The following is a 72089-nucleotide window of genomic DNA, read 5'->3' as shown; positions in this document are numbered from 1 at the left end:
TTGAATTTTTTTGAGCTTCTGCACAGTGAGATAAAAATAATAAACTGGTGAAAAGCAGATGAAAGATGAGGGTGATGGAAGTCATGACTTTGAACCTGTCTCAAATAGATGCTCTTCCTCTACTTCAGTTTTGAGAGTGTTTAGTACAGAAAATATGTAGGAGGTGAAAATAAACTTGGCAAAGCAAGAATACAAAGACTCAGGTGAGGAAGCATGATTTTTGCAAATGTGCAATTATGGCATTCTGTCAGCATACGGCCAATTATTCAAAGATTGCTCATGGCGATTAAAATAATCTTACGTATTTTCCCCTCTAAGGCATACATTAGTGATGAACACCTGCATCTGGAGGCGTTTAGAGCAAAGTTTACTCATATGGACAAGAGCAATACATTTTAATTAATATATGTATGACGTGAATTAAATATGAAAAATGAAAGCTGTAATCTAATACTTTAATGCATTCTTGACAACTTTATACAGTAGTTCCTAAATTAATAACTGCATAGGAGTGTTAGGTAAAAATCTGTCACAAATAGATTCAAACTGAGTGGCTCAAAGTATGACTTGACTGAGATGTTGGTGACCGTATATTATGGCAATATATGGTGATAGTAACTTAATTATTTAAATAAAATTAAATGTATTCGTGCAAAATAAAAAAATACTGCAAATCTTACAGACTTGAATTATAAGAACACTAAAAACAGGCAAAAAGTTCATCATTACGTACAATAAAGCAGGCAGTATTTGGTTACCTTTTGTGTGTGATATTTTGACATATACATTTCCTGAAAAAATTCTACCAACAGAAGTGTACTTTATACGAAACTCTGAATAACAGGTTTAATATTCAAAAAACTAATAACAATAATGGAAAACGTAAGTTTAACAAAGTTTAGTACATTTTTAACAATCGGGATTCCATTATCCATTCTCTTATGGCAAGTATAAATAGAAAACAAAACAAAATCCCAAATTCTCAAAAATGACTGACCTTGGGGTTTGACAAGTCTGTTTTTGTATACAGACAGGATGCTGAGTACCTAATTTATATTATTTTAAGGACTTTCTTTTATTTATTTATGAGATATTTTCTCTGGCATCCCCAAAATTCTTAGTCATAGATTATATGATTTGTGTGTGTGTGTGTTTCTCTTGCTTTTTATATTTTTCTATGTAAGCTGGTAGATAACTAGCTCTAATTTCTATTGGTGTTGTTAAAATAATTAAAATTTACTATTTCAGTATCAACAAGATATAAAGTGTGTGTTTCTTTTTCAGAAATGATAGGCATATACTAATATTTATTTACACTGTTGCTATTCATTTTAAAATTGTACTTGTATATTATTGAATTTTAAATAAAATTAGTCTAAAACTAGATAATTTTTCTTTAAATTACTTTAAATATTTTACTACTCTTCTTAAAGAAAATGCTGATTGGTTTTAATTCCACACATGCTTTTGATTCCAGTTTGTTTTGACCATCAATCAATTTTTCCTATTGTTTCCGAACCTTTGATTTTTTCATAGTGATTCAGTGTATTTCCCAAGGTTTTAATGTGGAAGGACTTATTTTCAGGACACGTTCAGGTTGTCCTGTTGACCAAGTCCTTTCATATTGAAGATTCTTTATTCAAGGTTTTCTTTTTGTTGCTATGATTTATATACGATAAATCAATGATGTAAAATTTGCCAGTCACCTTTCCTCCGACTCAGAGGAGTTCTGTGTTTCTGCAATTCTCTCATTCCTTTACTATCTACGTAGAACCTTTCATCTTTCATCCTTCCGTTTAGAGTTAATATTGTCTTTAGTTCTATTGAGATTCCCAAGACAGATCTTTCTAAGAGTGTTTTTTTTTTTTTTTTTTTCTATGACGTCTTCTCTGGGCCCAGATTTTCCTAAAAATTTCCATTAGTTTTCCCTCTCAGATGGGCTCTCTGATCTCACGGATCCCTTTTACGTACCTTCAAAAGGTATGAAGAACAGTAGAAGCGACTCGTTGTGGCTAATCAATCTGATAACTTCCTTTTTATCATTTCTGTCTGATTGTCTATTTCATATTTCATTTATGCAGGATGAATTGTCCATTGTAGTAAAGTTTCCCATTAGTATCTTCTAAACTCTCTTATAAATGCTTCAGTTACAGATTGCCCAGTTTAAAGGTTCTTATTCTTAACAATGGTGTTATATATTTTGAACAGGACTTTACATGAAAAATTAAACCCAATATTCTAACTTATTTCATCACTTTCCAAAACAAATAATATCTTTCTCACTATTATAATGGTCAGCGATATGAAAAGTCACTGTCTAAAAAAAGCCGTGTTTCTCAGTACGTAATTTGAAGTAAATGTCAGTGAAATATTAACACTGCCTTTCCTCACTTTTATTTGAAGAAACTCTATATCATCATTTGTTTTCTGGATTTCTGTTTTCTGGCTATTATTTTACCATTTTCTGTTGAGTTTATTATGTATATTAGCAAAATAATGACTATAATATACATATAATATAAACCATGCTGTAAGGAAACAAATGTTGTAAAAGGGCTGTTTTTCCAAATGGTACTGTGTCTTTAGCAGCAAATGCCACCTGGTAGTTAAAACGCCTACAGGAATGTTTGCAAATCACCCTTGCTGTGGTTTTAGCTTTTGCGTTTTTTGAATTAAGCACAAAATTGCAGGGGAATAAAGAGATTGTGAAAATAAAATGGAATTTTTGAGAAAAGTTAAAAATCAAGTTGAATTTGCCTTCTTTCTCAATATGTATTTTTTAGTAATTATAAAAGAGGAAAAACACATCCCTCATAAAATTATGTAGAATGTAAAAGAAGAGTTAGACCCATCTCTTCTAGATTGACCATTATTCTCTGTTAGTATTAGTTTGGTTGCACATCCTATGCCACTTCTTCTAATTCTAAATAAAATATCATTTTATAAGTATATCAGGAATATTTATATATTCCATAAAGCTTGTACTAGAGAAGACACATTTTTAAGACAAGGTAAGTTACTTAGGTTTAGCTTATGTGACTTAAATGTTCGAGAGCCTTTAACAGAAATAAGTGAATTTACTTTCAATTGGGACTTAAAAATCATATGAATAGCAAGCTTTGTTTTGTTATTTTCACTTCCTGTACCACACACACATACTTAAAATTTTGAAAATGTATCATAAAATTTCTGGAAGACTTTGTTTCTAGTGGTGCCCATATATAAACTTAATATTGAATATAAAATATATTCAAAGTTCTTTGAAATTCTTTGCATGAATAATGTATTCATTATAGTTTTTGAAATATAGTTTAGTGGTTAGTAACAAAGATTTTGGACTTAGACTGACAGGGTTCAAATCTCTGCTCTGCTACTTGCCAGCCATGTGATCTTAGGCATATTATTTGTGTTGTTCTTTCTCAGGATTGTTTTGGCTCTTTGAGGTCTTTCTGTCTCCACACAAATTATAAGTTTTTTTTCCAGTTGTGTAGAAAATGCCATTTGTAATTTGACAGGGGTTGCGTTGAATCTGTAGATTGCCTTGGGTAGGATAGTCATTTTTGGATAGTATGGTCATTTTAACAATGTAGATTCTTCCAGCCCAGGAACATGGTAAATCTTTCCATCTGTTTATGTCATCTTCAACTTCTTTAATCAGTCTCATAATTCATAGATTATTTTGCGGAAAAGAATTGAGAATGAAAAATAGATCACAGAATGATTGTTTACAGATACTATTACAACTAATAACGTGAACTTAACTAAGTTATGGAATATATAAACCAGTATAAATAATTTTATCTATATAAAGTAGGCAATAAACATTTAAAAAATTAGCACAATTTATATGAGATACAGTAACATAAAAAACATGAGATACTTGGGTATAAATCTAAGAAAAAAAAATACTACATACATTTTTTTAAAATATTACTGATATTAGCTGGAATTGCATTTAGAGTTTCCTCTTTTGTAAATATCATAGTTCCCTAAATTATCTCTAAATTCAATTCAAGCATAGTAAAATCCCCAATAATTAAGTAGGTGTGTGTAGGTGTATTTATATGTTGTGTATGTGCATATTCTGATTCTGACATATACATGGAAAGGAAAGTGACCAGGAAGAGTCAAGCGAAATGTAAAGAAGAAAAAGAAATTTGGAGAAATATTTTACCCAATAAAAATTAAAATAACTACCATAAAGCTAAAGTAATATTAGTGGAGCAGTAGTTAATTCAACAAAATAGCAAGTTCAAGAGACATATTCACATATCATGGTCACTTGTTTTATACCAAGTAGACAGAAAATTATTATATTTAAAAAAGGATAGTGCTGGTTAATCGACCGTTGATATGGAACATAAAAGGAAACCTTTTATCATACCATATATGTAAAATAATTCTAGGTGGATAATAAAATGTAACATAGTAAAATCCCTGGGGGTTTGGCATGGAGATGTTGTAAAATTGAGTTGTGATGATGGTTGTACAACTAAAATTTTATAAAATTCATTGTTATAAAAAATAAAACTCTAGAAAATAATAAACACTCTAGAAAATTAAATTAACATTGGGTTATATCATCAAGACCTTATATTAAGCAAATACTTTGTAAATAGAACCCAATAAACACAGACCATAAGGGAATCTTTTTACTGTAAAGAGTGTTTTTGTCATGGCTACACCTGCAGCATGTGAAAGTTCTTGGGCTAGGAATCAAACCTGCACCTCTGTAGCAACCCGAGCTGCCACAGTCAGACTCCCAGCCCACTGTATTACAGAGGGAACTCCCTGTAAAGAGTATTTTTAATAAACTTAAGAGATTGAAAAAGCAAGCCAAAAAATAAATACTGAGAGTGCAGTTATTTTCAAAATTCCAACAATTTATTAAGAAAAAATTCAGACAATTCAATAAAGAATGAGCAAAAGAAAGGTGTTACATTCTTTTGATTATTTTCTCCTTAAATATGCAAATGGCCTATAAAGTAGGTAAATTTACTCAATTTCAATTACTAATTATATCATTAGTTATCAAGGGAATGCAGATTAAAACCAGACAAGTGTGCATTGCACACTTTCTGTTGGGAAAAATCTGGGGGTTGGAGTAGAGGGGAATAAAATTGACAGTAGCATGTGTTGGTAGAAATAGGGAGAAATTGAAACTTTCATACATGGCTTATGTAAATGAATGCATACAATCACCTTGGAAAACTTGGTGTCACTAGTTACAAGAGCTGAACTTCTTTCTCCATACTCTATGATATGATTTTTTTACTCCTGTGGCTCTATCCAGTGGAAATGCATAGTGATGTTTACAAAGAAATGTGTACAAGAATGTTTAGCAGCATTATATTTAGTAGCACAAAACTAGACTACACCTAATTATCAGTAGTCATCAAAAGAAAATTTATGGTATATTTATACAATCAAAATTCACAAATTCATTTATGGGAGAATCTTCCAAATTTAAGAGCTGGCAAAAGAAGCCAACACACAAATGTATTTTCTTTGGCTCAATTTATTTCACATTCAAAAATAGAGGAAATGATCTCAAGTGTAATTCTGGTTTCCTTTGTTGCTTGTATGAGGGGTTTTTATGGTTCTGGTCATGCTCTTTTTGATTATCCTACTGGTCACTTGGGTTGATTCCGCTTTGAGGAAATTCATCAATTAGTGCACCTTTCCTTATGTATGCATCAATAAAGATATTTGCTTTGGAAATCCTACTTGGTTTTTGGCCAAAAATTATTCTCTCAGGCCATCACCTTCAGTACAGCTGAAATAGCATCCCTTGTTTTCCCCTTTTTGTTGATTTTATTGTTCATGAGATTTTTTTTTCCCTATAAATTTTCAAGTTCAATTATGTATCTAAACGATGTTTCCGATATTTTATTAGGAATTTTTAGGATTTTTGTAACACCTAGATTTTCAGGTGATTGAGTTGGCTATGTTTCAAGAACCAGTAGTGCCAAGAATGGGTCTAGTTCTGTTTTTTAAAATGTTAATTTCACTTAAATTTGCATACTTGGTGCTTTTTTCAGCCCAGTAAAATTTCCTTCAATTTTAAGTTTGATTTGAGTTTGTATCCCAATTACTCCTTGAAACACCTGGAATTTCCAGGTGGCTCTGGGTTTCTTCATCTCTTCTCTCATAATTTGCAGTTCTTTGGCTCGTTTCCTGGACACTCTGGGAGAGTCTCTCCAGGATGCTCTTAACGGTCCTTACAGTTTCCATAGGGTCATTTCATCCTTTACTGCCTCCCATATTTACTTTACTTTTGTGCCTTTGGTTTCATTTGAATCCTTCAATCTCTCCAGATTTGTTTTTCTTGCAGGCCATTATTTTCATGTGACATTTTCCTACCCTCTTTCCAATTTTTCTGACAAGTGGAAAAACATATTTAAAATTTTAAATTCCTAGAATACAGGACTACTAGGGCTGGTTTTTTTCTCCATCTATGTTTACAACTGCATTTTATTCGAAGGCCCTAAAGATAGCAGAAGCTAATAGAGTCCCACCAGTCAAGACATCTTTCTACTTCTAATGAATGGCATCTCTATATGGTATGGAAATACAGCGATCCACACAAAATGTGGACTCTAGTCTTAGGCACAAGTGGCAGTGATTAGAGTTTTCTAGACGTGTTCTTGAGCAGCAGGGATGATTGTTTTCATAATCCAAAGTGGGGGTGTTGTCGTTGTTTTCTTGCTGTTTTAAAACAAGCTAGCTCTTTTTTCTTAACTTTATTTTTTTATTTTTTTATTTTTTTATTTTCCCACTGTACAGCAAGGGGGTCAGGTTATCCTTAGATGTATACATTGCAGTTACAGTTTTTTCAGTCTTAACTTTATTTAAATACCAGATTCAGAAATTTAGAAGTCGTGGCAGAGATTGGTATGTGCTAATCTTTCCCAACTTTCCTCTTAAACTTTGAGGAAATAATATCCACTAGGTAAAATACTGATTTCCAACTGCCCTACTAAGTAGGATGGCAATATGAAGGATTTTTTTCTCTTTTTTTTTTTTTTGTCTTTTTTTGCCATTTCTAGGGCTGCTCCCTCAGCAAATGGAGGTTCCCAGGCTAGGGGTCGAATCAGAGCCATAGCCACCGGCCTACGCCACAGCCACAGCAACACGGGATCCGAGTCTGTGACCTACACCACAGTTCACAGCAACACCTGATCTTTAACCCACTGAGCAAGGCCAGGGATCCAACCCGCAACCTCATGGTTCCTAGTCGGACTTGTTCACCACTGAGCCACCACAGGAACTCCAAGGATTTCTAAAGTAAGCCAAAACTTCAGGGAATAAATGGGTCAGTTTACTTCCAAAACCTTTCCTATATCTCCAGAGAAAAATTAAAATAGGAGTAAGACTATGTAGAATTAGAACAACACAGATAATACCCTCAGTCTATTAGTTTATATATATATATATATATATATATATATATAAAATAGTGACTAAAAGCAAGTTTAATATACTTAATTTTCTAATACATGTGGAAATTTTATTTAAATGGCCGAATACTAAACTGCAAACATCAGAAACATAGGCAGATACACATTCTGGTAACAATGTATCAAATAATATGTGATTTTTTTTTTTCTCTCTCACTTTTTTAGGGCTGCACCTGTGACATGTGGATATTCCCAGGCTAGGGGTCAATTTGGAACTATGGATGGCTGCCAGCCTATGCCACAGCTATAGCAATGCTGGATATGAGCTGCATCTCTGACCTACCCCACAGCTCATGGCAATGCCAGATCCTTAACCCACTGAGTGAGGCCAGGGATAGAACCCACATACTCATGAATCTTAGTCGGGTTCGTTAACTGCTGAGCCATAAAGGGAACTCCCTGAGTGTTATGTTTTTGGCTGCTTATACAACTGTCAGATTTTTCTTTCATTTTTATTATTATAAAGATCCATTCCTCTATCGTTTATGCAATTGATACTTACTTCTAAATCAAAAAAATGAAGCTCTTGGGAAAGGAGGGAAAAGCTTTTCCCTGAACTATATATTACCTTTCTCAATTTAATCGCTTTTCATTGAGGCATAAAAGGCACCATCTTGAACTTTTTAAAGAGGATAGTATTTAGATTTACCAATTTAGTTCTTTTATTTTAATAACAAAAACACATGGGATCCTTAATACAGTCTGGCCTTGGTTACATAATTGATTATGAAGATGACTAATTTCCATTTCAACAGTAATTTTACAATTGAATTCATGATCTCTAAAGCAATAGCCTCATATGAATACAAAAAAACATTATGGGAACCTGGCTCCTGTACAATATTTGGTGCAGACTCATATTTGAACACAAAACTGTTTTTCAAGTCTTTTTTCAGCATCACAGTTAAAAATTTGATTTAAAGGAGCTCTTTTCAAATGAAGATAAAAATGACTCCAAATAAAAAGGGAACAAAAATAGTAACTGAGTTTGTGTAAAAAGCTAGATTTGCCTTGCAAAATCCTGAATCTTTGAGCATAGCCAAAAATGGGTTTTCTTCGACAATGAAAAGTGCTTTTTTTGTTTTCCTCTTTTCGTTTTTTATTAATATTCATAAAGCATTTACTTTTGCAGAGTTTGGAAGATATAAACACAATTTAACTTCCTTAATGGATAGAAATGTATTAGGAAATTGAGACTCATCCCTTAAAGATTAAAAGTATTAAAAATTCTTAATGATGTACAACTGTATCCACAAAGTTGGTAAAATCTTATGCTTAAATGATTAACATTGAGAAAGGACCAGTAACTGTTTATTCTGTGATGTAAATATTAACTAAAAATAACCTTGTATCATCTTGTACGCCATCTAAACTATAGAAGGCTTAATGTCTTATAAAAATAAAAAATTTTAAACTGGGAATAAAAAAATTATATGCATTTTCTTTTTAAAAAAGGGCATGGAATTGATGTTTTGTTTTGTTTTTTCTTTTTAGGGCCACACTTGCAGCATATGGAACTTTCACCAGCTCGGGGTTGAATTCGAGCTGCAGCTGCCAGCTTATGCCATAGCTTTGGCAATGCTGGATCCATAACCCACTGAGCAGGGCCAGGGATCAAACCCAGATCCTCATGGACACTGTATCTGGTTCTTAACCCACTGAGCCACAAAGAGAATTCCCTGAAGTTTATGGTTAATAAATTTTGCATATATTTTATCTCAGTAAGAAATTGTAATGTAAACAGATTGGCATAAAAAGTTATTAAAATCTTTATTTTTATCAGTCTATTTCAATACAGGTATGATTCTCATAATAGCAATTTTATATCACCACAAATATTTTATACTTGTTTTTTAGTGTGGCTCCATTATATCGTACACTTTTCCAAAGCCAGGCATGTAAGTGTTTGAAAATAACACTTACTAGATTTTGATTGAATAGATTCATGTGTGACTGATATTAACTATCATAAATTACGATGAGGCCTTTTGAACATATTATATTTTGATATTTATTAAATAACATATATAAATTGTAAATTACATATTAGTTGCTAGGTACTGTAATGTGATTATTGCTAAACTTCAAAAATAATTGAAATTGTTATTATTTGGAATTTTGTTGATGCAGAGGCATTTCCCCAGATGAGGACTTTTTTATAATATTCTATCCAATCTGATTTATAGTCTACTTTTTTCTTAACCACTTTATTGTGGATTCCTTCTCCTGCTACCACACTTTCTGGGTAGATTCAAACAATTTTTGACAGTAAAAAGCAGAAATTTATGATTTTTCTGATCTAAACCTCCTTACATAGCTGCTAAGGAAATGTCCTTTGCCATTTAACAATAAAATGTCCCCCTTTCCAGGTAGCAGTGGAACAGGTAAAGGTAGTGTGATATGCAGATACTTGAGTTATAGCTTATCAAACAAGGGCATTGATTATGTCAATTTCAGAGATACTTTTAAAAGTGAGAAAATGTGCCTTTAGAATGGATTAAATAGAGTATTACCTATATTACTTTGACTAAATTAAGTGAAAAAGCCCTCATATTCTGTACTAAGAGAACTTGCATGCACACATTTTTATTTTTTTATATTCTTCCCTTTAATTGCGGTACACACTCATTGGCTTGTTCTCTATGAAAAGATTCTGGTCAGGGCACTGTGTTACTCTTCCAGATCAGAAATGATGGTAGTTTGTGATTTGGCAATGTTGAGGATACAGAGAATTGAAATAGTTTGAAATTCATTTATGAGGTGATATGAATACAAGCTGATTATGAATAAGATGTAGTTTTATATCATAGATAAAAGTGATATGTCCTTGTATGTCATCCTAATTAAGAGAAAAGCAGTAGTGCATTTGTTTTTATATATTTTATACAGAAGCACACAAGTGATTTTTATTCATTATTTCTCTTCATATCTGATACCATAATTGGGTCATTAAACATTGACTTCTGAAAGATTATTTATACTTATAATTTGGTTTTTCTGCCTTTTAATATAAATGTTTCTAGTCATGAAATGTATGCTATAAATTTAATCTGGTATTTACCTTCCTTGTTTGGTGGCGTCTCACAATAACCCTCCATTTCTAAACCAGATCCTACTTGCCAGGTCCTCTGTTTTCTTTCTGTTATTATCATCAGTAGGAGTCCTTGGTAAGCATACATTTGATATCTTACATTTAGATCTTAGAAATATATTTTTGACTAATATAAAAGAAAGAAAAGACTTATTCTCTACATACTTTTAGAGAATCAAAAATAAAATGCAGAAGGAATTTGGAACCATGTTGTATAAAGGCATGTGAAGACTTTTTTAAAATATATAAATATTAGCAATTAGACAAAAGTTCCAAATAATGTGTAATTACATGAAACTTAAATGATATGCTTACTAGGTTGAGAGGAAAAAAAGTAAAAATACTATTATAATGCACAATATATAATATTATAATGCTTAATATAATAATATATAGTATAATTTATAATTATCATTATTATTATATTAATGATAATTATTATTATAATGATAATTATAAATAATATAAAATAATATATATATAATAATATAATTCCTTTCTCTGACTATTTATGTTACTTTTTGGTTTTATTGAAGTTAGGTGATTTACAATGTTGTGATAATTTCTGCTGCACAACCTAGTGGTTCAGCTACACATATACACATTTCTGTTTTTTTCCAGATTGTTTTCCATACAGATTATTACAGGATATTGATAGAGTTCCCTGTGTTATACAGCAGGTCCCCTCTGACCACCCATCCCATATACAGCAGTATGCATATGCCGATCTAAAACAATATTCCATTTCTATCCCTCTGCCTGTCCCCTTTGATAACCATAAGTTTGTTTTTGAAGTCTGTATGTTTCTGTTTTGTAAGTACATTTTTATCATTTTTTTAATATTCCACATATAAATGATATATGACTGTCTTATTCTGTCTGATTTCATTTATTAAGATAAATGAAGATGCATCCATATTACTGCATCCATATCACTAGTTGCATCCATATTACTGCAAATAGCATTATTTCATTGTATTTTATGGCTGGGTATATTCCATTCTTTATACATTCCTCCGTCAATGGAAATTTAGGTTGATCCCACGTCTTGGCTACTGTACCTGGTGCTGTTATGAACATTGGGATGCGTAGATCTTTCCAAACTATGATTTTCTCCCAATCCATGCCCAGGCGTGGGATTACTGGGTCATTTGGTAGTTCCACTTTTTATTTTTTAGGGAACCTCCATACTGCTTTTTCCATAGTGGATGTACCAGTGTACATACTCTCACCAACAGCATCGGCAAGTTCCCTTTTCTCCACACCCTCTCTAGCATTTATTATTCGTAGATCTTTGGATAATTGTCTTTCTGACCCGCTATGTGTTGATACTGCCTGATAGTTTTTCGTTTCTTTTTTTTTTTTAATTTGTTTCCTTAAGATATAGTTGATTTACAGTGTTGTGCCAATTCCTTATGGCAGTTTTGATTTGCATTTCTACAAGAGGTAGCAAAATGAACATCTTTTATGTGCCTGTTGCCCATCTGTATGTCTTCTTTGGGGAAGTATCTATTTGGAGCTTCCAACCATTTTTTGGATTGGGTTCTTCTGTTATGTTTGGATTGTTTGTGTGTTTGTTTGTTTTGGTTTTGAGCTGCATGAGTTGTTTGCATATTTTGGTGATTAATCCCTTGTTGATCACTACATTTGTAGATAACTTTCCTCCCATTCTGTAGGCTGTCTTTTCAAATTTTTTTTTTTTTCCTGTGCAAACACTTTTAAGTTTATTTAGGTCCCATTTGTTTCCTTTTATTCCTCTATGAGGTAGATCTGAAAAGACAATGCTGTGGTTAATGTCAAAGTGTCTCCTGCCTGTGTTTTCCTCTAAGAGTTTTATGGCATCTGGTCTTATATTTAGGTCCTTAATCCAGTTTGAGTTTATTTTTGTGTATGGTGTTAGGTCCTGTTGTAATTTCATTCTTCATATGTAGCCACCCAGTTTTTCCAGTACCGCTTATTTAAGAGACTGTCTTTACTCCACTGTATATTCTTGCCTTCTTTGTCTAGAGTAATTGACCATAGTTGCATGGGTTTATTTCTGGGCTTTCCATCCTGTTCCATTCATCTATATTTCTGTTTTGGTGCCAGCATCATACTGTTTTGATGGCTAGCTTTATAGTATCGTCTACATATAGGGAATCTGATCCCTCCAGCTCCATTTTTCTTTCTCAGGGTTGCTTTGGCTATTTGTGGTCATTTGTGTTTTCTTGAAAAAACTAAAAAATGTTGTTTTAGTTCTGTGAAAAATGTCATTGGAAATTCCTACTCTGGCTCAATGAGACTAGTGGCCTTTTTGGAGTGCTGGGATGTTGGTTTGATTCCCTGGCCCAGCACAGTGTGTTAAGGATATGGCATTGTTTCAGCTTTGGCATAGGTTACAATTGTGGCTCAGATCTTATCCCTGGCCTGGGAGCTCCATATGCAGCAGGCAGCCAAAAAAGGGGGAAAAAAAGATGTCTTGGTAATTTGATAGAGATTGCATTGAACCTATAGATTGTCTTGGGTAGTATAGTCATTTTGACAATATTTATTCTTTCAGTCTGAAAACATGGTATCTCTTTCCATCTGTTTGTGTTCTCTTCAGTTTCTTTCAATAGCTTCTTACAGTTTTCAAAGTACAGGTATTTTGCCTCCATAGGTAAGTTTATTCCTAGGTATTTTATCCTTTCTGATGTGATATTAAATGGGATTGTTTACTTAATTTCTCTTTCAGGTATTTCATTGTTAGTATACAGATGCAAAAGATTTCTGTATTAATTTTTTATCTTGCAACACTACCAGATTCACCGATGAGCTCTAGTAGTTTCCTAATAGCATCTTTAGGATTTTCTGTGTATAGTATCAGGTCATCTGCAAACAGTGACAGTTTTACTTCTTTTACAATTTGGATGCCTTTTATTTCCTTTTATTCTCTGATTGTTGTGGCTAAGACTTCCAAAACTATGTTGAATAAAAATGGTGTGAGTGCATATCCTTGTCCGGTTCCTGATCTTAGTGGAAATATTTTCAGCTTTTCACCATGGAGAATCAAGTTAGTTGTGGGGTTCATCATTAGTGACCTTTATCATACTGAGGGAGGGTCCCTCTATGATCACTTTTAGAATGGTTTTTATCATAAACTGGTATTGAATTTTGTCAAAATATTTTCCCACATCTTTTTAGATGGTCATATGTTTTTTATTCTTCAGTTAGTTAATGTGGTGTATCAGACTGATTGATTTGTGGCTATTGAGAAATACTCGTGTCCCTGGGATACCACTTAATTGTGGAGTATGATCCTTTGTTGCATTCAGTTTGCTGGCATTTCATTCAGCATTTTTGCCTCTATATGTATCACTGATATTGGCCTTTAATTTTCTATTTTTGTCGTGTATTTGTCCTAATTTGGCATCAGGGTGACAGTCACCTAATAGAATGAGTTTGAGAGTGTACCTTTCTCTGACATTTTTGGAGTGGTTTCAGAAACATAGGTGTTAACTCTTCTCTGAATGTTTGATAGAATTCTCCCATGAAGCCATCTGGTCTTGATCTTTTTTCACTGGAAAATTTCTAATCACACTTTCAATTTCAGTACTTTTGATTAGTCTGTTAATATTTTCTATTGCTTCCTGGTTCAGTCTTGGAAGATGGTAACTTTCTAAGAATTTGTCAATTTCTTTTAAACTGTCCATTTCATTGGCATATAGTTGTTTGTAGTTGTTTATAGTAGTTGCTAGTTATCCTTTATATTAGCATGATGTTTCTTGTAACTTCCTTTTTTTAATTTCTAATTTTGTTCATTTGAGCCCCCTTGCTTTTTTTCTTAATAAGTCTTTGTAGAGGTTTATTAACTTTGTCTTTTCAAAGAACCGTTGTTTAGTTTCATTGATCTTTTCTATTATTTTCTTCATCTTGATTTCATTTATTTCTGCTATGATCTTTATGATTTCTTTCCTTCTACTAACTTTGGGTTTTGTTTGTCTTTCTCTAGTTGCTTTAGGTGTAGGGTTAGGTTGTTTATTTGAATTTTTCTAGTGCCTGAGGTCAGCTTGTATTGCTATAAATATCCCTCTTAGAACTGCTTTTGCTGTGTCCCATAGGTTTTGGATCATTGTATGTTATTGCCATCAATCTCTAGGTATTTTTCCTCTTTGATTTCTTCAGTTATCCATTGGTTGTTTAGTAGCATATCATTTAGCCTATATGTATGTGTTTTTTGCAGTTTTTTTCTTGTAGTTGATTTTGACTCTTATAGCATTGTGATCCAAAAAGATTCTCAATATGATTTCAATTCTTTTAAATTTACCGACGCTTGATTTGTAGCCCAGTATGTGATTTATCCTAAAAAATGTTCCATGTTGGCTTGAAAAGAATGTGTCTTCTGCTGCCTTTAAGTTGAATGTTCTACAGGTATCAATTTAGCCCATCTGGTCTAATGCATCATTTGAGGCCTTTGTTTCTTTATTAATTTTTCCTCTGGATGACCTGGCCATTGATGTAAATAGGGTTTTAAAGTCCCCCACTGTTAATGTATTACTGTTTACTTTATTTCTCTTTTTATGCCTGTTAACATTTGCCTTATATACTGAGGTGCACCTATGTTGGATTCATATATTTTTACAATTGTTATATCTTCTTCTTGGATTGATCGTTTAATCATTGTGTAGTGTCTTTCTTTTGTAATTGTCTTTATTTTATTTTAAAGTCTATTTTGTCTGATATGAGTATTGCTTTTTTTAATTTCCATCTGCCTGGAAAACGTTTTAGTCTGTACAAGTCCGTAGATCTGAAGTAGGTCTCTTGCAGGCAGTGTGTGTACATAAATATCTTGTGTTGTATCTATTCAGCTAGTCCAAGTCTTTTGGTTGGAGCATTTAATCCATTAACTTTTTTTTTTGGCTGCACAAATGGCATATGAAGTTCCTGGGTCAGGGATAGAATCTGAGCTGTAGGTACAACCTACCCCACAGCTGCAGCTGTAATGGGCCAGGAATCAGACCAGCACTGCCACAGAGACAAGCCAGATAATTAACCTACTGTGCCACAGTGGGAACTCCAGTCTATTAACATTTAAGGCAATTAGTGATATGTATGTTCTTATTGGGATTTTGTTAATTATTTTGGATTTCTTGAGGGGTCACTTTTTCTTTCCTACCTCCTTGGTAGTATTCCCTTGTTGTTTGATGACTATAGTGCTATCTTTGAATTGCTTCTTCTCTGTATATATCTGTTGTAGTATATATACAAAATTGTTTTAAGTTGCTGGTCTCTTAATTTCAAATACATTTCAAGTATCCTCCAATCATACTCTTCTCATAATTGCTGGTTTTGACAGCATATTTGCTTGTGAAAGATTTCCTGTCTTTACTATATATTTGCCTTTAGCAGTGAGCCTTCTCATTTGTAGTTTTCTTGTTTCTAGTTTTGGCCTTCCCCCTCCTCCCCCCAACCCCAGTCATGAGAAATTCCTTTAGCATTTGTTTTATAGTTGGCTTTGTGATGAAGTCTCAGCTTTTGCTTGTCCATAAAGCTTTTGATTCCTCTGTTAAATATGAATGAGAGACTTGGTACATTATAGGTTGTAGCTTTTTCCCTTTCATCACTTTCAATATATCATGCCACTCCCTTCTGGCCTATAGAGTTTCTGCTGAAAAATCAGCTGATATCCTTATCAGGGTTTCCCTTATATGTTATTTGTTACTTTTCCCTAGTTACTATTAATACTTTGTCCTTAATTTTGGTCAATTTGATTAATATGTGTCTTGGTATGTTCCTTCTTGGTTTATCCTATATGATACTCACTGTACTTCCTGTATTTGAGTATGCCCTTTTCCATGTTAGGAAAGTTTTCAGCTACTATCTCTTCAAATATTTTCTCTGGACCTTTATCTCTCCCTTCTCCTTTTGGGGTGAATGTTGATGCATTTAATATTGTCCCAGGGCTGTCTGAGATGGTCCTCATTTCCTTTCATTCATTTTTTCGTTATTCTATTCTAGCATCAGTGATTTCTAGCAGTCTGTCTTCCATCTAACTTATTTGTTCTTCTGCCTCATGTATTCTACTATTTATTTCTTCTAGGGTGTTTTTCATTTTATTTTATTTTATTATTATTATTATTATTATTTTGTCTTTTTGCTATTTCTTTGGGCCACTCCTGCGGCATATGGAGGTTCCCAGGCTAGGGGTTGAATCGGAGCTGTAGCCACTGGCCTACGCCAGAGCCACAGCAACGCAGGATCCGAGCCGCGTCTGTAACCTACACCACAGCTCACAGCAATGCTGGATCCTTAACCCACTGAGCAAGGGCAGGGACCAAACCCGCAACCTCATGGTTCCTAGTTGGATTCGTTAACCACTGTGCCACGATGGGAACTCCTGTTTTTCATTTTAGTTATTGTATTATTCATCTGCGTTTGTTCCTTAAATCTATTTATTTGGTAAACATTTCCTGTAATTTCTCAATCTTTGCCTCAACTTTTTTTATGAGATCTTCGATTATCCTTACTATCATTATTCTGAAGCCTTTTTCATGTAGGTTTCCTATCTCCTCTTCACTTCATTGTCTTTCTGGCATCTTGTCTTGTTCCTTAGCTTGGAGTGCATTTCTTTTCTCTCTGATTTTGTCTGGCTTTCTGTGTTTGTGGTCTTCTTTCTGAAGATTACAGAGCTGAAGTTCCTCTTGCTTCTGGTGACTGACCCCTGCTGGGTGAAGTTGATCCCCAGGGATTTGTGCTGGCTTTCTGATATGAGGGACTGGTGCCTGCCCATTTATGGGTGGAGTTAAGTCTCTTCCCTCTTGTGTGCCAAGCCAAGTCAAAGGGAGTGATTAGACTCAGTTGTGTGTCTATGAAGGCTTTTAGGCTGCTTTTCTGCTGATAGGTGGGTCTATCTTCCCATTCCTTTGGTCGTTTAGTCTTGGGCTTCTCAGCACTCATATCTATAGGTTGTTTTTGATAGGGCCAGATTTCTCCAAAATGGCAGTCTTCAAAAGAGGTCATGCCAATGACTTTTCCCTGGGGCCATTGCCTCCAGTGTCCTGCCTCCACATTAAGTGACAGCCAACCCCTGTTTTCTCAGAGACTCTTTAAGACCCACAGGTAGGTATGGCTCAGATTCTTATGGATTCCCTGGTTTCCCCTGGTAACTAGTGTATGTGAAACCTTGTGTGCACCATCCAAAGTAGATTCTCTGTTTCCTTCAGTTCTCTAGAGCTCCTGTATTCAAGCCCTAGTGACTTTCACTGACAAGTGCTCTGAGGGCTCCTCTTCCCAATGCTAGATCCTCAGGCTGGAGAATTTGACACAGGATTTGGAGCCCTTACTCTTGTGGGAGAGCATTGCTGTATTGTTATTCCTAGTTTGTGAGTTGCCCACCTGGAAGATATGAAATTTGCTTATACAGTGAAAGCACTCCTCCTACCATCTCATCATATCTTCTTTGTCTTTTGTGTGTAAGATAACTTTTTTTGTAGTTTCCAATTTATTTTGTCAATGATTGTTCAGCTTAGTTGTGATTTTGGTATTTTCATGAGAGGAGGCAAGCTTGAGTCCTTCTCTATCTCATCTCTAAATCCCCAAAATTGCTATCCTTCTCTGAGTGTCATCTGCCTTGAGCTTCCACAGCTTGTGTGTTTACCTCAGAAGCCAGAGAGGTGTGATTGAGTTGGCTGCAACCAAGACTCTTTATCCTTATGGCCTTTGGGATAAGAGCCCTCTGGCTTCATGGGAGGCAGGCAGCTATGTAGCCTGTGGACATCTAAATAGGGAAGTGTAGGGGAGAGGTATGGGAATGTCTCCCTACTGCATTTCCCTTTCTATTGCTTGTTTAAAAATTTTATTTATGCCACATTTAATTTTTTTTACATTTTAGAGGAAAAAATTAAGAACAAGATAAATAAAATATTTTCAATGACCAACTTTTACACTAATAACCCAAAGTTTGCAGCTTTCAATATTGCACATGTATTTAATCCTTAAACCAAATTGTATACTTATATTTTACTATTTTTCTTTGTAGAAAAAAAAAGAAAATGTCCCAGGGCTATGAACCACATTTCCATAATTATACTAATGAAGCTGAATTTCCTAACGCATTCAATCATAAAATCAGTTTCTGACTACTTGCTGCCTTCAAATGAGGAACCAGTTTTCATAGCTACAGGGCAATTCAGACAAAAATAACAAATATTGTATGCACTGGCCAAAATTTAAATTGAATATGAAACTTCCAAATTTTATATGTTTCCCACTGCTCTCTAGGAAATCCCTGTTCACTTGAAATATTGAAAAAGCACAAAAGGAAAAATTGGGGATTCTGTGCTCTAAAACAAATTAGAGCTTGCTTTTTTCTTTTCTCATGCAGTTTGACTAATGTTAATTTTATGTTTTTATTCAGCATTGTTCTTCACCATGCTATTTTTTTCACTATGCAAGTAAAATTCATGTCATACTGCCACAGTCTGAGCCACAATATGAGGAATAGATATCAAGAGGAACATATGTTGAGTGTCCTGCTAGGTAGCCGGAGCCTCACAGATAAAATGACTCTTTAGGCAGGAGAATCCACAGAGCAGTTCATTAGTGACAAGCAGGAGCAAGACTTCAACATTTTTTCCCTCTTTCAACATTTATTGGACGTCTTACTTAAGCCACAACTGAATTAAAGGACTATAAATCAATTAACATGTTATCTGTGTCCTAGGGCATTTATAATCTACCAATTATAAATCTCCTCGCAAGGCCTCCAGGTCTAGCTCAGCAAGAAGACTCCAGAAGTTTGGGAATAAATGATTTATCAAAGCAGCGCTTGTTAAAAAATTGTGACCTCTTATCCTAAGACAAAGGTATTTTTGTCTCTGTATACATTTTCCTATCTTCTGAAGTGTCCTTCCTAGAAAGGTCCCTGAAACAAAAGCGGGCCGAGGTCTGAGGTGAATCCTAAGGACGACTGAACTAGGAACAAAGACGGTGGAGATATTTTTGAAACGCAGTTGTGGCCATGTGAAGATGAAATTGAGTCTCTCTAAGCAATTAAATATGAGAGAAAGCAGAACGTTTACAAACTGAATGTTAAGGCAGAAGAACAGCATTATGTTTCATATTAGTGATACATACAAATATATGGCTCGTGAATGAATATGGGGAGGAGAGTGCGAGACTGGAAATGTTACATTTTAGAGTCTTTTGGTTTTTATTTTTGTTGTTCACTGTAAATAGAAGCTGAAACATACATACATTTATTTATTTATTTATTTATTTATGCTTTTTAGGCCCCACCCACAGCATATGGAGGTTGCCATGCTAGGGGTCAAATTGGAGCTATAGCTGCCAGCCTGCACCACAGCCACAGCAATGCCAGATCCAAGCTGCATTTGCAACCTATGTCACAGCTCACAACAATGCTAAATCCTTAACACACTGAGCAAGGCTAGGGATCGAACCCACAACCTCATGGTTCCTAGTCAGATTTGTTCCGCTGAGCCATGATAGGAACTCCAGAAGCTGAAACTTTTAAAGTAAATAAATCTGAAACTTTATTTTGTATAGTCGGGAACTAGATGGCAGTGGAGAAAAGTGGATTTGGAATCCAACGATCTGAGTTAACGTCCTGGGACTAGCCTTTTCTAAATGTTGAAAAATTTTGCAAGAGCTTTTGAGCCTCAGTTTCTTTATCTATAGTGTATGAACAGTGACACATCATTTACTGGCAGTGCTGTAGGCTTTGGTGAGATAATGGGTGATAGGAATTAGCCACATGCATGATGTCTACACCAACTAAAGGAAACTCTTTGCACAAGGCACATTGCATGGGTACTAAGAGGGGTACCACTTCCAGCAGGAACTGGCCTAAACATTCTATTAGTTTTCTATTGCTGTTGTAAAAATTTATCAAAAACGTTGTGGGTGAAATAACAGATATCTGTTATCTTACAGTTCCGGAGGTAAGAAATCTGAAAACTGGTCTCATTTAACTAAAATATGCTCTTTTCTGGAGACTCTAGGAGGCCTTTCTCCTTTTCTTAGCAGCTTCTAGGGACAATGCACATGTTTTGGCTTATGGTCCTGTTTCTCCAGTCTCAAAGCTAGCCGTATTGAGCTGAATCCTTCTCAGGCTTCCACATCACTAATACTTCCTCTTCCTCAGTTCTCTGCTTGTAATAATTGTTGTCTTCTACATCAAAGGAAAGAGAAACCATCAGCTCTACTTCTTCCACCATTAGACTGACCCATCATTTTCCATCTTTCCTCCTGATTAAAAAGTTGGCAGTAGGCCTGTTCGCACTAAAGCCTAGTATTCCCAAAGGAATGCTGGTTCCCTTTTCCTCCATGTTGGCAGGGAATTGTCTACCTCATGTATTCACGCCTCCTGCTTCCCTCTCTAGTATATCCTCTTTGTATGGCATGCAAAGATGATTCAGCATCCATAAACTAAAGTAATATATCACATTAACAAAATGAATGATACGAATGATGTGATCAATTCTGTAGATGTAAAAACATTTCACAAAATTCTAATCCATTTATAGTAGACACCTCAATAAAGTAGGTATAGAGGGAATTTACTCAACACAATAGACAACCGTATATGATAAGCTCACACCTAGTGTAATACTAAACAGTAAAAAACTAAAACTTTTTTTCTCAGTAAGATCAGGTACAAGGCAATGATGCTGTTTCCTGCAGTTTCATTTACAATAGTATTGGAAGACTTAGCCAGCGCATTAGGCAATCAGTTAATCAGTGGCTTCCAAATTGGAAAGGAAGATGTGAAATGATCCATCTTGGCTGATGATACAGTTCTAAAGGTTGAAGACCCTAAAGACGCCATAAAAAAAGAACTAATAACAAAATCAAGTAAAGTTGCAGATACGAAAAATACTCAAAAATCTATTGAGTGTTCATACAGTAGTAACAAATATTAGAAAAATTAGGAAAGCATTTTATAAATATTTTAAAAATAATATCATAAATTTAAACAAAGAGGTGAAAGACAACACTAAAAACTATAAGAAATGATGAAAGAAATAGAAGACAACCCAAATTAAATAGCTATTTTGTGCTCTTGCTTAAATATTTAATATTGTTAAATTATCCGTGATACCCAAGGCAATCTGCAGATTTGTGTGTTTCCTATCAAAATTCCAATGGAACACCATCCACAGAAATAGAACAAACAATCATAAAATTTGTATGGAAATATGAAAAGATCCCTAATAGTCAAAGCAATCTTGAAAAGAACAATGCTGAAAGCAGCATGCTCCCTGATTTTAAACTATTTTCCAATATAGTAATCAAAATGGCATTATATTGGCATAAAAATAGACTCATAGATCAATGAAACAGTTTTCAGAGCCCAGAAATAAAAACACATGCATATAGGGTTAAATTATGACAAAGGAGGCAAGAATATACAATGGGGAAAGGACAGTTTATTCAATAAATGGCATTGGGAAAACTGGAAAGCCATATGCAAAAGAACAAAATTAGACCACTGTTTTAACCGATGCACAAAAATTAACTCAAAATGGATCAAAAACTTGATCATTACACCTGAATCTTTATAACTCCCAGGGGAAAAAAGGCAATAATCTCTTTGGAATTGGACTTTGCGATAGCTTTGTTTTCAATCTGACTCCAAAAGCAAGGGAAACAAAATAAACAAGTGGAACTATATCAAACTAAAAATCTTTTGTCCAGTGCAGGAAACCATTAATAAAATGAAAAATCAACTTACTAAATGGGAGAAGATACTTGCAAATCATGTGATAGGGTTAACATCCAGAATATATAAAAAGCTCATACAATATATGTATGCATGTACTTATTTATTGCTTTTTAGGGCTGTACCCACAGCATATGGATGCTCCCAGGCTAGGGGTTGAATTGGAGCTGCTGCTGCCAGCCTACACCACAGCCACAGCAATTCAGGATCTGAGCCATGTCTGCGACCTACAGCAACACCAGATCCTTAACCCACAGAGTGAGGCCAGAGATTGAACCTGCATCCTCATGGATCCTAGTCGGGTTTGTTAACCACTGAGCCATGAGGGGAACTCCCTCATACAATTTAATAAATAAACAATTGAAAAACTGAGAGGGGAATCTCAATTGAGATTTTTTTTTTTTCCCAAGAGGTGTAGGTAATCAACAGGCACATGAAGAGATGCTAAATGTTACTAATCATTAAGAAAATTCGAAGCCAGAATAGGAAATTACCTCACATCATTTAAAATGTCTGTTAACCAAAACATAAGCACTAAGTGCTGGTGACGATGTGGAGAAAAGGGAACCCTCAGATACTCTCATTTGGGGATATAAGTTGATTAGCCACTATGGGAAACAGAATGGAGGTTCCTCAGAAAACTAAAAATAGAATTACTATAGGATCCATCAGTTCCACCTTTGGGTATTTATCTGAAGAAAATAAAAATGCTAATTGGTAATGATATGTGCTCCTGTGTTCATCACAGCATTATTCACATGGCCAAGATATGGAAACAACCTGTGTCCATTGGTGGACGAGTGAACAAAGAAGATGTGGTATGTAAATACAATAGCCATAAATAAGAATGAAATATTTGCAACAACATGGTTGACCTTGAGGGTATTATGCTTCGTGAAATAAATCAGACTGAGAAAGCCAAATACAAGATGATTCACTTCTACATGGAATCTAAGAAGCAAGCAAGTGAATTAAAACAAAGCCAAACCATAGTCACAGATTCCGGTAACAGAATGGAGGTTGCTAAATCAGGGGAAAGATTTGTGTGACGTGTGAAATGGGTGAAGTGTATCATGATATACAAACTTCTAGCCATAAAATAAACAAGTCTTGATATAATATACAGCATAGAAACTGTAGTTAATAATATTGCATTGCCTATTTTGTCACCTTGTAAGTTGACAGAAGGCAATTAGGCTTATTGTGGTGAACTTTTCACCATATATACAAATAGAAATCATTATACTGTATACCTGAAACTAATAAAAAGTTATATGTCAATTATACCTCAATTTTAAAGACAAAAAAAATTTTCAACTTTACCTTTATTCTTTGGTGCACTTTCTTGTATGATATTGATCCAAACTTATGATTTTTATTATTTAATTCTGCCTAAATTTCTTTTAACATTCCTTGTAAGTCAGATCTGCTAGTTATGATTTTTCTTTATCTCTTTTGTGTGTTTATTTGAGAAAGATTTCATTTCTCTTTCACTTAAATAATTTCCCTAGATATAAATTTCTACTTTGGTGTTTTATTTCCTTCCTCAACATTTTAAAAATTCCACTCCTCTTTGGTTTGCATGTTTTCTGCTGAGAAGTCAGCTGTAATGCTCATCCTTGTTCAGCTGTAGGTGTGGTGTATCCCCTGTCTCCAGCTACCTTTACGATTCTTTCTCTGGTTTGGGGTCTGCAGTTTGTCATAGACCTGGGCCTGGATCTATTGGTAATTCTCTTTTTTGGTGTCCTCTGATCTCTCGTGTGTGTGGTTTCTTTCCGTGATTAATTTTGGGACATTATCATCATGCCTACTTTAAATACTGTTTTCTCTGTTGCATTTTCTCTTTCATCTCCTTTGCTATTCCAGTTATACATGTGACACTTTTTGATATGGTCTTGGCTGTTCCTGGATGTTGCGGGATTTTTTATGATTTTTTTCTCTTTGCATTTCAGTTGGGATGTTTGTATTGATCTCCCTCCAGGTTCACTGATTATTTCCCTTGCTGTCTTGAATTTACAAACAAGTTTGCCAAAGATTTTCCTCATTTTTTATTCTTTAGAAGCAAACATTTTCTTACAGTTTTGATTCCTTTTCTTGGATTACCACTTTGTTCTGGACATGCCATCTAATTTTTTTTCATCAATGCCCTTAATATATTCATCAGTTATTTGAAATTCCTTGCCTGATAATTCCAACATCTGCCATATTGAGTCTCATTCTTATAATGCTTTGACTCTTTAGAGTGCATTTTATCTTGCCTGTAGGTATGTCTTCTAATGTTTTGTGGAAAGGAAGACGTGTTTTGGAAAACAAGAACTGAGGTAAATAGGACTTTGTGAATATTTATGCTAATCTGGCCAGTAAGTAGACTGTGTTTAAAATTTGTTGTAAAGATACCGTAAGCTTCAAGTTCAGTTAGTGTACTTTTTTTTTTCCCTTGAATCTTCCCTTGTTCTCTTCAGCTAGAATCTGTTAGAGATCTTTTGATTTTTTTGTCTCTTGTATTACTCTGGAGCCCTTCCTGTTTGATTATAAAGTGTTAGAGAATTCTATAACCTTATGATTAAATCTCAAGTTTTGTGTACCTGTTTCTTGGGGTTGTGCTTACATTCCTTTTCTAGGTGCAAAGCTATCGTTTTTATCCCTGCCTTGGGCTGTAGTCTTAAAAATATATTATCTTGTAGTCCTATGCCTAGTTGGCAATGTTTTCTTCCTTAAGGCAGCAAAAATGGAGGAGGCTAAACTGGGGAAAGTTTTCTTCCTCCGCATGGAATAAGATTTTGCACTTAGGCAAAGTGATTGTCTCTGGAGAGAAGGTCTGTGTTATGGAGAAGACCCAGGTAGATTTTACAATGGCCAGGACAAGGGACATTTTTGGATCCTCCCTGTGACAGCCTTCTGGAATTCCCTGAAAGAAATGTTAATGAGGTACCTAGGCCCCTAAGATTGGAGCCTCCAAGGATTTTGCATTCTTTGCTAGTTTATACTCAGCCTTTAGTAATTTCTCAGAATTACCACTTAATAATTTCTACCTGTTTATGGCTCCAGAGGCTTGCTCTTCTGTAATCAGATTTTGACTGTAACCTTCTGGATGAACCTCTCTCTCTATGGTTTGCGGCAGGGTTTGCACTGCAACCCTAATTCTCTAATGGGCCAGGAAAAGTCACTGATTTTCAATTTGCCAAGAATTTCTTGTTTCAAAAATGGAAGTTTTGTTATTCAAGGTCTTTATACATCGGAGTTGAAAATAGAAGTACTCTCATTTTTCTTTTATCTAAGATATGCTTGTGGCAAAGCTGGTGGTACTAACATCCTAAAAATATGTACCCAAAGAGCAGTATTAAAAAGTATATTTGAGGTCAATACTGGAGGCCAGTTTTATTCTAGACTTTGAAATAAAAACATAACTTATTCAGAAAATTAGAAAGGAAAGTATATTACTGGAAGACAAACATAAGGATAAAAGAATAAAGAATATTTGAGTGTAATGCCTTTTATTAACATTTCTTTCATAGAAGGTCATTTATTTTCTGTCTATAATTGCAAACTTCTACCTTGAAAGAAATGGATATGGCTTCCTGTAAGATAACTGTTATCTCGAAGGACTGTAGAAATTGTGATAATCTATTCCCTATGCTAGTTGTCATATTACCTTAATAATATGATAATATATGGATATTTTTATTTCTAAAAATCAAATAAGATGTCCATTTAAAATTTCTGTAACCTTATACTAACATACAAGTCTACTAGCTTATACTTAATGTATTTCACATAACTTATGCTGGGTGTTAGAATGGTAAGTGTAAATTATTTATCTTTATCTGTTTACCTATCATCTTTTATATATGGGTCTGGATTCTTCTTTCCTAATTAAATACTGTGGAGCTTGAGGGGATAACTCTTAGGGCAATTGTTCTTGACTAAACATTTTCAATTTTATTTATTCAGACACAGTTTTTCTTAGGTCCTCTTGGGTCTGTGCTCTTGATTGCTCTCTGCTCTACTTAGCAGGCCAGACATTTGACTTTTAAATACTAAAGTACTACTCTGTTGCAGACTGTGAATGAATTTGTGCAGCTTATTGAATGCCACAGCGGTAGGCTGTGACATTATCTTTTGTGGGTACCATACTTTGAGTAGACAATTATTTAATTAAAATTTGTTTATTTTAAAATAGAAAATGTAAGAAATGACATCAGCTAATTATGTTACAAATCAAGTCTACAGACGTTTTGTAATAACGTACACATGTATGTATTAGGCACATCACAGTTACCCTCAGTGGCACTTTGGGTTCCTGTGACTTATCATGTTGAAACCCACTATTAACTGTAATAACTGTGGGACTTGCATTAACTCCATTTTATAGATAAGGAGTATAAGGTTCAATGGTACAGCTAAATTGCTCAAAGTCATAAGGCAAACAAGTGGTGGACCCATGATCTGTGATTCACACTCAAAAACCATAATTCAAGAACCCCCATTTTCACCGTGACTCGCTACCTTCCCCCGATCCTTCTCTCATAATGTCCCTTTGGAAACATATAGGAGAGTAACTTACAGCATAATATTTTGCTGGTCAATTTTATGGCAAATTTGGTGCCATGTTTTTTGTACAGTGACACTCTCAGGAGCTATTATGTCTCCTAAGACCATTTGCCCCTATATTAAATGGCTTCTATCCTCTGTAGAATTATGAGACTAATTCCTGGCCTAATTTTTTTAGAACTTTCTGAGACTTTGCTGGAATAAATCACTTGCTTAATGTTGCCCATGGAAGTGTTTCCTACGGAACACTTATCCCAAAGAAATGCTCTGCCATAAATAAGTAAATAAAGAAGACATCACCCTCATATGGAATAATAAGTATAGGTTTTAATTTACATTTTATGATAACATCTGTAAATATTCTCTACCCTCCTTACATTTTGCCAAATAGTCTATTTTTCTACTCTTTAAGGAAATTATAATATCTCCTACATGCAGTCTCACGGATGTGCTAATTCCCAATACAGTTAATGCCTCTGTACCTCTCCTTGAGTTCAGGCTTTGCATGAGAAATAACTGCTTTTCTGAATTTCGGTTTTAAAATTTCCATGTATTTTTCATATTACATACATATGTATTTTTAAACAATATATATTATTGCTTTTTCATGTTTATATGCCATTGAGATAATGCTGATTATATTATCTGCAGTTATGTCACTATAACATGAGATCCAATTGAATGGATATATGATGTTTATTCACCTATTTTCACAGAGGGATAGAATTCCCTTGTGTTAATATGTCAAGTATATTTCTCTGTCCTCAAGGTAATGGATATTTAAGTCATTGCATTTTTAAATATGAAAACAACTGTGCTCTAAATAATGCTTTACAGTTTCTTTGGGAATATGTACAAAGTTCTTTGATTTATATTTCGAAAAGATAGATTGCCCATCGTCTGTTTTATTACTAGTTGCAAACATGTCTTTTCAAAATATTCGTTACCAATTTAAGGAATCTTTCACAACTTGGCTGTTCTCCATCCCACTTTCTCTCTCTCTCTTTTTTTTTTTTTTCCCCATGGAGGTATCTACCAGTCCACCAAGAGTATATTCATCTAATTTCAGCCACAGAGTAAGTTAGTTGAAGGAACCATGACAGAATAAGTGTTTTTGCATAAGTAATTCATGGTCGATTCACACATGAACCACTTCTTCCAATACTGTCTTCATTGCCCTAATGTTGGTATTTTGATCCCCACTTAAAACTCTGAAATTTTACTATTTAAATTACTTAGGGCAAGGACCATTTTTTTTTTTTTTTTTTTTTGTGCAGCACCTTCAAACTCCGGCAACTATCATCCGGAGCGTATGAGATTTCTATTTTCCATATCCTTGGCACCTCTTTATGTCAAGCATTTGAATGTTTGTCCATTTGTGAGTATCTCATTGTAGATTTAATCAGTAATTTCCAGGTTACTTGTGAGTTTGAGGATTTCTGTTATAGTTTTAATATACGTAGGTTGTTTTCTTTTTTTTTTTTTTTTTGCATTTGTGGAACTATGTACTTTGAATACTAGTCTTTTGTTAAATTTATTGGTGCATTTTTTTTTACAGCCTTTCATTTTTCTTATTTTATCATGTATTTTGTAGAACAAAAGACCTTTAAAGTTGAATCAAAATTTATAAACTTTTTATTGTGTTTATGTTTGCCTTAACACATATATACCAACTCTAGTATTACAAATACATTCCCTTATATTTCCTCAGAAATTTTAAGTATTTTATTTCCAACTTCAGTTCTAAACTCCATAATATGTTTTGCATATGGTAGAGATAGGTATCCTTTTTAAAATTAATGAGCAGATGGTCTAGCTCCATTTAGTTAATAATTTCTTCTACCAATCTTCTCTGCAGTGTCATTCCTCAAATTCCCACATGTTGTGGGTTTGTTTGATTTTTTTAATTAAATTGAGTTATTCTTATCATAACCCAATATGACATTATCTTAAAAATTACACCTTTATAAAAATCCTCAATAGCTATGAAGCTATTCCTCATAATTCATTCTTATTCAACACTATGTCATCTATTCTGCAGTTTTTTGAAACCACAAAAATTTTATGGTCAATATTTGTTTTCACACACTCACGGAACCAATTAGGAATTTATTTTGAAGTTAAAGGATGTATTTACTAATTCAGTGAAAAATAGTATTTATCTTATCTCTTTGAAATGCTATAGCTGTTTATTCTTTCAACTGTTTGTAATGTCTTTCAGGAGGTCCTATAATTTCCTCCATAACATTATTACATATTTTTTTTTCTGATGGTTTCCTAAGATAGCCTGTATTTTTTTGTCTAAAAATTTTTGTAAATTACATTAATTTTTTTTTTGCTGCAATATAGTAAAGTAATTGATTTTTAATATTGGCCTGAGATCTAGCAACCTAGTAAAGGCACTTATAAATTCTAGTTTCAGGTTTCTTTTGAGTGAGCATTTTTTATGAAAAGTTCATTGTCATTCATTCATTTTTCATCAGAATAACTGTTCTATTTTATTGTATATTTAGGAGTGCCAATATAATGTCAATTTTTCAATTTTTATTTAAATGGAATTGTGAACTTATATAATTGAAGATCTGTACATGGAAATCCTATAAGAACTGAATAGAGATAAATCACCTGTATGTTAAACTTAATTTCTTGGCTTGAAGTTTTGCACCCTACACATGTGAAATAAACTGAAATCTAATATCCTCAGGAGAGCAGACCTAAAATTATGTATCATTAATAGAAGCTCATTCTTTCATTGCAAATCTGCACATTACATGGGCTGAGTTTTCTCCTACTCCTCATCTAGCTATTAAAACACGTGTGTATAATAAATAGTTTGGCAGCTATTTCAAGGACAGTTATGACTTACTGACAATATATCCCTTTACACTAAGCTTGTTTTCCTTTTTCAGTGGGTAAGAATTACAGTTATTTCTTTTGAAATCTCAACTCTACTGCCTTAGAGTGTTTGACTGTGGAATGCAGGGGTTGTGGGTCACAGGAGAACCATGTAAACCTAGTGATATTGTCTCCTTTCATGTGTCGAAACTCATTTTGGGTTACTTTACACCACCTTCATAGTCTTGTGTTTTATGGCCTGGTATTGGCACAAAAACAGATGTATGGATCGATGAACAGGATAAGTAGCTCAAAAATAAATGACACACCTACAGTCAATTAACCTTCAACAAAGAATATACAATGGGGAACAGACATTCTCTCAGCAGGTGGTTTTGGGAAATTTGCACAGATGCGTGTAAACAATGAAGTTAGAACACACCTCACACCATACACAAAAATAAACTCAAAATGTCATAAAAACATGACACCGTAAAACTTGGTAAAGGAGCTCAAAGGCAAAACATTCTCTGATAAAAAACATTCCTGTGTTTTCCTAGGTCAGTCTCCCAAGGCAATAGAAATAAAAACAAAAGTAAACAAATGGGACTTAAGGCAAACTTACAAGTATTTGCAGAGCAAAGGAAACCATAAACAAAACAAAAGGTCAACCTGCAGAATGGCAGAAAAGATTTGCCAGCAGTGTTACCAACAAGAGCTTAATTTCCAAAATAGACAATAGTTCATACAACTCAACAACAAAAAAACAAACACCCCAATCAAAAAATGGGCAGATGACCTTAATAGACATTGCTTCAAAGAAGACATACAGATAGCCAACATGCACATGAAAGATGCTCACCATCACTTATTATTTGGGAAATGCAAGTCAAAACTGCAATGAGGTACCACTTCACACTGGTCAGAATGGCCATCTTTAAAAATGTCTATAAATAAAAAATATGAAGAGGATGTGGGCAAAAGGGAACCTACTACACCGTTGGTGGGGATGTAAGTTCATACAATTACCATGGAAAACATTATGGAATTTCCTTCAAAAACTAGAGTTATCTTGTGATTGAGCAATCCCACTCCTTGGCATATATCCAGACGAAACCATAATTCAAAAAGATACATGTACCCCTTCTGTTCAGAGCAACACTATGTAAAATAGCCAAGAAGTGTAAATAACCTAAATGTCTACCAACAGATAAATGGATAAAGAAGATATGGTGCAAATATATCAAATATTTTTAAAATATATATCAAATATATATCATATATAAGTAATATAAACAATATATTAATATATCAATACATAATATAATATATAATATATATAAATATCTACAATATATAGACATGTATATATAAATACTAAGTGGATATATAGATTATATATATTATAGATATAGACAAATGTTAGATTTAATATATTAAATAGATATTAATATACAATATATAAATGTGTACGTATATAGCAAATATATATCACATGTATCAAATATCAAAGATATGGTACAAATATATCAAATATATTTATGGAAATACTGCTCAGTGATAAAATAGAAAGAAATAATGTGATTTCTGCAACATGGATGCTTACAAAGTGAAGTAAAGCAGAGAGAGGCAATCATAAGGCAAGCACTTACACATGGAATCTAAAATATGAAACAGAAACAGAATAATGGACATAGAGACCAGAGTTGTGGTTGCCGAGGGGTGGAGGTTGGAAGAGGGGTGGAGTGGAAGATTGATAACAGACAGAAGCTATTGTATATAAATGGATAAACAACAGTGTCCTACTGTATAGCACAGGGAACTATATTTGTTATCTATGATAAACCATAATGAAAAAAATATTTTAAAAAGCATGTTTATGGAGTTCCCATTGTGGCGCAGTAGTTAACGAATCTGACTAGGAACCATGAGGTTGCAGGTTCGATCCCTGCCCTTGCTCAGTGGGTTAAGGATCCGGCGTTGCCGTGAGCTGTGGTGTCGGTTGCAGACGCGGCTCGGATCCTGCATTGCTGTGGCTCTGGCGTAGGCTGGTGGCTACAGCTCCGATTCAACCCCTAGCCTGGGAACCTCCATATGCCGCGGGAGCGGCCCAAAGAAATAGCAAAAAGACAAAAAAAAAAAAAACAAAAACAAAAAAAACAAAACTGCTTGTGGAATATTAGGCAAAAGTAGAATATTTATTTTGTGTATTACATTTTTGGAGAAGTTCTTATCTATTTTTGTTTATCTGTCTTGATGGAGTACATAACAATACTCTGTTGCATTATTTCTGTTGCAATTTGGTCAAAGTTATTGGCCTTATTATCACTCATCTATTGTGAGTATGAACATTTATATCAAGAAAGATTTGTGTTCCATATTTGGCCTTTGTAAAAATAGTTTTCCCTTATTCTTTAACTATTTGAATCTTTTCAGTATTTTCTTAATATTTAGGTCCTTGGTTTAATAAATGTGTGGTTGACAGAAATCAGGTAAAAAGTCCACAAATTTTATGACAGGTAACATATTCAGTCAATCTTAGAACATAACATTTTTATGTTTATTTTTGGCAAGTTTTTGTTCCTGAAACTCATATTTTCACTAGTTTGTGATTTGATGACAGCAAAAAGGAATTGCCAGGGTAATTGCCACCATGAATTACTTGAATGGTTATCATTTAAGTAATTTTCAGTTTTCTCAGATGTTCAAGAGGTTAGCTTCATTGATCTGTTCTTCAAAGTTTTAACAGAACTCATGAGATGACTAGGGCTCATTCTCTATTTTTTAAAAAAAAGTAAACCTACATATTAGAATGCATAGTAGAGCCCATTGCAAGGATTGCCCAGGAAACGGCTTTAAAGGTGCCCTGAGGAGTTGTTGCCCCAGCCTGAAGTTGACCTTCTCTACTTTGGAAAGCACTCATGGAGCGGTGGGATCTTTGTAACTTCTGTAGCACTACTCATGGGTGAGGGCTGATGTGTCTTCTTTTGTTTAGATGCCATAGAACTTTCTTCTACTATTACTTTCAATCGTAGCCTGCCAGTTTGTGCTCCTTAAGTCTGCTCCCGAGCTTTACCACGGGAGACTCCAGCTTACGTGATTATATAGACAAAATAAGCCAGCCTCATTTCAGCAACAAGCATAATTCCTTTGGGGTTTGTTGCTGTTGTGTTTTTTAACTCACAATGCATTTCTAGTTTTTTTTGGGGGGGGTCTTCTTTTTTTTTGTCTTTTCTAGGGTCGCTCCCGCAGTATATGGAGGTTCCCAGGCTAGGGGTTGAATCGAAGCTGTAGCCTCCAGCCTACGCCAGAGCCACAGCAACTCGGGATCCAAGCTGCGTCTGCACCTACACCACAGCTCACGGCAATGCCGTATCCTTAACCCACTGAGCAAGGCCAGGGATCAACCTGCAACGTCATGGTTCCTAGTCAGATTGTTAACCACTGAGCCATGACAGGAACTCCCCCAAAAGCCTTTGTTTTAATTGGTGCATGAGAACATTTGGGATCTGAATATTATTGTCTTTTTCTGAGGCTAAACATGTATTATTCTTATTACAATCTGGAAGAATAACTATTAATAAATATTAGCAACCTTTTTATTCTTAAAATCATTCCGAATAGAATACCATGAAAGTAGAGTGCTTTTTTCTTTTGAGTATTCTGGACACATGGCTTTTGTTTTGTTTCATTTTGGCAGGTTTTGCTAATTTCATTTTAATAGAGTGAACTTTATCAGCACCTGACCAGTCGGAGGTCAAGCAGCTGTGTCTTTTAGATAGCAAAAGATTTTGTAAAGTTTTACACAGTCTTTCTTCATGGCAATAAATAAGTCATTTCCTTATTTGGAAGTGTTGTGCTCTCCTAACTCCAGGTAGGAATCAGTGATTTTCCTGAGGAGCCCAGGTTCCTTTAAGAGGAAAATAATGTCAGGAATAAAAATCAAAGTATGAGGGATAAATATCGGTTTAACTGGGGTGGCGAGGCTTCCAAGCCACTGTAATGAATAGAACTAGAAGGATATTAATTAATAACAATATTTGTCTCCAATATTAGATTTTAACACCTCTTCAGTTTCTAATCCAAAATGCAAATTCTAATCTAATTTTAAAAGGTTGAATCCTAGCCAAGCTAACATATTAATCTGTAAATCTAACAAGTACAAGTTAATAAACCTGAATGATAGATAATAAGATACAGTAGTGTATACAGTTTTTGACTATTATGGAACCCAGTTATCAACTTTGTATCAAAGATCACTGTTTGTAGAGCTTTTAAGTGTAACTTTACTCAGCCCCAAAAGGAAGTTTTTTACCATCCTTTTATCTTTCTGAGTATCCAGATGCTATGTCTGGGGTCATAGTATAATGAGGTATATTAACTCATAGAAAGTAATATGCTTAATTTACAGAATGTTAAGGCTTTTAAACTTAGTTTTAAAACTTGTAAAATCAATTATATGCATAATAAGAAACTATGATAATTATATTCTTTACGACTTTCTCCAATTATAGTCAATATGTTTACAAATATAAAATATCTGGTTTGACTCATGCTGTAACAATGTAGCTTCAAATTTTTTCTATTAAGGTCCAAAGTTTTCATTGGCTGAGGATATATAAGTCTAAGAAATACTTCACCTATAAAAATTATCTAAAAGAGGTGTAGTTTACCTCTAGAACCAGAGAAAATATTCAGTATATCAATAAAATAATGGAAGCATGTAAACAGACGTATTTTTTATCTTTGCGGAATCAACATTTCATATAAAACGTTTTAAAATTATCGTTATTTCTAGAGTATATGGTACATTTTTTAGTTTCCCTGATTACTTCAGTATATTTTATGTCAACATTTTATTAGGTGAAGTCCAGATTTCATATAGACATGTCAGAATATATAAAACATGTACAAATTCACATAAGAGCATCATAAAATAAATGTTGCTATTAAAAGATAAAGAAAATTAAATCTTTAAAAGCAAAACTGCAAAAAGTTGAATTGAAATAATTTTGTAAGTTCACATAATATAAAACACCTCCTGAATTTCGTCAGAATCTGCGTATATCAGTCTTCACCTCATTAAGGTAAAGACTAAATTGTCTGTAAGCCCTGTTTACATTTAAATATCCTTAAATGTGATTTTAGGAAATAATAACTTACCTGATTTTCAAAGATAGAAAAATTATAAAATTCATAATTTTATTTATTTTAGCTCCTTTGCAACCTTAAAATCCCTTACCTATTTTTAACAGTATTTAGGAGACACAAGACAAAAACTGAAAAATTTAAATTACGCTTTTAACAGTTGGCTTGTAACGGTCTCCCTTCTCATTAACTCTGTAACTCTTTTGGATGAATTCAATTCAATTTTTTTTGCTCCATCTTTATTGAGATATTATTGACAATAACATTGCGTAACTTTAGGTGATTCTTTGGTGTATGTATATATTGTGAAATTATTACCACCATTGTCACCAAGCTCATACTCCTTGCCAAACAACAGGCCAGCTCATCAGGGGTGAGTTGTTGGAGCAGGGAAGAGAGACTCTCTTTGGAAAGCTAGCAGCTCGGGAAGGTGGTGGACTCTTGTCGCACAGCAGATCTTACCCAGGCTAGAATCCAGGCTTCTGATATAGAAGAAGGAGGGAGAGGTGAAGAGATAAAGTTCAAAAAAAAGGCGATAAATTGTTTCATGTATTTCCTGAGGGTTTGTGTTAACTTCTTTCCTGCAGCCATTCACGGGTGGGTCTGGTCAGGGTGTTTCCTAGGAGCTAAACACATGTAGTTTAGATGAAGCTCAGGCATGGGAGGCAGGCTTCCTGGACATGGACCATTATGTATACTTCAAGCTGTAGGCAGCATCCCTGGAGTGATTAATTTGTAACAAAAGCCATAGAATATGAAGGTTAAAGAAACAGATCCACTTTGGGGTCAGATTTGTTCTTCCCTATTAACCCAAGAAAACAATATATCTATTTCACATAGTTACCGTGTGTTTGTGTGTTGTGTGTCTGTAGTAAGAATACTTCATATCTCCTGTCTTAGTAAATTTCAAGTATGAATTCCTTTTTTTTTTTTTTTTTTTTTTTTTTTTTTTTTTTTTTTTTACTGAAAAGCTTTAATTGCTTTAAAACAAGCATTTCTCAAAATAGTCTTCACAGCCCACTCCTATCAGACTTAGCTTTTACATCAACTAAAAGTACTCGTTTCTTGGCTCTTTTGCAGTTCACTGAAGCAGGAACAACCAGGGATTGGATCATCTGAATTGCGTGTTCAACAAGCTTTCTGTATTATTACAGTCCACATAAAAATTTGCCGGGGAAACACTAAATATTTCAGCATGTTCTACTTCAAAGCGCTGTGATTTTAACTGCAAATTTCAAGTAATCCTTCTTGGAAAAATAAAGGCTCAAATAATGCTTTGTCTGCACACACACAAAAAAAACATGAGATAGTGTTTTCAGTGCTAATTCTGCATGAACTTATTTAAAATCCATATGTAAGATTTATATTTAAGATTTAGTACTTTATGATCTTTTTGTTTACTAAATAACTATTTTAGATATAGTTAAGTTTCTTTTTTTTTTTTTTTTTTTTAACCCCCATGCCTGTTCCAGTTCCCTATATCCTCCTGGAACATCTTTTTTTTTTTTATAATTTGTTTTTATTTTCCCACTGTACAGCAAGGGGGTCAGGTTATACTTTCATGTATACATTACAATTACATTTTTTCCCCCCCATTTGTTCTGTTGCAGCATGAGTATCTAGACAGTTCTCAATGCTATTCAGCAGGATCTCCTTGTAAATCTATTCTAAGTTGTGTCTGATAAGCCCAAGCTCCCGATCCCTCCCACTCCCTCCCCCTCCCATCAGGCAGCCACAAGTCTCTTCTCCAAGTCCATGATTTTCTTTTCTGAGGAGATGTTCATTTGTGCTGGATATTAGATTCCAGTTATAAGTGATATCATATGGTATTTGTCTTTGTCTTTCTGGCTCATTTCACTCAGGATGAGATTCTCTAGTTCCATCCATGTTGCTGCAAATGGCATTATGTCGTCCTTTTTTATGGCTGAGTAGTATTCCATTGTGTATATATACCACCTCTTCCGAATCCAATCATCTGTCGATGGACATTTGGGTTGTTTCCATGTCCTGGCTATTGTGAATAGTGCTACAATGAACATGCGGGTGCACGTGTCTCTTTTAAGTAGAGTTTTGTCCGGATAGATGCCCAAGAGTGGGATTACGGGGTCATATGGAAGTTCTATGTATAGATTTCTAAGGTATCTCCAAACTGTTCTCCATAGTGGCTGTACCAGTTTACATTCCCACCAACAGTGCAGGAGGTTCCCTTTTCTCCACAGCCCCTCCAGCACTTATTTGTGGATTTATTAATGATGGCCATTCTGACTGGTGTGAGGTGATATCTCATGGTAGTTTTGATTTGCATTTCTCTTATAATCAGCGATGTTGAGCATTTTTTCATGTGTTTGTTGGCCATCTGTTAGATATAGTTAAGTTTCTTATAAAGTATTTAGTGTCCTGTTTTCATTTTTTTCCATAATTGTTTTTAAATATATATGTTTCAGAAACACCTATAGTTGGTTTTAATAGCCTGGCTTCTAGGTTCAATAATTTTAATACCAAAATTTTGCCTTAATTCTTAATTATAAAACCTAGAGAATTTTTTATTTCTCTTTAGGGTACTTAGTTTTTAAAAAATTTAAAAATATTGTGTAGTTAAAAAAGATTATCTGTGATAGAAATGTAATCAAACACTTCTATTATTTACTTTATTACATTTAAAATTTTCCCTGCATCTCTCTTCCTTATTTTAACTACTCCTTTCCTTTTTTGTATAAAACAACTATGCTGAATTTTATATTTATGAGTTGTTTGCTTTTTATTTTTTAATTAATTTATTTTTTTCTGTGCCTGGAGCATGCAGAAGTTCCTGGGCCAGGGATCAAACCTGCGCCACAGCGGTGACAACACCAGATCCTTTACTGCTAGTCTACTAGGGAACTCCTCTTTTGCTTTATAAACACTTATCCCATATGTTTGTATCATTATACATTATATATAGTCCAATTTTTAAGTGTAGTCTCTTTTAACATCTAAAGATATTTTAGATTTTCTAGATAGTAATTCATAGTTTTTAAATAACAAAAATTTTGTTTCATTTTCTCTGTTCCTTTATATCTGAATAGTACTTACCTTATTACACTGGATAGAATACCCAATACAATGTGAATTTAAAAATTCTTAGAGTATCTTGTAACATTAAGAATGGTTTTATTTTTTTTATAACCAAGTATGGTTTTTGCTATATAATTTTGAAGATATATATGACCAATTTAATAATGTTTCTTCCCATTGCCACTTTGGTAGGCAGTTTTATAATAAATAATTGCTAGTATATTCAAACATTAATTTTGCTTCTGTTAAAAATTTATAAATATTTTCTTTAACCTGTTAAAATGGGGGTTTCATTATATTGATTTTTCATGTTAACCAATTCTGCATCCTTTAATCAGAAAAAATGATGTTACAGTATTATCCCTTTTAAAATGCATTAGTAGATTTAGTTTGCTACCAGCTTAATTAAGGGATACTCAATTCTAAATATGAAAAAAAAATGTGGCGCATTATCACTTAAATGTGAAATTTAAAACAATGCAAGAAGCTAGTGGATATAACTAAAAAAAAGCAGACTCATGGGAACAGAGACCAAACCAGTGATTGCCAGTGGGGAGAAGGAAGGGAGGAGGGCAATGTCAGGGTAAGACATTAAGAGCTACAAACTATTGTGTATAAGCTAAGCTACAGCAATATAACCTTTAAAAATTATGAATCACTGTATCATACACCTGTAACTTCTGTAATAGGGAACATCAACTGTATTTGAAATTGAAAACTAACATTTTAAAAAAGAAACAATAGCTTACAAATATTGCTTTCCTATACCAATCTTGATAGATACCATGTTTAGCTTATACTTGCTTGTAAGTTTCATTGATGTTCTCTTCTTTTCTCAACTCTGAAATTATTAAGCTGAATAACAGTCCTCTCAGATACTCAGGTCCTACTCCCTAGAAACAGTGAATGTTGCCTTAGATGGCAAAAGGAACTTAGCAGATGTGTTACAAGTCAGGATCTTGACATAGGTTATCTTGGGTTATTCAGGTGAGTCTTAAATGTAATAACAAGTATCCTTATTATAGGGAGCCAGGAAGATACTTAACTAGATAAGAGAAGGAACAGTGGTGACAGATCAGAGACTGGAATATTGTGGTCACAAGCTAAGGACTGCTGGCAGCCGTTGGAACCAGAGGAGTGGATTTTTTCCTGGAGCCCCAAGAAGGAACCAGCCCTGTTGAGACCGTCATTCTAACACAGTAAGACTCACTTTTAATTCTTGGGCTCTAAGATGTTAAGAGGATGAAATTCTGTTATGTTTGTTACTGTAATATATTACAGCAGCAATAGGAAACATATAAACTTATACACATATGTATATTTTGTGTGCATGTGCATGCACATGTGTAGGCAGGGATACACTAAGTGTTTCAAAAACTTGTAAAAGGGTGTGGAGTTTTTTGTTTCTTTATGTCGCACACTCAGTTTCTTCTATATATAGTGTGTTCTATCAATAATGATTTTTCTTCTGTGATGTGTTCTCACTGTACTTAATAGACTTTAAATTTCTGCTTCTATATTGGGCCAATTTCCACATAATCTATTTTGATGTTATAGTGTTAAGGGCAGAAAATGTTTAAATCATACATCATCCTCGGGAGGAAAACATTGTCATTATTAAGGTCGTCAAACACTGCCAACTGATGGCCGAAATGCATGGCTTCTATCTAGGGGACAAAGCTAAATTACACTTATCAGCCTCTCTTAACGTTAAATATTGCCATGTGCCATAGTTGCATGCAATTAAGTGTAAGCAGAGTTCTGAGTGTTAAATCCATCCTGGACCATAGTGTATCAACCTGCAGACATTTCTTGCCTTTCCCATATGACAGCTAAACATGAAGTCTCAGGATACGTTGATAGCCAAATTCCTGACACGGAAAAGACTGCGTAAAGCAGGGTTCTCGAATGCCCGTGTGGAGTGGAATACTCTGACTTTTAAATTGCAGCCAGCCAGAAAATTCCATCCTGAAATAGTGCATGAATGAGAAATAAACATTCATTGAGTTTAGCCACTGATACACAGTCACTTGTCAAGAATTTATGTTATGTTAATTTTCATGTCTGCTCTTAATTTTTAAGAATATGTTTTACCTAAAAGTCTATATTTTATTTATATGTTTAAATAAGTTATATATATATTTTTAATATTTTGTATCTTTGAATTCTTTGGGGAATTTTTGGTAGGATTCTGTTGTAGGCTCTATTTGCTCTGATTCATGGTGCAGTGTTCCCTTGTGTATTTTGTTATTTTTGGATGTAACATCAGTTTCTTGGAAAGTATTAAATAGAAATCATTTGACTCCTGAAAGAAAGATAAGTTCATTTTGAAGAAAAATAATTCTTTAATGTTTATAATATCTTAGGAAATTACTGGTGAGGGACTAGGTTCCATGAGTATTTTCATGTTTCTTCAGTCAGGACTTTCTGAACAAAAATTCCTTTCAGCTTTGTTTAAAGAATATTATAATGGTGTCAACAAAAATTAATCAGTTAAGCTAAGAATTGTGAAATTTTATTTGAGCCAAATTTCGGGATTGTAACACAAGAAGAGCATCTCAGAAAGCTCCAACAACTGTTCTGCCTGTTAGAAGTCAAAGCACAATCCTGATATTGATGATATGCTGTCAGTGTGTAGGTTTTCTGCTTTTGGTTGTTTTAGGATTAAAAAAATCAAAAATGTAATAAAAAAAAAGAAGTCAAAGCACAGTTATGCATAAATAACTTTTTTGAGCCAGAGAGCTGGACATTAAATAAGATGTTTTTGACAGTTTACGCAGTCCAGGTCTAATATCTTGGCCTCTTACAAAATCAAGAAGGAATGTTTTCTACTAAGGAGTTGTCTTATTGATGCTAGGAGAATGTTACTTTATGGTTGAGCACGTATTTTGCTGGTGGGGGACGTTTGGTTGATACATAATGCAGATACACCGTCCACAGTAGGGGGTGAGGGTAGGCCAAAAGGCAGAGAAAATTCTTTCAACTTTTTTTTGTCTTGCCGTAACAATATGAATTTTATTTCATAATAGCAGGTATGTCTTGGAAGTAAGGATAGTGGCCTCAGTAGAGACCTGTTGATTGTATTTGTGTCCTCTCTGGAGCCATTTATTCCCATCACGAAAGGTAATTGATGGGAGTTATCTGTTGTGGCTCAGGGGGTTACAAAGCCCACTAGTATCTATGAGGATGTGGGTTGGATTCCTGACCTCACTCAGTGGGTTAAGGATCCAGCGTTGGTTGCCATGAGCTGCAGTGTAGGTCACACACATGGCTCAGATCTGGCTGTGTTGTGGCTGTGGTGTGGGCCGGCAGCTGTAGCTTGGATTCAGCTCCTAGCCTGGGAACTTCCAGTGTCACAGGTGTGGCACTAAAAAGCAGGGGAACAACAACAAAAATATATAATTGGGCTTGGGACCTTCTATTCTCTCCCCAGAGAGGATATGTTTATATTAGAAAGATAAAGACTCTCCTTGTCTTCTCGGCAGGAGAGGATAGGCAGCTATACCAGGTGTAAGATTCAAAATTTCAAGGTTCCTCTTCTCTGGCACAGAACCCTGTACACCCAGGTCACATCCGACTCTCACTGCAGGGTCCAGTGAGTGATCAAGGTATGAGTATGCTCTTCTTCAAGAGGTTTCATGTGTAATTAAGTCTCTGATTCAGAAATCTGTGTTTGCATCAGCATTTTATATATGTACATGTGTGTGTATGTTTAACCATTACTTGTACTGAACTATTTTTAAGTAAATTCTTTGCTTGGAGTACACTGAATTCATTCTGCAAATTCGTATGAGGGCTAGCTTCTGATCATTAATTTTTAGGGGCAATTTTTTTCCAACTCCACTGAGTACCAAATTAAGAGAAGCAATTTTCTAGAGCTCTGGAGCATAGGTTTACTCTTAATTCACCTTTATCTAGAAACTGGAATCCCAATTTAATGAGTATCTTATTTTATATTCTCCAGCTTTAGCGAAAATTCTCCTTTGTGTCCTATCCCCTCTATTCCTGGAATGTGTGAAAGCTAAAGCTCCCTTCATTTCTGTTGGTTAATACTCTCATTGCAAGTCATTTTTTACATGCTCCGCTGAATTTCCAGGGTTTCTTCCTCCATTTTTTTTTTTTTTTTTTCTTTTTAGGGTATCACCTGCGGCAGCATATGGAGGTTCCCAGGCTAGGAGTCTAATTGGAGCTGCAGCTGCTGGCCTTACACCACAACCACAGCCACACATGGTCTGAGCCGCATCTGTGACCTACACCACAGCTCACTGCAATGCTGGATCCCCAACCCTTGGAGCGAGGCCAGGGATCAAATGCACATCCTATGGACACTAGTTGGGTTCACTCCCACGGTGCCACCATGGGAACTCTCCCTCCATTTAGTTTCTGTCTTGTGTACACCCTGCTCTCTTGCCAGCTCTTTGCCTCCTTTAGGAAATTTTATTTTCCAGACATCTAAGTTACTTTCAGTTGAAGCATTGCCTGACTGGCTGGTCTACCTCATTGACTGGAGAAGATAAGCCCCCTGAAGTCTTCTCATTCCTTTAATTTTAAAAAAATTGATAAATGAGTGTTTTGCATTTTAAAAATGTATGTGTGGAAGGGAGGCAAGAATGGTGGCTCTTGAGGGTAGAGCAGAACTAGACTGCAAGTTACTGTTGTGGGGATCTGTACCATCATACATTTGTCACAGCCCATGGCATCCACAGCACAAAAAGCAAAGACGGATGTCAACTCTTGAAATGTTCATAATCATAGAGAAATAGTGGCTTCTTAATTCCAGCGATTGGACCCCATGCGCGCAAGATATGAATAACAGGGCAAACTGGGAGGAGTGAGAAGAGGGATATGAAAACGCTGTTTTTACTGCTCAATTTTTTGTAATCCTAAGACGGTTCAAGAAATAAGTCTGCTAATGAAAATATTTTAAAGTGTGTCACCTTTTTCATGAAAAGGTCTCCATTGAACACTGTTGAAATGTGTGGACATGACTTAACTATCACTTCGTAGAAGGCAGGATCCGAGTGCCTCTGGCTCACTTTCTACGACTTTGATTGTTTTTAATTCTATTAATTAAATATTTAGAATTTAAGATTTCTGATTCTGAAGTTGGAAATCACTGAATAAAATTTAGCAGTTTATAAATAGTTATTTTCTTCGTATGGGTGAATCACTGCCTAATGAGATGCAGATCAGAGGTAGATTTTGTAGCACTTGACAAATTTACAAAAAACTGTTGTGCCTTATTATAAAGATAAATGTCTGACATGAGAGAAGAGAATGGACTTGGCAACTTAGAAATAAAAATACTTTTGAAGAACATTATTCATTTATTTACATTAACTTATATCAGAATACATAGTAAGTTAATTTAAAATATTTAAACTATGGAATGGAAATAAAAAACTCATAATTTAAGCTCTTAAATTATCAATTTTTAAAGTTGAAACCATATAAAATATTTTATTTGAATAATTTTTCAAATATGCAAACAAGTATCAAATTTTTCTTTAAAAATCATGTAATCAAAATAATCAAATTTGAGGTTTTCTGAACTTACAAAAATGATGTAATTCTTCAGTATGAACCCTTTCTATTAAGCATCAGTTTATATGAGAATAAAATAATTTGGATAACACAGTTTTTATTTATCTATTTTAAGCTCTAGAAACTTGAGTAATATAGCTTCCTAAAATGCATTGTTTGAGACTGAGAATTATATATATTTTGAATAAACACTTGGGTAACCTACTTATTTATGATTAAGCTGGAATCAAGATAAAAGTTTTAAAAATTGAAAGATCTTTTTCTTACAGTAGATTTAACTAAGTGAAATTGGAAAAGAGTGGGTAGTTTAACAGACGGCCTCCATTATGGTTCATTCTTTAAGGCAATAAAGGTCAAAATTAGATCAATTTTATCAGAGCAAAGTACTAATTTAAAAAAATTACATTCAATTGTCTACATCTAAAAAGATGGTGCTCTTCCAAGGATACTGGTAAATGAAGCTAGACTGATAGAGAATTTAATCACCCTTTGATAAATTGCAAATCCCTTTCCTACGCCTTACTTACAAGTTGTCCTTTTTCTGCATAATGTCTTGAAAGCTGAATGAGACCTAATTGACTAAACATTGCATCGACATAACTGCTTTTCAAATGCGAAGGGCATAATAATATTTTATTGTTCTTGATTCAAAGCCTATTGAATGTTAAAACCTGGTCACAGTGTTTTCCAGTGAAAGGTTTTAATTTTTGTAATTTATTTTTTCTCCGTAAATTTACATTAGTTGCATATGAGTAAGTTTAAGAACTGTGATTTATGCCCACAGGTTTCTCTCTTCCTATGTGGAGTATTTAATATTGCCAGAGAAAACAGAAGGTTATAAATTAGGTCTGTAGTTTATACGGAGTTCATAAACTAAGAACACAGTAAAAAACATGATGGATACTCGAATTCAAGGAAGCAGTTTTGCAAACTACACTCCAGAATCTGATTTATAGATAAAAATGTTTCACCGGTAATTCTGGACTGTCATTTAGAAGTACCTGCATAACAACACACATGAGCTTTATTCTTTGAGATTTTAATTATTTTATGAAATTTATTACTAGTTCATTGTGTATGAAAATTTTTCTCAACAGGTAAATCTTTTAATCTAATGTTTTTAAAGGATATAAGCTTAATAAGATTTTATCTGAAATGATAACTCCATCTTTCCTCCTAACCCCAGATCACATGACTAATTCATCACAGAGGTATCGTTTTTGCTATTGATGTATACATACTTTATTGATCTGTGTCCTGATGTATATTTTAGTGTCTTTTGATTACACAGGCTGAGTTGTGCACTGATATTATTTCAAGTCTCATAATGATATTTAAATGCCCCTCGGTAACATTGGAGTTAGTTGTTATCTTCTTAGAAAACACAATTATTTTGAAGGGTTAACTACAGCTGCAGAAGATAATATTATATTACTATTTACATATTGTTAATAATAATGTTGATTTTGGAGATGATTTTGATAGCTATAACAGGTAATTTAACATTATGAACGTTTAGAGATTACTATTATGAAATGGTTTTTTTCGGTGTCTGTAAGGTGTTATTTCCTTCAGCTACTCTGTTTGATCCATTTTATCCGTGAGGAAACCATAGTGTGGGGATGGCAAGTTTTCAGAGCAAGTCAAACCCTCCACCACATCCCAGTAAGCACACCACTACCCCGTCTGCTTAAACTGGGCAGCGGTGATGCTTCTTCGCTGACTATTTTACAATGCCAAACTCTTGCTGTTGTTTTATAGTCTCAACATTTCTTGGAGATAATTGGGAGCTAAATATCTTAGAAAAGGAGCCAGATTCTTAACATTTTCAAGGAAAACCATTCAGAAAGAGGCAAAATTGTGTAATAAAAATCCGTGTAGTTATCATCCCGATTCGGCAGTAATCGTCTCATGGCACATCTTGCCTCGTCTATATGGATAGCCAACCCCTATTATTTTCAAGCTGATTTCAGATACCGTCTTATTTCATCCACATGTTTCATCTACTGTGTCTCTCCTATCTCTGTTTATCTTTTATCTATAATATGAACACAATGCACATCACCCTGTGAAAACATTTAATTCCTAGTAACTTTAATTTCACATATCCATTCAGTGTGGAAAATACTACTACATATACTAATATACATATACACTCACATATACATATGTGGTATATAGTATACACACATAATACATGTTATATGATGTGCACGTATGTGTGTTATATAAATATATAGTACATGTAATATGCATGTACATGATGTACATTATGCATATAATGTAATGTGTAAACATGTATCATATTGTGTATATGATATACATATGTATGTATATGTATGTGTGTATATGTATATTATGTGTATATGTGTATATAATATACACATGGGTATATATGTGTATGAATGTATGTGTGCACGTGTATATGTATGAGTATATATATGTGTATTACATACATATGTATATTTTTTGAATCCAGACTCAAAAGATTCACACATATGAATGACTGACATATCTTATGACTCATTTAATCTAGAGATTCCTTTTCCATCCTTCCTTGTTTTGCTTTTTAGTAATTTTTTAAGAAACTGGGTTGGTTTTCCTATAGAATTCTCTAGGCTAACGATTTTTGTTCCCATCTGTGTAGTGCAGCTGTATTTCCATAAAAAAATTCTGAAAATGGTTAGTTAATACTTGAAGCATTGATTAAATTCAGGTTCAGAGGGAGAATGCTCAGATGACACGTGACATGCACGCACATCTCTTTTGCTGAATATCAGTAGCCATCAATGTTCAGCACTTGGATTCATTAATTTTTTAAGAAATTACAAAATTAATTACAATATTATCAATTTGTTAGCTGATATACATTAATAGAGTAACATCTTCTCATCACATTTTTAGTTACACTGATATTAGTTTATTAAGTTAAAACACAGAAAAAATTCCTGCTGTTTCCCTTTGCAGTTTTTAAAATAATGAGTTGATGCATTGGTGTCTTCAAAAGAAAAAAAATCAAATTCTGTGTGTTTGGGCCGTAGTCTGAACTACTCTAAAAATACTACCATAGGGAGTTTCCTTTGTGGCTCAGGGGTTAAAAACCCAACTAGGATCTGTGAGGATGCAAGTTTGATCACTGGCTTTGTTCAGTGGGTTAAGGATCCGCATTGCCGTGAGCTGTGGTGGAGGTCACAGGCGTGGCTCGGATCTGTCATTGTTGTGGCTGGGGCGTAGGCCGCCAGCTGTAGCTCTGATTGGACCCCTAGCCTGGGAACTTCTGTATGCAGCAGGTGCAGTCCTAAAAAAAAATTCCTGTAGATTGGTGGCTTAAACAACAAACATTATTTCTCACAGTTCTGGAGGCTGGAAAGCTCAAGATTAGAGTACTGGCAGGTCAGTATCTGGGGAGGCACTCTTCCTGGTTTGCAGAGGGCCGTCTTCTCCCTGTGTCACACGTGGCAGAAGTGGGTAGAAGAGCCCCGGGGTCTTCTGTATGAGTATTAACTCCATGCACGAATGCTCTGCTCTCAGACCTAATTATCCTCCTAAGGCTCCGCCTCCTAATAGCATCACATAAGGGTTAGGGTTTCTCCGTAAGAACTTGGGTGGGAGTGCAAAGTTTCAGTTCGTAACAGCGTGTACATGTATGTATACATTTATATACGTGTGTGTATGTTAAATATACATATATATACATATATACACACACACACATATTTATTTTGGGGTCTCCATCTATTGCCATCATTATTATCCCTTTATCCTTAATGGAGTTGTAATTACGCTATATTTGCCCATTGGGCATCATCTGCAAAAGGCCGAGCGTCTTTTTGTCTGGTGTTACGAGATGTTTCCATCTCAGGCTCATCTTGCGGACCTCCTGCCAAGGATTGAAATCAGCCATTTCTCCAATGAGGATTTTAAGAGGAAACAGTATTTAGAGGTCAGTAGTTTGGTGTTGCAAATGCTCCTGGCTTTGGCATACTCTTTCTTTTTAGGTTTTTTCATTCAAAGGGACGAAGTATATTTTTGCTCTTACTTTGTTTTTTAGTTTTAAGATAAACCACATTAGGAATTAATACTGATATTCTTAGTTCATATTCAGGACTGGAGGGTCTTTTCTCAGATGTTTCTGTCTATGTCTTTAAGGTAGAGAAAAAGCAAATAGAACCTATAGACAAATAAAGGTATGAATTATGTTGTTTCTCATCAGAAATCATGCCTCATATCCACTAAGCCCTGCCTTCTGGTATTCAAGCTCTTGTATGATTTCCTCCCCTTCAGCTGGACCCTTGCCTTGTTGCTGACCAGTAGAATCTGACCAAGGTAATAGGGTGTCACTCCTGTGATGATTTTACCTTGTATAGACTTCATCTTGCTAGCACACTCACTCTAGCGTCTCTCCGTTGCTGATTTTCCAAAGTGTCCTGCTACAAATCTTAAATCTGCACGGAAGTTAACTCTAACAGCATGAAGGACCTTGGAACCTGACCCCTTTTCAGTTGAACATCCAGATGAGAACTCAGACCTCATGTAGGCGTTAATTTCAGTTTTGTGAGACCAAAGCCAAGTTCTCAGTTAAACTTTGCCCAGACTCTGAATCACAGAATATGTGTATGATTTTAAATCACTAAGTTTGTGCTAATTTATTAAACACATTCTCTCATCTTTGTCTTTCCTTTCCTTTTTTTTTTAATGTCTACCAAATTTTACTCCAAGAACTTAGTAAGGAATTGGTTTTCTACGGGCAAAAACAATATTGTTCCTTGTGTTATAAATTATGCTGGTGTAAAAATATGTTTGTGATTGGTCCTGGGGCAGTTTTGGAAGGTCAGTTTGCATGTATTTAAGGTGTGACTTAGACAGTTGGGTGGAATCCTCTCTGCTGACATTGAGGAGAATAAAAATACAATAGAGAAGGTTTTTGGGGAAATGATCATGAAATTTTTGGAAAATTATCTCAAGAATATGTCCTTTTTTTTTTTTTTTTTTACTGCAGTTGGGACTATGGATTTTGGTTTCAACCCAACCTAGATTTATTCTCCACTCTCTAAATGGAAAAAATGAATAGCCTTGGGCCAATAACTTATGTAGTATTTAAGTCTCATTATATGCATACGTAAAATACAATGCTGGTTTCTACTTTACAGGAATAAAGTAGAGATTTAAAAATAAATAATACACATGGAATGGCTAGCATAATATCTGACACGAAAGAAGCTCTCAAAATATGCCATTATGTTTATGATTAATTATGATTTGCACTTTCGTTGTCTCCTAGTATGGGGAAGTTGTGCCTGAGTAACTGATGCTGTTGTCATCATCTGCTTTTCCAAACAACAGAGATTGAAAAATGTATGGCATTTCCAGAACAGTTGCAGCGATTTAAATAGTTTTTGCAAACACCGTAAGAATAGGCACTTCAAAAAATACACTTCCTCAAAAAGCCTTTTGTTACTGTTAGCTTTCCTATTGATCAAGTTATGTCAAACCTAGTGGCATAAAACAAAACCACTTTGAAAGAATCCTTGGGGACTTGTATTTTTCCAAAATGTGGCTATTTGACTTTTGCACCAAGGTAATAATAGGATACAATCATCTAATTTGGGAAATGTTCATATTCCTAGCACTGTTTCATGTGATTTCTGCTGCCAAGTAGAGAGATAATAAACACAGACTTTAGAAACTATCCCAGACTTCAGATCTCAGATCTAGAACTGACTAGGATATGACATTGGAAAACTATATTCTTGGTCCCCAGTTTCTTCCTCTATAAACTTGAAGGATGTTAGCATTATTTAAGTGGGTTGTTGTTGAAATTAATAAATCACTGCATATAAAGTCACATAGGAAGCATAAAGCTCGTGGCCCCACATAGCCCTCAGTAAGTGTGAATTTTCTTACCATTGTTAATGCTGGTTAACTCAACTGGGAATGTAGCTGGGAAAAACTTGAGCTGGAAATCAAATAGGGAAGAATTTAAGTTTGTATTGAGAACACTCTTTAAGGTAGTGCTATAATCATCCTTCCCTGACCCATTTGAGAGGCCTAAAAGGATATTACGTGGAATTTCCTTCTTGAATTGTTTGTAGGAAGATAAATTGAAATAAAATAGCAGTAAATTGCTGGTGAGGAGCTTAAGTGAAAATGGAGTAGGGGCCTGCTGGCTTCTTCCAACCAGGTGTACCAACACCTAAAAATCAGGAGGTTTTGCTTTTAAACCCAGTAGTTTTTTCAAGATATTAAGTTAACATTGTAGTCCTCTGGAAGAGGAAAGGGGTGTTTGTGGGAGGTTGTTATGCCTCCCATTTTTGATTCGTAGATATTCCCTTTCTCTACTGTTTACTCATGTATATAGAGGCAGAAAATACTTATAAACACTGAAGCTATTTCTCAGGTACTAGGATGGTGAAGAAGAACAGTGAAAGCAGTCATTATTTACAGATAATAAAATTATTAAAATAGAGTACCTCAAAAATCAATGAAAACAGTTTGATCATACAGTAATTCAGCTACAAGCACAATGGGAGTTAAACATATTAAAAAGCAAAGCATTGGCTTTTATGCATCAATAAATCCCAAGGAAAAGTATGATGAAAATTATCCCATCCAGCACAGGAATAAAATACTCATGTATGTTTCTAAAATAAAACAATACACCTAAAGAAAAATAAAACACTTTTCAAAGCACAAAAATCCATTAAAATGTTTAAATAATTGGAAAGATGTATCCCTTAGAGAAGAAGAGAAAGGAGGTGGAAGAGACGGGAGAAAAGAGAAAAAGACGTAGCATCAGTCAGTGTCTAGACAGGAGACAAAAACACGCAGTAATTTGAAGAACTATAAACAGTATTGAAGAGATTATTACTAAGAGTCAATACAAAATGACTCAAACGTTTCTCTAAAGAAATGTACTAAAAAAGTGACAGTCGGAAAGGTTCTCCTCCCCAAAGCTAGAATTCAGACCTCCCTGGAGTGTGACACTGGATGTGTCGGAGCGGCCCACTGAACGGCAGAGAAGGTTGCTGGGTCACCCAGGTCCAAGTGGGTCCTCAGTGGGTGGACCGAGCCTGTGAGCAGGAAATTCTGAGCAGGGACGAGGAAACCAGAAGCTTCTCATCTGTGCCATTGAGCTCAGACTGGAGGGTGGGGAACCGTGGTGGGACCTGTCCATCAGAAAATCACCCACTGGAATGTCATCCACGTAAAACTGGCAGACAGGGGACGGTGGGCTAGCCAGCAAGTATGCAGTCCTTACACAAACCCACAGGAGGATGCTGGCAGGCAAAGCTGGCAGAAAACCTCGGTCAGGGAACCTAAAGTAGGCTGAGATCAGTAAGCATGGAAAAGCAGTTCCAGACTTTCAAGGAGATAAGCCTCTGTTGGGTATCAGTGTGCCTAAGCTGGCAGCAGAATCCCTGCAAGCCAGGAACTCCCTGGAGAGCTGGTTGACAGGGATTGTTGAGGCAGGGAATCGAGAGCCTTCACTAGCAAGCTGGAGGCTGCAGGTTACTGGTGTCTTCACTTAGGGCAGGTTGCTATACATCACAGGAACAAGTCAAGAAAAGCACACAAGTAAGAGTGCAAAACAAACAAACAAAAACAGTATCTCCTTCATGACCCCTCTATTACCCTCTGCCAACAAAGTTAAACATTGAACAGCTGGCAAAGAAGAGTCAGTTTGGGTCTAAGAGGCATAAATGGATAAAAGGCATGATATGTTTTTCTTTTTTTTTTAGGGCCACACCCACAGCATATGGAAGTTCCCAGGCTAGGGGTTGAATCAGAGCTGTACGTGCCAGCCTATATCACAGCCACAGCAACGAGGGATCCTAGCCACATCTATGACCCATAACACAGCTCACCACGGCGATGCCAGATCCTTAAGCCACTGAGTGAGACCAGGGATCAAACCCACATCCTCCTGGATACTGGTTGGGTTCAGTTCCTCTGAGCCACATCGGGAACTCCAGATAAAAGGTATGATTTTGATTGTTAATTATGTTCAAAGTAATTTATAGATTTGATGCCATTTCAATGAAAATCAAAATTCAGTTTTGGTTGAAATTCTCAAAAATACATTACAGGTGCTCCAGAATGGCAGATTTAAACGCAAGTCCAAGGAGTCCTAAAATTCTGCCAGTGTGCAGTGGTGCTGTCCTGGTGTTCAGGGCTTATTTAATCAGAGCAGCTGAGCTTTCATCTGCTTTCTATCTAAGAGTGATGCACTAAGTTTGATAAAAAGGATTCCGCTCTCACAAGACAACATTTGAAAAATATACTCTGCAAAGACTTAACAAGAAAAAAAAAAAAAGACAAAAAAATGCCCTGGAAATCATTTAAACATGTGCAATTATCATAAGCTTCATACTGGAATATTTATTCAAGAATAAATAGATAACTATGAAAAATTGATTCCAAAAAGACCCAATTATAATAAACAACTTGGTGGATGTTGCAAGAGGCAACTCAGATCAAAGGGAAAAATGTTCATTAGTCAACAAAAGGTGATGGTCTGATTGAAAAAAAATTTTTTTAAAAAAGTGTCAGTCTATATTCTCATAGGACTTAATAAAATAAATTCCAACTGGAACAATAGGAATGATTTTTTTTTTAAAGGGCCTCAGGTGTGGCATATGGAAGTTCCCAGGCTAGGGGTCGAATTAGAGTTGTAGCTACCAGTCTACACCACAGTCACAGCAACGTGGAATCCGAGCCACATCTGTGACCTACACCACAGCTCCGACCAACTCCAGATCCTTAACCCACTGAATGAGGCCAGGGCTGAAACCTACATTCTCATGGATCCTAGTCAGGTTCTTAATCCACTCGTCACAACTGGAACTCCAAGATAAATAACTTTTAAAAAATGTATAAAAGTTTTAAAAAGTGGCTATTGATCAAATCTGGAGACTGGGTAGGATATTTAACTTTTGAAGAGATAGATGTACTCACAAGTTAAAATGGGCATATTTGCTTTCAAATATTAAACTTTTATATCAAAAGTAAATAAAATTTATAAGCAAGAAACATTTTGCAGTTCAGACAGGGCAGGGGTCCTCCCCCCCGCCACAGCCCACTCACAGAGTATGGAAATTCGTAGGCCAGGGGTTGGATCTGAGCTGCAGCGGCTGACCTATGCTGAGCTGCACACCAGATCCTTTAACGCACGCTGCCTGGCCAGGGATGGAACCTGTGCTTTCACAGAGATCTGAGCTTGTGCAGTCAGATTCTTAACCCACTGCACCACAGCAGGAACTCTGTGTCTACCTATTTTAAATAATACGAGTTCATAGAGAAAGGGGGGTGATCACATACAATTCTAAATCCTCAATAAATAAATGGGCGTCATCGGATTATTCACAAAGGAAAGCTCTAAGTGATGAACACAGAGGCCAAGAAAACTTTATAATGGTAATTAAAGTCATTATAACTAAATGTATGTATACCAGATAACCTAGAACATCTTAAGAGTTGACTCTTAGAAATGCTAGATTGGGTGCAGTCATGGGTGTCTGTCAATCTGTGCCTAAAATGAGTAAGCAACCATGAAACAAAACTAATTTTAATGTGAAAAATGTGATTAAGTAGCAAATGCTTGTCTTCATGTATAAAAATATAGTACCCCAAAGTTGTCAGCAAATACAGAAGGACATTTTGCTATATTTCTGTAAAGAATTTCAGAAGTATAAAAGATCTCCAGGCCCAATGTCAGGGAAGTCACCGAGGAGGCTGGATGGAGCTGAACCTGGACTAGAAGATAGTCCTGAGCTCAGGCAAAGCTAAGACGTTCTGCAGGGAGCACATGGCACCAGCCAAGGATGTAAGACTGAAGACTTAAGGACATAATCAGGCTCTGGTAGTAAGGAGTCAGAGGGGAACTAGCAAGTCAGGAGCAGGTGATAGGATGACTTATAAGTCCTTTGGGGTATGTAAATTTTTCTTCCAGAGGACCTAATGATTTTTAAGGCTGTGACATGCACAAAATAGTGTGCTAGGAAACCTAAGGCAGCCTCGGTATGTGGGGCGGATTTCCCAAGAAAGAGGCTAGACCTATGAGACCCATCAGAAACCTGATGTGGTTTCAGCAAGACGCAATGGATGCTTATAATAATTCGTTGCCGTTACATTCAATGAAAGAAATTTACAAGTAAAATTTTTTTTTTAATTGACACACCTTTTCTAATCGACTAGAACCAAGGGATAAAAGAAGAGTCGGGTTAGAGAAGATTTTCCATCACATTTCGATCTTCTCGGGCCACAAATTAGAGGACCATTAACTGGGACGAGGAAGCCTGAAGGAGAATTGATATTAAGGATTAAAACATAGTTTTGATGTTAGACTTAGTAGCGTGTGTGAAGCAGCAGTGTACAGACACATGGCAATTAAGGGAAGCTCTTTACAAAGCTGTCTGAGGTCTCGGGGGGAGCTTAAGGTTTATGTAAGTTCACTATTCAAGGTGCTCTATTTAGCTACTCATCGAAAATGCGTTGCTAACTATTCTTCTTACAAACAGTCAATGCAGGATTTACAAAAAAGGTCCATTTAAGCCTCTAAAATGAGTCAGATAAGGCAATAAATAATTGACAATATTCATCCAAACCACGAGATTTTGCATAAGCTGCTCACCTTTCTTTCCCTGCCTCCTTCCCACCTTCCTCCTTTCCTCTCAGTTCTCCCCACCACTCCTTTTTTTCTTAAGCTGGAGGAATTTACCCCAAATTCATCTAGATCCTCCCCTAGCTCCCTATCATGATTTTATGGAAGTGAAAATTCTATACAAGTGAACACTTTTAAAACCATACGAAAAAGAGCTACAATTACGTTGGCATAAAGAAAGAAAAGTAAAAGCAATGGTGCCAGTAAAGTAGCCCAGGTACTAAGTCTCGCCCTGGGGACCAGTTAGAGTCTTTGCAGTGGCTTAGGCTAGACTTCTCTTGCGAACAGGATCTATTCATCACAGAGGGTCTTCAGGACTGTAGACCTCAACATACCTGCTGCTGTATCCTTGTTTTCACTTGTTGCTTGGAAAAATATACCCAGACTCAAATCACTGCATAAGAAGACAAGACATGCCACTTGGAAGTTCTACTTGCTATGGCTCATTTCTCATGTGCTGTGCTTTGAACCTCCGACCATTAAAATAGCATGAGATATTTTCCATTCCCGTTCTTCCAGGCTGAATGCGACCCAATATCTTATATGTCATTTTCCTCTAAAAATTCAGTGAGAACAATGTCGGGCTAACACTTAGTTGGCCCAATGAGAAAAGTCAGAATAACAAAACATGATGGACACATGATTAGGAGGCAGGAACCCTCAAAAAGTGATAGAAGAACTTGGAGGAGAGAAGCCATTGCTAGACTACAATTTGTGATGAATATTAATAAACTTGGAGAAGATGGATGACCTTGTACCTGGGCATAAAAAGTAAACTGCCCTGGAAGAGAGTTTGGCCCTGGGAGAAACTCGGGACTCCCCCCATCTCTCGAACCCCACAGCACTCCATCTATCAAGCAGGAGTAGTGCTGTGATAACTGGTCTGCTTTAAAGCCATTCTAATATAATCAGTGCACTAGGAACTCCACCCAGTATCCTGTGAGACTCTATATGGGAAAATACTCTGAAAAATTAGGAAAAAAAAATCAATACACTAGTTTGTGAGGTCTCCGCCAAACTAATAGGTTAAAGAGCACTGCTTTAACTTTTTTGTTTATTGTAGTTCATGGAGTGAAAAGGCTGTATTTTCCCTTCCTCCCTCCCTCCTTCTTTTTTCTTTTCATTTGCTTCTATTTTCTCTCCTTTTCCCTCCTATCCTTTTCTCCCATCTCTTCCCTTTTCCTCTCTTTTCATTTTCTTTTTTCTTTTCTTTTTTTTTTTTTAACAGCTTGAATATCACAGACATGCAAGTGTATGCTTGTGTACATGTGTGTGTGTTTTCAAAGGCGACCAGTGCTCTAGCCATTTCTTCTTTGTGGCTGCTCAGGGTGGCAGAAATTTTCCCCTGAGAGCATCCCCAGCCCCCTTCTTCCTTGCATTACCCTCTCCTAAACTCCCCTGCCCTGTCACTGCAATTCAGAATGATTTACAAGATCAAAATCCACCTTAACTTTGGGAAATTTATCCCTAATTTATCTAAATCCTCTCCTGGCTCACCATCATGATTTTATCAGATTGAAAAATTTAAGCAAATCAAATAAAGGCAACACTTAGACATAGAAAAGAGAGCCTTGGGGATGGAAATACATTGATTGGAATTAATCACTGTTTGCAAATGACAACTGCACTGCTTTTTAAGTTTTCTGTTTCTTGAAGAAACTACCCTAAATAAATACTTGATATATATTTGATAAAATAGAAATGAACAACTTTTTTTGTAGAAACAAGTTTATAAAATCTTTTATTGATTAGAAAATTACCTCGTTTATTTGTTGTAGTAACCATATGTTGTGCAAATAGAACCTGTTTTTAAAAATATTTCCTTCTTCCTTTCTTGTGTTCTCTGTTTCTTTCTCTCTGAAATCCACCAATCCTCTTCCGATTGCTCTAGTTTTACTAGCACTTTGTGTATTTTTGTATTTCCGGCAATTTTATCACAAGTTCATTCGTGTATCCACCACTATACTCAAGATATAGTAGTTTCATCACTGTAAAAATTCATCCTGTTTCCCTTTGTAATTGTAGCTAGCTCCTCACACATTTCATCAAACCCTGGCAACCACCAGTCTTTCCTCCATCTCTATAATTTTGTCAGTTCAGGAATGTTCTATAAACGAAATCATGTTATGCATAAATGAAATCATAGCACGCAGTCTTTAGAGACTGGCTTTTTTTCCACGCAGCATGATTCCCCTGAGTGTTTTCAAAGTTCTGAGTCGACAGTTCTTTCTCTCTTACTGCTGAGTAGGTGTCCAAGGCATGGATGTACCACGGTTTACTTACCATTTACTTGCTGAAGACCATCTGGGTAGCCTACTTCTTGTCTTATGAATAAAACTGACTTAAAAAAAATATTGCTGTACATGTTGGTGTGAATATGTTTTCCATGCTCTGGAAAAAAAAAAAATGCCCACGTGTACGATTGCTCGGCCACACGGTAGCTAAGTGTTTAGTTTTATAGGAAAATAACAAATTATTTTATAAAGTGACTATGCTTTTACGTACTTGTTAGTAATATCTGAGTGGAAGTTCACTTGTGCTGCAGCCGGTTAAAGATCCGGCCTTGTCAATATGGTATAGGTTTGATGATCCCTGGCCTGGGAACTTCCACATGGCATAAGAACAGAAAAAAAAAAAAAGAAAAAAAGAAAAAAAAAATCCGAGTAAATCACGTTTTCCACATTCTTGCCATCATTTGATGTTGTCACTGATTTTATTTTAGCCATTCTGACAGGTGTGCATGGTTATAACATTGTGGCTCTAATTTGTATTTTCCTCATGACTAATAGCATTGAGCATATTTTCAGGTGTTCCTTTGCTATCTCATATTATTTTGGCATAATTCCTCCTTATAACTTTTTTTCCATTTTCTAGTTGGCTTATTTTTAATGTGGAGATTTGACGGTTCTTTATATATTCTAGACATTAGTCCATTGCTAGCTAGGTGGTTTGCAAACATTGTTCCATAGTCTTTCTGTATAACTTCAATTATTTTACATCTGTCGAGCTTTGTTGTACAGTTCAGGATAAAGTCTACGTATGGTTTATGGATGCTTGAATAAAAAAAGAATGTTCTGTTCCTGAGGAGGCTGGTCTATCTATCCTGACTCAGTCCTGTTTAATTATGGTGTTCAGATCTTCTCTATTATTAGGGGACTTTGTGTCCTGTTTACAGCTTTTATTTTGGCAGGCAGCTACTAGTTAGGGTTAGCACCGGGATCCTGGTCTACTTTCGTGAATAGGGTTCCACAAGCGCTTTAATTCTCTGAGGCTTGGCATTGCTGTTTTTGTCTGCTTGATTTATCTGGTACAACTAGAGCTACCAGGAGTTCCAGTCGTGGCGCAGTGGAAACGAATCTGACTAGGAACCATGAGGTTGCAGGTTCAATCCCTGGTCTTGCTCAGTGGGTTAAGGATCTGGGGTTGCTGTGAGCTGTGGTGTAGGTCACAGAAGCGGCTCGGATCCTGCGTTGCTGTGGCTCTGGTGTAGGCCTGCAGCTACAGCTCCGATTGGACCCCTAGCCTGGGAACCTCCATATGCCGTGGGAGTGGCCCAAGAAAAGGCAAAAAGACAAAAAAAAAAGAGAAAAGAAAACTAGAGCTACCACTGTTCTCTGCTTCTACTGCCCAAGGGGAAAAAAAGGATTTTTCTCCAGGGGAGCATCCTCAGCCTCCAGATGGGGGAAGGGACTCTCAGGCCACAGGATTGACAAGGCTTCCGTCTCCAAGATACTCCTTGCAAGAGTGCCTTTCTTGCCATCACTGCCTGGTGACATTAGTTGAAGGAGAGGAGTCTCAAGTTCCTGAGGCTGAAGACACATCCTGATTTTTGTGGCAGGATCTCTCTGGCCCCTACTGACAGTCTACCCAGGTCCCCCAGGCTGTTTCTTCATGGGCGTGGGTGTAGAGCCCCCAATAAGGAGACTGCTTCTCCTACCTTCTTTCTGTTTGTGCAGTTCCTCATCAATTCCCTTTGCCTTGTGTTATTGGCAAAACTTCCCTTTGATCCAGCCTGCCTGGGAAAGCCACTGTTGCCAGGCTGGGGACCAGGCAACATCAGGCCTGAGTCATCTTCTTCTGTTGGCTTGGGAGGATGGAAAGAGCTCTGCCCTGGTGCTGTTCTTTGAGTTCTGGGTTCCCAAACCAGTTCACTTCCCTAGTTCTACCTTTCAGAACTCTCCTTTGGCTGCATTATTTCATAGGTTTATCATTCTAATTAGAAGAAACAGTGAGTAACAAGTCTGTACTATCTTCCCTGTACCAGAAGTTCAGTATCTGTTTCATTTGGGCTTGAGTTGGCTTCCTGAGCTTTGTTGGTATTGTAATTCTAAAACAATCTGAATTGAAAAATACATCTAACCTCAGAAATACAATGTCCACTGGAGAACCTGTTGTGGCACAGAGGTAATGGACCCGACTAGTATCCGTGAGGTTGCAGGTTCGATCCCTGGCCTTGCTCAGTGGGTTAAGGCAGATGCAGCTCCAATTCGACTCTTAGCCTGGGAACTTCCATATGTTGCGGGTGCGGCGAAAGGAGGGAAGGAAGGAAGAAAGGAAGTCTGTGTTCTCAATTCTATGAAAGAAGTTGTATTAAAAGGGAAATTACCTTATAATGAGATATTTTTAGTACTTCCAGAATTAATGCCCTTTGGATAGGATCCAAGGTGATTCTATGTATTACCAAATTTTATTCTATTTAAGATATCATTTTAATAAGGTTCTGTTCACAATTTACTACCTTTAACGATTCTTACTCTGGGAATTACGGTTTGAAAATAGTAAGCAGGCCTTTGGGTATTGTGAACAGTGTAAACCATGAAAATGACTGCAGGAGATGGATTGCTTACTTAAAAATTAAGAGCTTTTGCTATAAGAGGGTGATACAAAGCAAGAATGTGGTATATGAAAGGCTAGAACTAAAAAAAATCTTAATACAGATTTGAAGGGTCTGGAAAGTATAAGAAAAATAAACTCATTAACTTTAAAGGTAGTTCTTGGCAAAGCAATCTTCGATGGGCGCTTCATGTTTTCCATGGTTTGGCAAATGGGATAGATAGAACTATCATAAACATGCTTTGAATTATGGGACATAAACCAGTGTCTGTAATTACAGGGCAGGAGCATAAATTACGCATTGCGTTAATGACAGAACAAGAAAACCTGGTCCAGATTCCTTTGCAGACTTTTTAAAAAAATTCATGGCTTCAGTGTGTATAAAAAAATTCAACAACGTTCAATGCTAAGTTATGTCTGACTATGTGCCAGAATTTTGCATTTTAATATATTCTTTAATACTGATATTAAAGTATTCATTTACTGGAGTTCCTGTTGTGCACATCAGAAATGAATCCAACTAGGAACCACGACGTTGCAGGTTTGATCCCTGGCCTTGCTCAGTGAGTCAGGGATCCAGCATTGTGAGCTGTGGTACAGGTCGCAGACGTGGCTCAGATCTGATGTGACTGTGGCATAGGCTGGCACTTGTGGCTCTGATTTGACCCCTAACCTGGGAACCTCCATATGCTGCAGGTTGGCCCTAAAAAGCAAAGAAAAAAGTATTCATTTACCTTAATTGTTTGTCAAGTTGAACATTAAAAGAGAAAGGAGTTCCTGTCGTGGCCCAGTGGTTAACAAATCCGACTAGGAACCATGAAGTTGCAGGTTCGATCCCTGGCCTTGCTCACTGGGTTAAGGATCCAGTGTTGCTGAGAGTTGTGGTTTAGGTCACAGACGTGGCTCGGATCCTGTGTTGCTGTGGTGTAGGCTGGCGGCTACAGCTCTGATTCGACCCCTCGCCTGGGAACCTCTATATGCTGCAGGAGTGGCCCTAGAAATAGCAAAAAGACCAAAAAAAAAAAAAAAAAACCCATTAAAATAGAAAATATTTGTTTGAAAATATGTGGGATCTTTATTGAGCCCTATGTTTTTATTAAAATATACAGTGCAATGTGTCAAAATTATGCCAACATTTTACCAAAATATGATTTATTCCTTTGGAAAAAAATTCTAAGGAAGCATGACAAAGATATACTATATTTCTAAAATGGGTTGAAACTCGAAGTGTTGGCAGTAAATACTTACTATAAACATTGACAGGAGTTCCTGTTGTGGCACTGTGGAAACAAATCCAACTAGTATCGATGAGGATGCCGGTTCGATCCCTGACCTTGCTCAATGGGTTGGGGATCTGGCATTGTTGTGAGCTGTGGGGTAGGTTCCAGACATGGCTTGGATCCCATGTGGCTGTGGCACAGGCCAGCAGCTATAGCTACGATTCGACCCCTAGCCTGGGAACCTCCATATGCTGTGACTGTGGCCCTAAAAGGCAAAAAAAAAAAGGCATATTTATATTATTTAGAAATAGTTAAAATATAGTATGCCTGGGTAAAGTTAAAATATGTAGAGAAGTAAACAAGAAGCATACAAACATTAAACAATAAAAAGCAAGACAATTTATTTAGATATGTATATTTATACATATTTATTTATATGTATATATTTACACACACATGTGTTTGTGTTTACACATGTGTATGTCTGAAACCAAAGCTGATAATACTGAAACTAAAATAGTAATATTGTATGAATAGATATTACAGAATAGAACTCTTGTGAAAAATACAGATTTATAATGAAAGAAACTTGCATTGGGACTTACATGTTATTAATGATTAAGCAGGATAAAAAATATAAAATATGTAAAACATTACGTGACACATAGTAAGGGCTCATAAATACGCTATGCTTAGAAATATGCAACCTTCTCAGTCACCAAACTCCAAACTATCAAAATAAAAGATAAAATATTCAATAAGGTAGAGAGTCAAAGAATATATAGACCTGGCATCCTGGAGAGCTATTTAGAATATTCATAACCTTCTACTGAATAATCCCAGTTATATGACATATTTCTAAGGAAAAACACAGGATTCATATACAGATTTTTATGAAAAAATTATTTATTAGAACATAATCTCAATAAAATGAAAATAGCCAAAATGCAGAAAAGCAGATGCTTAAATGTGTTATGGCATTTCATATCTGCTACATAATAACCATATAAAAATTTCATATAACATGGAAATTTTATAGAAACATTGTGATTTTATAAAAACCTGTTACATAAATGTCTTATATAACATGGTAAAGGGATAAATGTTTTGGATATTACCAAAAATATGAAATTTCTTTATTATGCATTGTTACAAAACTTGCACTATTCGTGTGCTATTACTTTGTCATTAAATAAAAAATTATAGTAGCTCAGTACAATTTAGATCTTTTTCATTTACAGTTTCTCTAAACTTTGTTAGTTTTATATGAAATAAAATATTAACAGTTTAATTATTTCTTTTCTTGAATATCTTTGCATTTTCAAAAAATGCATAATAAGAAAACTATTAGACTCTTTAATGAGAATTTCAGGAACCTGGACTATAACTGACATTTTCACTGTATTTTCTCGGCCATCCTATCAAACTGTATCACAGAAGCCACTTTTTAGTCTCTTAAAGATTGAACATAATTATAGCAAAAACACACTGAAGAGATTGCCCGTGTACGCATATGTTACAGATGGTATGAAAATTAAAATATTGAATCCCTTCTCTGTCTCCCTTTCCCATTCCCCAAAAAATACTTACATATTTTGTCCTGCTACTATTTTTTCTTCCGCTTTGGATTAAAGGAGTAGTCTCCTTGTGAACGATTAAACAGCTGAATTGAGCTAAAGAGGACAGTAGAATTGATCCTAGGAACTGTTGAATAGGTAGAGAGTTGTTGATGCTTTCATTAAGTAAGAATCTAATATGAAATCAGGAGCTCATGTTTACAGAGGTAAGGTCTTATGGAAGGTAAGACTCTAAAACGCTTACCTAGCAAACAAGTAATTCATATGCTTTTATCCTAGAGAAAACTGTTAAGTAATTGCTAATGTCAAGCATGCAGCCAAAATTTGGGTTGATTATGGTGAGCAAAAAGCAAACTGAATCCAACAATACATTAAAAGTACCATACACCATGATCCAGTGGGATTCATCCCATAAATGCAAGGATTTCTCAGTGTCCACAAAACAGCATGATTCACCACATGACCAAACTGAAGAATAAATATGGTCATCTCAGTAGATGTAGAAAAAGCTTTCAACACAATTCAACATCAGTTTGCAATAAAACCATCCAGAAATTAGGCATAGAGGGAGCCCTGCTCAATATAATAAAGGCCATATGTGACAAAGCTACAGCTAACATCACTCTAAATGGTGAAAAGCTGAAAAAATTTCTGCCAAGATCAAGAAAAAGACAAAGTGTATCCACTCTTGCCACTCTTTTTTTTTTTTTCCTGTTGTTTAGGACCGCACTTGCAGCATAAGGAATTTTCCAGGCTAGGGGTCAAATCAGAACTGCAACTGCCAGCCTGTGCCACAGTCATGGCATTATGGGATCCAAGCTGCCTCTGTAACCTACACCATAGCTCATGGCAACACTGGATCTTTAACCCACTGAGCAAGGCCAAGAATCGAACCTGTATCCACAAAGTTACTAGTCGGGATTTTAACCCACTGAGCCTCAATGGAAACTACCAACTCTCACCACTTTTATTCAGCATAGTTTTGGAAATCCCAACCTACTGCAATCAGAGAAAAAAAAGAAAAAAAGGAATCCAAATTGTAAAAGAAGTAAAACTCTCACTGCAGATGCCATGATAGTATACATAAGAAATACTAAAGATGCAACCAGAAAACTACTAGAGCTCATCAAAGTACTTGGTAAAGTTTCAGAATACAAAATTAATAGAAATCTCTTGCATTCCTAAATAATAACAATGAAAGGTAAGGAAGAGTAATCAAAGAAACAATCCCAATTCCATTGTATCAAAAAAGAATAAAATACCTGTGAATAAACCTACCTAAGGAGACAAAAGACCTGTGCTCTGAAAAATATCAGACACTGATGAAAGAAATCAGAGATAAAAGGAACAGGTGGAAAAGTACATCATGTTCTTGGATTCAATACAATCTCTATCAGATCACCAATGACCTTTTTCACAGAACTAAAACAAAAGCATTTAAAATTTTCAGGGAAACACACAAGACCTCAAATAACCAAATCAATCCTAAGAAAAATGGAAAAGAATCCAGCTCCTGACTTAAGACTATACTACAAAGCTGTAGTCATCAAAACAGTCAGGTACTGGCACAAAAACAGAAATATGGATCAATAGAATAGGACAGAAAACCCAGAAAGAAACCCAAACCTATGGTCAATTAATCTTTGATAAATAAAGAATGAAATCAGAACACACTTTAATACGATACACAAGAATAAACTGAAAATGGATTAAACATCTAAATGTAAGTTTGGGTACTATAAAAACTCTTAAAAACATTGGAAGAACACTCCGACATAAATTGTACAAATATCTTTTTGGATCCAGCTCCTAGAGTAATGAAAATAGCAACAAAAGTAAACAAATGAACCCTAATTAAGCTTAAAAGCTTTTCCACAGCAAACAAAACAAAAAGACCACCCACAAAATGAGAGAAAATATTTGCAAACAAGTGACAAACAAGAGATTAATTTCCAAAATATCCAAACAATGCACACAGCTCAATATTGGAAAAAAAACCCAAAAACAATCCAATCAAAAAATGGGCAGAAGATGTAAATAGACGTTTCTCCAAAGAAGACATATGGATGGCCAAAGAAAAGATGAAAACGTACTCAACATAGCTAATTATTAGAGACATGAAAGTCAAAACTAAAATGAAGTATCACCTCACACCTGTCAGAATGGCCATCATCAAAACGCCTACAATCAATAAATCCTGGCAAGGGGTGGAGAAAAGGGAACCTCCTACAAGTTTGGTGGGAATGTACTTTGGTACAACTGCTATGGGAAACAATATGGAAGTTCCTCAAAAAGCTAAAAATGGAACTACCATATGATTTAGCAGTCCCACTCCTGGGCATATATCCCGAGAAAACCATAGAGCCTTAATGTTCATAGCTGCACTCTTTACAGTAGCCAAGACATGGAAGCAACCTAAAGTCCATCAATAGAAGAAAGGGTGAAGAAGATGTGGTGCATATACACATTGGAATATTACACAGCCACAACAAAGAATGAAATAATGCTATTTCCAATAACATGGATGAACCTAGAGGTTATCATTCTAAGAGAGGTACATCAGAGAAATACAAATAGAATATGATATCACTTATATGTGGAATTAAAAAAATGATACAAGACATAAATAGATTCACAGACTAAAAAAAAAAAAACTTATGGTTACCAGAAGGGAAGGGTTGGGGTCGGGGGAATCATTAGGGGTTTGGGATTGGCAAATGCATAGTTTTGAATATGGATTAGATGATCACTGGGGACCTGCTACATAGCAGAAATATCTACTCACTGTTCTGTGATACCCTATGTGGGAATGGATGTATGTATGTGTGTGGCTAAATCACTTTGCTATACAACAGAAATTAATACAACCTTGTAAATCAGCTCTATTTCAATAAAATTTTAAAAAATCAAACCGTAGACTAGTCTCAAATCTTCTCAATGCAGGTGTGGATTAGTGTGATTTAGCGTGATCCTTGTCCTTAGGCACCAGTTAGAGGGAAACTTACAGGTAAGGATAAAGATATTTTCTGGAAAACAGAAACTAAGTGAGCCCATAACCAGAAGTCATCCACTCAATAAAATAGTAAATACGTTGTTCATATAGAAGGAAAGTGGGTTATTTGTTCTATGTATTCTTAAGGAGTCTACATTCAAATGTGCTTCAGATATTTCATAATGGGTTTTAATGTTATGTCAAAATAGTGTAAACACCCCAACAACCCTGTTGATTGATAATCATATCAATTTATTCTAATCTTAGGGTGGAGTCCCTTAGGATCTCAGGCCAAAACGTGGCTTTTAGCAAGACCTTTTCTAGTCCTTTCTCTTTAGGTTTTCTCCTTCTCTTATACCTTGACCTAAAAAACCTTTCCTTTTTTTTTTTTGAACCCCATGATGCTTTTAAGCAGACGCTATCAAACTTTATCTACTTTTATTGAGATTTTGTCAGTAGACGAATTGGTTCAAATTAAGTGGTCTGCCAACGTAGACACATCAGACGTACTTAACAAATAACAGAAAACACAATTCCTAAGTCTAACAGGTTTACCCCAAATCTCTGCTTTTCTAGAGGTTGAGCATTTGTTGATACGATTTTTCACTATAATTTGCAGCAAATGTCATAAGAGGTAGAGTGAAAAAGACACAATAATGCTTTGATGAGGCCATAGTTTTGAGGTCTGTTCCTCCAGGATTAATAGGATTTCCAGGGGGAAATATGGCAGGGTAATTTGTAGCTTTTTCCTCAGGGTAATGTTCTGCCACTTTTATGATCCCTCCTCTTGTCCCCCCACCCACTGAAGTCTGTGAAAATATCCATTAAGTTGCCTTGTATTTATTACTACATCTTTCTTTTTTTTTTTAAGTTTTTTTTTCAGCTACCATTATTTCATTGATCAATAGTTCCACCAACACTTTCTTCACTAGACATGATTAGTCAAGAGCTCTTGACTAGTGTACTCATTTGCTACAACTCTCAAGCCAACTAGAACAGGACAATAATTTTATAATCTTGGATTGGGAAAAGTTTTTCTAGCGGTGATTTGGAATCCAGAAACCATGAAATAAAATATGAATACATTCGACTATGCAATAAATAAAATATTCTTGGCCATAGTACCATATTTAAATGCAGCAGGAAAATTTTAAAACAGAGAAGAAATATTTGCCAGTTATACAAAGAAAAAGTTACTAATTCTGAAAGATAAAGCATTACCAAAAATACAAATTAAAACATTTAAAAACAATAGTAAAAACAAAAAGAAAATGACTCAAATAGAACCAAATGCAATGTCTAGTAGTTAAAATTTCTCAAAAGAAGAATTATTGAATATATTTAGGAACCAAGTAGATAGGATAGAATGAAAGGTCCATAATTTTCATGAATTAAAAGTAGTCAATCCAGGAGTTCCTGCTGTGGCACGGTGGGTTATTGACCTGGCATTGTGTCTCTGGCAGTGCAGGTTTGATCTCTGGCCTGGCACAGTGGGTTAAGGATCCAGTGTTGCCATAGCTGTGGCCTGGATCACAGTTTTGGCTCTCTTTAAAGGCACAAGATTTATATATATATATTTGGATCTGTCTCCTTAGGCAGTGGCAACCAAAACAAAAATAAACACAAGGAACTATATCAAGCTAGAAAGGTTTTGCAAAGTTGAGGAAACCATCAGTAGAGTGAAATAGCAAGCTGCTGAATTGAAGAAGATATTTGCAAATAACTTATGTAAGATATGGGGTAAATATGAAGAAACTGTATTACTCAGCATCAAAAAAACAAAGATGGACCAAGGGTCTAAATGGACATTTCTCCAAAAGAGATTTGATATAAAAATGACCAATAGACATGAAAAGACACTCAGTATCACTAAGCATCAGGGAAATGCAAATCAATACCACGATGAGCTAACAGCTCGCCTGTGTCAGAACTGCTGTCATCTAAAGAAAAGCAAAGAATTTAGGGAACCCTCATTGGTGGGTATGTAAATTGGTACCGCCACTCTGGAAAATGTATGGAAGTTCCTTTAAAAATTAAAACTGGAGTTGTCATGGCTCAGAGGAAACGAATCTGACTACCATCCATGAGGACACAGGTTCGATCCCTGGCCTTGCTCAGGGGATTGAGGACCCAGTGTTGCTTTGAGCTGTGGTGTAGAATGCAGACGCAGCTTGGATCTGGCATTGCTGTGGTGCAGGCCAGCAGCTGCAGCTCCAACTTGACCCCTAGCCTGGGAACTTCCATATGCCATGGGTGTGGCCCTAAAAAAAAAAATTTAAAACTGCCATATAGGAGTTCCGGTCATGGCGCAGTGGTTAAGGAATCCGACTAGGAACCATGAGGTTGCGGGTTCGGTCCCTGCCCTTGCTCAGTGGGTTAATGATCCGGCGTTGCCGTGAGCTGTGGTGTCGGTTGCAGACGCGGCTCGGATCCCGCGTTGCTGTGCTCTGGCGTAGGCCGGTGGCTACAGCTCCGATTGGACCCCTAGCCTGGGAACCTCCATATGCCGCAGGAGCGGCCCAAAGAAATAGCAAAAAGACAAAAAAAAAATAAAAATAAAAATAAAATAAAACTGCCATATAATGTAGCAATTCCATTTCTGAGTGTTTGCCTAATTAAAAAAAATAATTTGAGAAGCTATATGCACTCCTATGTTTACTGAAGCATTATTTACAATAGCCAAGACACTGAAGAAACCTAAGTGTCAGCAGATGAATAGGCAAACATGATGTGAGATATATTTATATGTATTAAATGGAATATTACTCAGTTTTCAAAAAAGAGTGGCATCTTTTCTTTTGCAACAACAGGGATGTACTTTGCAGAAAGTATTATGCTAAGTGAAAAAATCAAAGTATCATGTGATCTCATTTATATGTGGAATCTAAAAAGCAGAAGAAACATACAAACAGTAAAATAGAAACAGATTTACAGATACAGAAAGCAAACTGGTGGTTGCTAGATGGGAGGTAAATGGGGGGTTGGGTTGGGTAAAATAGGTGAAAGGAATTAAGAAACACAGCCTTTCAGTTATAAATTAATAAATCGCAGGCATGTGATATACACACCAAGTTGTATAATCAGTAACACTGTAATAGTTTTGTATGACAGATGGCTACAAGATTTACATGTTGAATTGCTGTGGCATACATTTTAATATATGACAGCTATAATTTTAAAATTGTGGAAAAAGCACTATGATACCTATACAGCAATATGTGATCCAATTGTCTGCAAGATTGAATGAGATGTTGTACTATTTCTATATTCTCAAGTAGTTGACATTAGTTTTGTATAAATTTTGCCATACACATTTGGAAGAATTTCCTGCTGAAGCTGAGTTTTGAGTTTTATTTGTGAAACAATGTGTATTAGTGATTTAGGTAAATTTAGGAGTGTCTGTATTCTGTATCTTATTATATTAGATTTTTTAAGTTGTGTTTGAAATCTGTTTCCTCTAAATTTTCACATCTATCACCACTTTACATATAGCCGTTTATATCTGCTAATCTCAAACTCCTAATGTATCCCTCTCCCCCTTTCTCCTTTGGTAACCATAACTTTGTTTCCTATTGTCTGTGAGTCTGTTTATGGTTTGTAAATAAGTTCAGTTGTATCATTATTTAGATTCCATATATATATATATTATATATATGATATGATATTTGTCTTTCTCTGACTTTCTTCACTTAGCATGATAATTTCCAAGTCCATCCAGGATGCCGAAATGGCAATTTCATTCTTTTTGTGGCTGAGTGATATTTCACTACACACCCACACCCCCCCCACACATCTTCTCTAGTAGATTGTGTCTTTTGATGTAAATTAAAAAAAAAATTGTATGAAGTCCACTTTGTCTATTTTTCTTTTGTTTCCTGTGTCTTTGGTGTCATATCTAAGAAGTCATTGCCAGATCTAATGGTGACAAACTGGCAAATGTCACGTTGGGAAGCTTTTATCCTACGTTTTCTAATAGGAGTTTTATTGTTTGAGGTCTTTAGGTCCTTGATTTTAAATTAATTTTGAATTGTTTTTTGTATATGATGTTATGTTAGGGTGCAACTTAATTCTTTGGAATATCATTATCCAGTTTTCCCAGGAGTTTGTGTTGAAAAGACTGTTCTTTTCCCATTGAATAGTCTCAGTACCCTAGTCAACAAATATTTGACCACGTATGTGAAAGTTTAAGGAAATGCAAATCGACTAAAATGAAACACCACCTCACAACTATTAGAATAACTACCACCAAAAAAAAAAAAAAGAAAGAAAGAAAGAAAGAAAACCCAGAAAACCGAGTTCCTGTCATGGCTCAGCAGAAATGAATCCAACTAGTATCCACGAGGAGGCGGGTTCGATCCCTGGCCTCGCTCGGAGGGTCGGGGATCCCGTGTTGCCATGAGCTCTGGTATAGGTTGCAGACGTGGCTTGGATCCCATGTGGCTGTGGTGTAGGCTGGCAGCTCTAGCTCTGATTCAACTCCTAGCCTGAGAACTTCCATATGCTGAGGGTGCGGCCCTAAAAAGCACAAACAAACAAAACGCAAAACAGCAAGTGTTATCAAGGATGTGAATAAATTGAAGCACTTGGGCACTTGTTGGTAGGAATATCAGATGGTACAGCCACTGTGGAAAACAGTATGGATATTCCTCAAAACACTAAAAATTGAATTACCGCATGATCTTGCAATCCACATCTAGGTATGTTCCCCCCCAAAATTGGAAGTACAATTTTGCAGAGGTGTTTGTACTCCATGTTCATCGCAGCATTCCTAGAATGCAAGAAAAGGAAGCAACCCAGGTGCCCATCAGGTGGGGAATGGACCAGCAAAATGTGGAATATACATACAAGAGTATAGTCACCTTAAAAATAAAGGGAGACTCTGCAATATAATACAGCATTGAAAAACCTTGAGGGCATGCTAACGGAAATAAGGCAGCCACAAAAAGGTAAACACTGTGTGACTGCACTTAGAGGTACTCAGAGTAATGAAAATCATGCAGACGGAAAGTATCAAAGCAGTTGCCAGCAGCTGGGCACAGGGGAGACTGATGATTACCTGACAGGTGTGGAGTTTCAGATGTACAAGATGAAAATAGTTAAGGGTGTGGACGGTGGTGATGGCTGCACCACAAAGTGAATGTACATAATCCTCTTGAACTGTAAGCTTCAAGACATTTAAGACAGTGGGTTATTTTAACACGATTTTCAAAATAATTATTTTATACCAAAGGGTTGTATTCTTGATTTTTAAACACTGCAAATTTCTCTCTCTCTCATGAAAATATATGAAACAAATTGAATTTTTGATGCTTGCAGTTCTCAGAAGGCAAATTCCTTCTGCTACTATTTTAACAAGTCCAATATTAAGAAGGGGTGTCCATATTAGGCGTTCAAATATCTTATTTGCATGCATAAACAGATACATAAAAAGGGGATAATTGCAAATCTAAATACCTATTGCATGTGAAAATATGTCATTTACATATGCAGCCTAAATATATTTCTGAAATCCTGATGCTGCTAATATGTAGTATTTTTTTTTTTTTGGTCTTTTTGACTTTTTTTTTTAGGCCCACACCCACGGCATATGGAGGTTCCTAGGCTAGGGGTCCAATCGGATCTGTAGCCACTGGCCTACGCCACAGCCACACCAAATCTGAGCCGTGTCTGCGACCTACACCACAGCTCAGGGCAGTCCTTATCCCACTGAGAGAGGCCTAGGATCGAACTTGCGTCCTCATGGATGCTAGCTGGATTCACTAACCGCTGAGCCATGATGGCAGCTCCTGATATGTAGTTATTTGTTGCTTTGTGGAAGTTTGCTCTTCATGGTTTCTGTCGTATTTTAACAGAATTATTTAGCTTTTGAATATGGTACTACTCTGTAGCATCTTTGTTACCTCACCCCATGTTGTTCTATCATCCATGTGTTTGATGCCTTCAACATTCCTTGTGTTATAAGCATTAGTGCAGAATCAACACATCCGAGTCATGGCCCAAATTCTATTAATGAATCTGTACCTGGTTAGTCTTCTTAAAATGCATGTTTCTCCCCTTTTGAGTTAAATTTTGCCTACTAACTAGGAAAAGTATTCTAAGTAGCTGAAGACGATTTAATGAATTTGGCCTCTCACCTCTGCATTACTCTCTGGGAGCAACTTCCCTCTGCTAATCCTCCAGAAGAGAAATATACCAGTCTTGCCACCCTATCCTTTCAGCCCCCAAACAAGACGTTTTTTCATTATTTTATGTTAAATATTAGATTCTTGTTGACCTCTTCAGAGCCATTCTTTTTCTGCCTTGATTTCATTTATTTATGTAACATATTTTTAGAGTACCTGCTCCATGCCAGGCAGTTTTCTAGGTGCTTCCAATACATCTGGGAAAACAAAACAACCACAACAAAAAAACCCCCCACAAAGGTTCCTTCTACCTTCTAGAGGAGAAGACAGATAGTGCAAAACAAGCATTATAAGGAAATGTGTAATATATTAGAACGTATTGTGTGCTTAGGAAAAATAAAGATGGAAGCCGGTTTAGCGGGATTAGAAGATGCATATGGAAGGGAAGAGGAAAATAACACGTTAAAAGAATGGACAAGGAAAGCCAAATTTTGAAGATGATTTTTAAGCAGACGGGAAGAAGTTTAGGCCAGGGGATCCCTGAGGGAACACATTCTGAGAAAGACTCAGGCCTGGAGAGGGAGTGACATGACTGAGAAACAGCGTGAATGACTGCAAGGCTGTAGGGTATGAGGGCTCAGAGGGGAGCTGCTGTCTCCTTCCTTTGGTTTGCCTTGGTTGCAAATCTCTTTGAAATGCCTGCCTATCCTCTCTAAGTCCCATTCCTTCCATTTCCACCTGCAATTCTTTCGGCCGGGCCTCCTCTTCAACGACCCCACAGAAACTGTGCCTCAACTTAAATGACCTTTGTGGAGTTCCCCCTGTGGCTCAGTGGAAACAAACCAGACTCGCATGCATGGGGAGGCAGGTTCAATCCCTGGCCTCGCTCAGTGGGTTAAGGACCCAGCGTTGTGGCGGGCTATGGTGTAAGTCACAGACCTGCCTTGGATCTGGCGTTTCTGTGGCTGGGGTGTAGACTGACAGCTATAGCTCTAATTTAACCCCTAGCCTGGGAACTTCCATATGCCGCAGGTGCAGCCATAAAGAGCAAATAAAATAAAAATAAATGAGCTTTCCACTGATCAAACCAAAGGATAGCTATACTGTTTTCCACTGAGGATTAGATGCAACATTCTCTGGTAAACATAAGTGAAAATTTCACATATAAATTCTTCCCTTTCTTGGTGGCTACAAAATACCCGTTTTTTCATAAGAACGGACCAAATTCATTACCTAAGATGTTCTCATAAATGTGTTTGCTTCTGATGGAAATAATTAGTCTTCAATTGCTGTATTTAAGT

The 72089-nt window shown here is 35.8% G+C and overlaps 1 long non-coding RNA gene across 2 annotated transcripts; it reads left to right on the top strand.

Annotated features, from left to right (window-relative positions):
- On the top strand, nucleotides 23032-48201 carry LOC102166515. 2 transcript variants are annotated; one of them, XR_002336175.1, is made up of 4 exons: nucleotides 23032-23070; nucleotides 38866-39039; nucleotides 47669-47710; nucleotides 47808-48201. It is a non-coding gene; the product is annotated as an uncharacterized LOC102166515 (long non-coding RNA). The 2 variants fall into 2 exon arrangements; XR_002336174.1 differs by lacking the exon at nucleotides 23032-23070 and adding an exon at nucleotides 28081-28181.

Source organism: Sus scrofa, chromosome 10, assembly GCF_000003025.6.
Source record: "Sus scrofa isolate TJ Tabasco breed Duroc chromosome 10, Sscrofa11.1, whole genome shotgun sequence".
NCBI lineage: Eukaryota > Metazoa > Chordata > Mammalia > Artiodactyla > Suidae > Sus > Sus scrofa.
Note: the sequence above shows the minus strand (reverse complement) of the source record. Positions and strands in the feature narration are given on the sequence as shown.